The 70828-nt window shown below is 43.6% G+C and overlaps 3 protein-coding genes across 12 annotated transcripts; 2 read left to right on the top strand and 1 right to left on the bottom strand.

The window, feature by feature from the left end:
• Window positions 1-21059: 21059 nt before the first annotated feature.
• On the top strand, window positions 21060-44609 carry Nfe2l3 (nuclear factor, erythroid 2 like 3). The gene is made up of 4 exons (XM_038320985.1): window positions 21060-21566; window positions 37381-37557; window positions 42840-42923; window positions 43384-44609. The coding sequence occupies exons 1-4, from the start codon at window positions 21060-21062 to the stop codon at window positions 44584-44586; spliced, it is 1971 nt and encodes a 656-aa protein (XP_038176913.1). The 3' UTR covers window positions 44587-44609.
• Window positions 44610-46992: 2383 nt separating this feature from the next.
• Window positions 46993-56046, bottom strand: Hnrnpa2b1 (heterogeneous nuclear ribonucleoprotein A2/B1). 7 transcript variants are annotated; one of them, XR_005284434.2, is made up of 13 exons: window positions 55825-56044; window positions 53311-53346; window positions 53103-53213; window positions 52793-52939; window positions 52389-52599; window positions 52182-52283; window positions 52018-52098; window positions 51386-51448; window positions 50509-50628; window positions 50170-50292; window positions 49304-49382; window positions 47813-47948; window positions 46993-47322 (listed from the first exon to the last, which is right to left on the bottom strand). XR_005284434.2 is itself a non-coding variant. In XM_038320988.2 (12 exons), the coding sequence occupies exons 1-11, from the start codon at window positions 55828-55830 to the stop codon at window positions 49321-49323; spliced, it is 1062 nt and encodes a 353-aa protein (XP_038176916.1). In that variant the 5' UTR covers window positions 55831-56044; the 3' UTR covers window positions 46993-47322; window positions 49304-49320. The 7 variants fall into 7 exon arrangements, 5 of the variants coding, with proteins under 5 accessions (XP_038176916.1, XP_038176915.1, XP_038176914.1 ...); XR_005284435.2 differs by having other exon boundaries at window positions 47876-47948; XM_038320988.2 differs by lacking the exon at window positions 47813-47948.
• A 299-nt stretch (window positions 56047-56345) lies between these two features.
• Window positions 56346-69691, top strand: Cbx3 (chromobox 3). 4 transcript variants are annotated; one of them, XM_038320991.1, is made up of 6 exons: window positions 56346-56675; window positions 57958-58014; window positions 61595-61737; window positions 64265-64427; window positions 67966-68060; window positions 69212-69691. In XM_038320991.1, the coding sequence occupies exons 2-6, from the start codon at window positions 57991-57993 to the stop codon at window positions 69336-69338; spliced, it is 552 nt and encodes a 183-aa protein (XP_038176919.1). In that variant the 5' UTR covers window positions 56346-56675; window positions 57958-57990; the 3' UTR covers window positions 69339-69691. The 4 variants fall into 4 exon arrangements, with proteins under 4 accessions (XP_038176919.1, XP_038176923.1, XP_038176921.1 ...); XM_038320993.1 differs by lacking the exon at window positions 56346-56675 and adding an exon at window positions 56762-56887; XM_038320994.1 differs by lacking the exon at window positions 56346-56675 and adding an exon at window positions 56769-56863.
• Window positions 69692-70828: the final 1137 nt, after the last annotated feature.

Here is a 70828-nt window from a genome sequence, read left to right as displayed (position 1 = left end):
ACAGTCAAAGGAAGTGAGCGAATCTCTCAACTTGGCCAGGCATCTGGAAGGCCATTGTCCAGGCAGGGGTCTCTAGCAGGCTTACTGGCCTCATTTCACTGTTTGTTGAGCATCTAGTTTGAAGCTATTGGCTAATGGATGCCCATCTAGCAGAGAAGCTCCAGGGTGTTTGAAGCAGGATGACTTACCAACCTATCCGAGTCTGTTGAGACATAACAGTCCCACAGAAACAACATGAAGTGGAATTTTTACAGCCAGGCAGCAGGAGACAATATGATATCAGAATTTATTGCAAACCAGTCCCTCTAGGGCTTAAGAAATCTGGCAGAGGCACATGAAGTATGTTCACACATGCTCCCTGTGTACTACATCCCGATGGAACATGAACCACTGGGTTAAAACATTTAGGGACTTCCTATTTCTAGAGGACACCAAGCAGAGCCCAGGCCTTGCCAACCAGTCTCCTTTTCTCTAGATGGACCACTCCTGCACAATGATTCTTGAGAACTACGGTAAGAAAAGAACTATGTCAGCACCAAAAGCCTGGAGAACATCCAGAATGCTCTAGAGACCTTGCCAGGGAGGAACAGTTAAGCAATCTGAATATAGGACACAGGAGTCTCTGGAAGAGTCTAGTTCAGAAACATACTTGCTACCATTTGCCTAGCTAGCCCTCTGTTCTCTCCAGGAAGGCCATCATCCCTGATTAGATGCATGACATCAGAAGGGTTCAGATCCACAGAATTAGCTTGGAAAAGAAAACGGGTAAGACAGAGGATGCAAGAGGCCTAACTTCTGATATTGGAAAACATTCTTATAGACATTGGATTCACTTAGGGAAGTCCCGGGGAGCAGGCCCAGGGTTGAGGGGTGTGGGAAGACTTCAGAAACCTGAAGCAGGAGAGCACCTGTGGGCTAGGGGCATTTGAGGACTTGGCATGTTCAACCATCAGGTTTTCAAGAATCTAATCCCAGTACTGGAGGTTGGGGGAAGCCAGAGGAGTTGACAACAGGTGTCCTTGCCCACTCTATGAGCACGATACAAACACAGGCAAGTAGGCACATAGTGCACCTGCCAGCGTCTGCTGTCTCGGAATCCCTCTGTCGACATTTATGTTGGACTGCGTTTTCTAATTGCTCTGTAACTCACTTTGATCTTACCATGAATCAGAGGCGCCCTTTCCACAGAAGTTGCAGCCCCTGCAGTATTAAGACTGCTGCCAAGACTTAGGTTTCACCACTTCTAAAGTCAGCCCTATGCCCCACTCATAAAAAGCCACCGGGAGCAGATTCACACATCTTTGCTTCTTTCCCCTATCCAGACAGTCCTCATTTGCTCGTTAGCCTATCAACACTTCTGCGACCTTCCCAAGACTTTCTCCCACGAGCACTTGAAAGAACTCAGTCTGCAAATGAAAGTCCTGTTGCATTTTACAGGTTTGCAGTAGAAGCCCACAAAGTCCTGGACTTAGAGATCCCTATAAAGGGCCACACACAGCAGATTTCTTTTGACACTATAAAAAAAATTAGCAAGAAAGGACACAAAGACTAGGATGATGGCTCAGTAGGTAGGACCTGAGTTCAATCTCAGAATCCACAGTGGAAGGAGAAAACCAGCTCCAAAAAGGTGTCCTCCAACCTCCACACATTCCCCATCCAACCCCCCACCAGACACCCCACACACAAATAACAAAAATTTTTAAAGGGACATCAAAATGAGTCCACCAATCACAAGCCACTTTAAGCTAACCAAATGGTCCACTTGAACCTCATGACCAATGTGATACTTGATATCCCTGGCTGTTCCCCGGTGCCCAAATCTGGCAACTTCTTTGCTAAGCAGTAATGACATCAATGAAGAGTGCATAAAGTCACATGACTAGATCAAACCTTTTTCTCAGCATTTGTGAAATTCAAAATACAAGGAAGCAGTTTAAACTGGCAAGTTGGGAATGTGTATGCCAAGACTGCTGCCAAGGTGTGTGCCAAGGTGATTTTCAAGCAACCCTGTGGAAGTCAGCTGTCAGCTCAAGTATGGACAAGAGGGAGAAGGCTTCAGAAAGTCCTGGTGATGGGGCCAGTAGGGCTCTCTTTTCCCTTCCCTGGTGTCCTCGGGATGACATCTATGTGATTTGAATATGAAGCAAGCCTGTCCAGCCCCCGTCCCAAGAAGCTCATGTGTTGAAGGCTCCACCCCCAGCTGGCAGCACTATTGAGAGATGAATGGATCATGAGGATGCTGACCACATCGATCCACAGATGAACTCATCACTGAATAGACTGCTAGGAGGTGGGGCCTAGTTGGAAGAAATAGATCTCTGCAGACTGGTCTTGATGTGTCACAAGCCCTCCCTTTCACTCTCTGCCTCCTGTCCTTGTGAGATCGGCCTCTCTACTTAACCTGCCACAACGCTCTGCACGGCTACAGACCCACAACGGTTGAGGAAAGGAACAGGAACCTCTGCAACCATGAGCAGTGAATCAATCTTTCCCGTGTTTCCCTTTTCCTGGGCAGACAAGAACAAATGCCTGATTACCTCAGATAAAGCACCTAGAAGTCACCTCATGGGAACAACACACAACGGTGGTTAATGAAGATCTGTATGAGTCAGACATTCCAAGTGCGGGAAGGCGGTAGCTGCCGAAGCCCACATTAGAAGAGCTCAGCTGTGAGCAGGTTGGCCCAGGAGTGCTTCCGCTCGTCCTTACCCACGATTGTGCTTTGTTTTTCAACTGAGTGGCTACCCACCCTGAGCGCCCTAAGTTGGTTGCTTCCTTTTGATACTGCTAGCCTGTGTGACAGTGTCCTTTTGTTCTGGTGAGGTGACTCCCTTCTCCACGCAGGTGGAGGACATTGTGGCTGTTGTGGGACTTTTCCTGGGGCAGCTTGAACAAAAGTCTACTCATTCCAGATAGGGGACCAACAACAGACCAAAGTCAAAATTCCACCAAAAGCCAGCTTCCTTGTGAAGCAAGGTGTTTACAGGAGTGTGGATGACTAGCAGGCAGCCTGCATCACCAAAAAGTCCACCCCAGTGTGGATGACTGTAATGGGTTTGTCGCGAGTCCCCGTCAGTGGGCAGTGGGAGCAGCCAGTCCTGGGCAGGGACTGCACACGAGACCACACGGCAGATCTCCAGGTCTCCATGTGATGGCAGTGGGCAAGAGAGACGGATAGGCACACCATGCAGAGTGGAGTTGGACATTTATTTAGTGGTTATGGAAGAGCAGGAAAAGGGGGAGAAGAAGGGGAGAAAGAGAGAGACAGAGAAGGGGAGGAAGGGAAGAAGTGGGAAAAGGCCAAAGCTGCTTCTTCTAGAGAGGGGACAGGAAGAAGAGAGAGAGGCTAAGGCTGCAAGCAGGAAGGGAGTAGGTGTGGCTTCTCTCTTAAAGAGACAGAACATTACAATGACAACCCACAAAACTTCATTCTGCGGGGTGAGGTGGCACAAGCCTTTGATCCCAGGACTCAGGAGACAGAGGCAGATGAATCTCTGTGAGTATGAAGACAGCCTGTTCTACTACAGAGCAAGTTCTAGGACATACACAGAGAAATTCTGTCTCAAAAAAACAAAGAGAAGTGCTTGGCAGTAGTGGCACAGGCCTTTAATCCCGGCACTAGGGAGGCAGAAGCAGGCAAACCTCTGTGAGTTCGAGGCCAGCCTGGTCTACAAGAGCTAGTTCTAGGACAGGCTCCAAAGCTACAGAGAAATTCTGTCTCAGTGGAAAATAAATAAATAATAAATAAATGATAATTAAAAAAAAAAACAAAGAGAGAAGTTGCATTCCTGGAGCTTCCTGCATAGGTTATAAGCAGCTTAGCCAGCTCAGAGTCCTCTGTCCCCAGCAACTGTTTGCTGGTATGTTACCTTGGGAAGGTGTCCTGTGAACTTGTAAGTTCCAGCTTTCTGTGGTTCCCTTTGTGTGCTTCCTGAGTCCTAATGAGTCTCTGTTCCCTTCAGGAGGGACTGTTTCAACATAACAAGGTGAATACCTAGACTTGGTCCTGGGACCACCAAAGAAGACTGTCCCTCAAGGCAGCTGCTGTTCCTGTGTGTAACCTTGGTAGCCCCAATAGTGTTTCTCCTCCTGCAGAGGCCCAAGCATGGTGGCTCAGTGCTCATATCTGTGGAGACTAGGTGAGAAAATGGCTTGGGGGCCACCAGGAAAGCCCTTAGAAACAAGCAACAAAAACCTCAGCATCTAGTGCTGTCTCCGTGGGCAGCGCCATGCAGGCCCCCGCTCTAAGTGGCTTATAAGCCATCATGGTTGACGGGGATTGTGAACTGGGGGTTGGCTCTCAGACTCACACAGGGGTGGGGGCACTGATAGAGACCATTAGAAACCACCGAGACTTCGAGGTGCCCGTGAAGCTGGCCTTTAACACACCACTCTGCCCTGTACTTCACAGCAGACATGTCTGAACTGAGGACTGGGAGCTAACAGAAGACACAGGGGTGAGGGGCAGGGAAAAAATAGATTCTCTGGGTCCTGGATGCTTTCAGTTGAGGAAAGACTGAGAGCCAAAACGGGGCAGGTGGGAGTGGGGAGGGGTCTAAGCAGAGCGTTGAGGGGGCACGACTGATGGGAGGATGGTGGCAGCATTGAAGTCTTCAAAACCAAACTTGGAGGCAGTGAGGGTGTATTAGGTGTCATCTCATTTTGTGGCACAAATTGCCACAGAACCAATCTCTTGCCTAGGCTGACCTAGAACTTATGATTCTCCTGAGGGTTGGTTTTATAGACATGCTATGACATCTAGTAACATTCTCCAAAACCTTTTTTTAAAAACTTAGGAAGAATATTTTTAGAATTTAAAGGGAGAAAGAAATGTTAAATTATTCAAAATGAAAACCCAGAGAGGACGGGTTGAAAGGAGAGTATGAAAGCCATTAACGGCTGTCTCTTAGGGATCTTAGGGGCTAGGGAGATAGCACACACAAGCATGAACACCTGAGTTTGATCCCAGCACCTGCATAAAAAGCCAGGTACAAGAGATATATGCTTGTCACCCTAGCGATTGACAGATGGAGACGAGCAGACCCTTGCACCTCACAGACCAAAACCCCCTTCTCCGCAATGCTTATGCAGCTCACATTCAGCTCCTGAGGGTCTGGCTGACGTTCTGACCTTTGCCCTCCAGTGCACCACATGAATCTCACTGGTTTGCCCTGTAAGGCCACAGTTTAATGACGCCATAGATTGTTCGTCATGTTTGCTTGTACCAAATCATCTCTTCCCTTCAGGCAACTATCTCCTTTCCCCAGACCAGACTTTCTCTGCTTGTCTGCCTGCCTGCGTGTGTGCCCATACCTATGCCAGCCCTCTCCTCTCCTTCATCCGCTATCTCCGCTTAAGCTTAATTTTTCTTTCCAGTACGCAGAATTCCCCAAACAAATTATTTGTTTATTTGTCTGTCTCCACCAAATGGATGGCAAGCTCCTCAGACCTGAGGCTTTGCTTTATTCACAGACTAATGCTCAGTACAATGCCTAGTGTGCAGTAGACAAGTATTTACTGAAATAATTAAATTTAGCCCCAACCAAACCTATTACATAAAGCTCTCTGTGTACCTCCAGGGGAGGATTGATATGTTTACACAGTGGCCAAGGTCCTGGATTTACTATATCTGGTTAAACCATGCAAAACACATGCAGAGCCGCTGAATGCCTTGCTGGGAGACCAGCTGTGCTCTCCTGGCTCACTCCAGCCTGATAGGACAGCTGGAGCACCTGGCCTGGGGCTTCGGCTGGGACCGGCACGGCTGCCCTGGTCTAGGGAAGAGAGAGGCTAAAGAAAGGACTGAAGGGCAGCAGTGTGATGTGAACCTGGGAGAGAAAGCATGGCTGAGCAAAGTCTTGGAGTCAGAGCAGACTGGTGAGTCAGGCTCCACAGAGGATCTGAGGTCCCAAGATTTGTCACTTTTCAGAAACGAGTGGATGACACCCAGACAGATTGGAGATTCTAAGTGGCAAACATCCCGCAGAGTGGTGTGCTGATGAAGCCCTGGTCACCGGAAGCTGTGAGTAAGCTTGGTAATTGTCACTGCTGCCCAAGATGACCTCTCCAGCTTCTCCTCATGAAGTCCCACTTCACATCACAACAGCAGGGCATTTCCATCCCTAGCGGTTTGTTAGCTTGGGAGGCAGCATGGTTGAAGTCATGGCAGGAAGAAGGGTGCTCCTGACGTCATCATAAAGAATCTTGGCTGTTGAGATGGCTCAGAGGGTAAAGGTGCTTGTCACCACGGCTGATGGCCTGAGTTCAAGCCTCAGAACCCGCACAGTAGGAGGAAAGAACTGAGTCCCCCATGTGGTCCTCTAACCTCTGCACAGTTGCTACAGCACCCATGCACCCACATACTCACAAACGCTACACACAATAAATAAGCTATAATTAAAACATCTGTTGCTATTGACTGATATTTTCTGACCTGCCTGGTCCTACAGCCGTTAAGTCCCAAAGAATCACACAGAGGTCTACATTAGTTATAAACGGACTGGCCCATTAGCTCAGGCTTCTTATTTACTAATTCTTATAACTTACATTAGCCCATAATTATCCTCTGAGATAACCACATGGTTTGGTACCTTTTTCAGTGAGGCAGTCACATCTTGCCTCCTCTAACTCTGGGTCATGACTGCAGAATGAAACTTCCCTCTTCCCAGAATTCTCGTTTCCCTGCCTCTACTTCCTGCCTGGTCACCCCGCCTCTATTTCCTTCCTGGCTACTGGCCAATCAGCATCTTATTAAAAATAATACAAGTGATAGGATAAAAGATCATTGTCCCACAGCATGCTAAAAAACAAATTACCATGTTTATATAAAAATTATATAATTCAAAAGTGACCATGGTGCATATGCCTATAATTTCAACACTTGCAAAACAGAATTGTTAGGTTGAAGAAATGGCTCCATGGTTAAGAGCACTGGTTGCTTTTTGAGAGGACCCAGATTCCAGTTCCAACAACCATATAGCAGCTCATAGCTCTCTGTAACTATAGTCCAAGAGAATCCAATGTCCTGCTGCCTCCATGGGCATCAGGCACACACATAGTATGCATACATGCACACAAGCAAAACACATAAAATACAAATAAATAAATAAATACATAAGCAAATACATGAAAAAGAAAAGCATAATAGTTAAGTTCAAGATCATCCTAGGCTAACTATTATGAAGGCTAGCTTCAGAAACTAATAAATATATAAACATGTAACTATGGCATAGGAGAAAGCTGCCTGGGGTAGTAGACTTTTAGGTGATGGTAACTTCTTATCTCTTCAACCATTAATCAAGAAATGGCCCTCTGATTTGCTTACAGGCCAATCTAACGGAAGCATTTTCTCAGCTGAGGTTCCCTCTTCCCAAATGACTCTAGCTTTGTCAAGTTGACAAACAAACAAACAAACAACAGGACACTTCATTTGTCTCACCGGTGGCAAAAGCTGCACTGATCAGTGGGGGTCAGAACTACACCAAAGAACCAACAACAAGGAGGGGTGTGCTCAACACAGGATTTTGTTTTTAAAAAAAAGAAAAGAAAAAAGAAAGAAAGTCAAGAAAAAGGAGTGTGATATGTGATATAGAGGGGGAAAACCAAGATTTCACTTGTTGGTCAAACTTTTTGCCACTGGCTCAAATATCTGACAAATATTTCACATCGGGGGATGAGAGATGAGAGACTTAGCTCCCGGGCCCAGGCATTCCAATCCACCGTCCTTGGCTCTACCGATTCAGGGTCTGTGCTGAGACAGAACATCGTGGCAGGAGGAGCTCGTGGCCTAAGTTACTGGTGTCCTGGCTGATAGAAACAAGAGAGCAATCAGGGAAGTAGAGGAAGGCCATCAGGGACCAACCAGGTGTTACTCACAAAGGCACGCCTCCAAGGACCTAAAGCTTGAGGCTAGGCCCCGCCCCTTAAAGTCACAGCACCTCCCAAAATAGTTCCACCATCTGGAGACCACACATGAGCCTGAGAGAGACTTTTCATACTCAAGGTTTTACCGTTCCTGAAACTCTGCCAAGAAGGCTTCAGCAGGTTTTCCACCTTCAAATGCTACACAGTGCCTGGCAAAATGACTCACCAGGCAAATGCACTGGCCGCCAAGCCTGCTGACCTTAGTTTGATGCCCAGAACCCACATGGTAGGAGCGGATCATGGTAGAAGTGTAGAAGCCTTGCCTCCTCTCCTGTTGTCTTAGCCAGGTTTCTAGTGTTGTGGTAAATGCCACAACGAAAATCAATTTGGAGAGGAAAGAATTATTTCACTTTACAGATGTAGGTTAATAAGGCAGCAACAGCTGTAAAAAGATAAAGAGCAAAAGGGCTGCAGAGAGGTTCTGCGGTATCTTGCTGATCTTGCAGAGGACCTGAGTTAGGGTCCCAGCACCCACACAGCAGCTCACAACCACCCATAACTCCAGTTTCAGGACACTCAGCGGCCCTTTCTGACCTCTCCGGGCATCAGGCACATAACTGGTACACATAAATAAGTCTTAGAATAAAAAACAAACATCACAAGCAAAACCCTGGTAGCTAAAACCCCCAGCTGAAGGAAGCACTAGGGGTCTGCAATGACTGTCTTGGAAACAAAACTTCCTTCCTAGTTTCTCTACCTCTGCAGAGATTATGGACTTCTGGAAATTTCTGGTGGCCTAAACCTTCCCCTTCCCCAGGCTGCAGAGACTACAGAGCTAGAGCAGCAGCAGGAGCCAACTGAGAACTGGAGCTGAAGATGGGAGGACCAAGGGCTGAGGATGAGAGGACCAGGGGCTGAAGACAGGAGGACTGAGAATCAGATCTGAAGAGGTTTCTGCTTTCCTCGGGGGAAAAAACCTGAAGAATTTTAAGAGACTTGGCTCATCAGAGAAGGAAGACTGCCTTCAAGACTGGCCAGTGACAGACCAGCCAGACAGTCCCTGTGCCTGAGGCTTCTGCCCTGGGCCTCCAGAACTTGGCCAGCTGCTGAAAACAAAGAGAATTTGTCTCTGCAGATGTTGTCAGCTTCCAGGGCCTGCTACCCCAGATACCCAGGCCTCCAGTCTCCAAGGCCTATTGATGCCGCTGCTGCTGCCTCTGCTGCTCAGCTGTTGCTGCGGCTGCTGCTTCTGTGGGTGAGCTGCAGGCTTGACTGTGAGGCACTGCTCTCAGCAGGCATCTCACAGGTCGCCAAGAGCCTCTGAGCTGTCGCCCTTCTCAGAGCTGTACTGGCTCCCAGCTAACCTAGGACTGCTACTGAGTTCAACCCTCCTCCATTAAAGCCCAGGCTCCACTAAACCCCAATGTTTTCACCTGCTTAAGGTTGTTTCCAAATTGATTAAGGGCCTCCAGTTTGTCCTCTTTGCTGTCTGCCTGCCCCACTCTTGAAGCAGGGCAAGACAAGAGTCTGAGGATAGGAAGCGGGTGCCTGCCAACTGATTCAAGGGGAAACCCCCAATTTCGACCCATCCATTAGAGTTTAGGGAGTATGGATTGGAGATTGACATCTGAAGTGGGGGGCAATCTTGTGTGACTGACTGGCTTTTAACCAGTGAGGTGTGAAAACTGAATTGACTTGTAAGGAGATTAGTTTTGTATGGAAATCCCACATACTTTGTTGTCTGAAACATCGGGTGGGAAAAAAAGTTTTCTTATTTAGATGGTTGCAAGAAATGGCCACAGTTCTCATATATCAGGTTCTCATCTGGCCCTCCAAGACTGAAGTGGACAAACAGTGAAAAGAAAACAAGGGGAACTTCATTTTCCCTGGGATGGGAAGAGGCACTAATAATTCAAATTCAAACGAGGAAGTAAAATCTTGACTGGGAGAATAGAAACTCCCAGAGCCTTGGCAGCAGCGAGAGACCAAGCAAAAGAGGCAGAGTCACCCAGCTGTGCCCCACCCCCACCCCCAGCAGCTTTCTGGTGCCAGCTGAGAGACTTTTAACAAGTGTCGTGGGTTTAAAGGCTTAAAGGGCACTGAGAGGCTGATCTAGTGCGGTTTGTAGCAGAACAAGACCGCGGAGACCGGGTCACCCACAGGAGTAGGCAAGACTGGTCTGTCTCCTGTGGCGGGACTGGGACAGGTCCGGCTGCTTGCAGCAGAAGCAGCAGGTTTATAAGGCTGAGGCAGATATGGTGGGTCTTGAAATAGGAGCAGTGACCCCTAAGACAGGAGCAAGTTCTCTTCAAGGGAAGCAGGTGCAACATCTCTTAGTGCAGAGGCAACAGAACATAAGAAAGCTCCCATCTGTGGCGGGTGGCTCCCTTTGTCCAGTCTCAGGAGCCTTCTTCCGAGAACACCTGGAGATTAGGTCCCTGCCTGAGCCAGGAGTCAGCCGAGAGCTGGATTCTGAAGTCTTCCTCTTTTTCCTCCTCCAGTAAGTATAAGAGTCTGTCCATAGCCTGCATATCCCGACAGGTAAAGACCACTGGACTTTGATTGGCTGGGAGTCTTCACATGCAAATTGAGGTATAAAGAGGGACCAATCAGGAAGGGGAACTAGACTGATCTCCAAAATCTGAAAGTACACCTCAATTAGGGCTGCTGCTGTGTCCTTGCCCCCTACCCAATGTCCTGTGGAAGTGGGGAAATGGAAGGAAGAAGCCCGCCCCCGTTATGCCTGATGACTTGAGCTTGTTTTCGGCTCCCAGAAGCCCCATCTCTGTCTGCAGGGCTATTCTCTAGAGTATATAAACTAAAAAAACAACCGAACAAAAAATAAAACTGAACATCAAGAAAACAAATACGCAATCAAAAATGAGGCACACAACTGTCTCGGCTAGTTTTATGTCAACTTGACACAAGCTGTAGTCATCTGAAGGACATGGGGATTTTTCTTTCTTCTGATGTCACCAATTTATTTTTTCCAATGTCTTAAAGGTTTTTTGTTTTCTTTTGTTTTTGTTTTTCGTTTTTTTTTTTTTTTTTTTTTTTTTTTTTTTTTTTTTTTTTTTTTTTAGGCAAGGCTTTTAGTTGCTTGGTTGGAGTTATTCCAAGATATTTTAGTTTTTGAAGGTATTATGAAAGGCGCTGTTTCCTGACTTCTCAGTGTGTTTGTCATTCATATACAGGAAAGCTACTGACTTTGTGTCTTGAGTTTTGCAGCCTGCTACTTTGCTGTACAAGTTTCCTTGTGGAGACATTAGGGTCTTTGTGTGTGGAATCAAATTGTCTGCAAATATGGATGCTTTAAATTAATTTTTCCTTAATCCCCTTGAGCACTTCTAGCTGTATTGTTGCTCTAGATAAGACTCCAGGTACCCTCAGGAGGCAGAGACAGGTGGATCTCTGTGAGTTCAAGTCCAGCCTGATCTGTAAGAGCTAGTTCCAGTACAGGCTCCAAAGCTACAGAGAAACCCTGTCTCGAAAAACCAAAACCAACCCCCCCCCCCCCGAAAAAGATTCCAGGTACCATGGTATTAGCATAAATATGGACACACTGATCAACGGAACTGAAGACCAGAAATTATCCACATACCTACAAACACCTGATTTTTTGACAAAAATACACACTACAGGATTAGTACAGTGAAGAAGCCAAAAATTCACACTGGAGAAATGGAAACATCCTCAACAAATGGTGTTGATCAAACTAGATAAGCTACATGTAGAAAAATGGAAATAGATCCATATCTATCCACCCTGATAAAACTCAACTGCAGATGGATCAAGGACTTCCACATGAAGCCAGATAGAAGAGAAAGTATGGAATATACCTTAATTCACTAGCACAGGAAAGGACTTTTTGAACAGAACCCCAGTAGCACAGATTTTAAGACCAATAACTCATAAATGAGACCTCACATAGCTAAAGAGCTCTGTAGAGCAAAGGACACCCTCATCCAAACAAAATGGCAGCTACAGAATGGTAATAATGCCAATTATACCTCTGACACAGGGTTAGTCTCTAGAGTATATAAAAAAAACTAAAAGAGCCGGGCGGTGGTGGCGCACGCCTTTAATCCCAGCACTCGGGAGGCAAAGGCAGGCGGATCTCTGAGTTCGAGGCCAGCCTGGTCTACAAGAGCTAGATCCAGGACAGGCTCTAGAAACTACAGGGAAACCCTGTCTCGAAAAAACAAAAAAAAAAAAAAAAAAAACTAAAAGAACAAATAACCCAATCAAAAATGGGGTATACAACTGTCCTGGCTAGTTTTATGTTAGCTTGAAACCTGCTAGAGTCATCTGAAAGGAGAGCACCTCAGTTGAGGAAATGATCCACAAGATCCAGCTGTAAGACATTGTCTTAATTAGTAATTGATAGAGGAGGGTCCAGCCCATGGTGGGTGGTGCCATTCCTGGGGTTGTGGTTCTGCAGGCTGAGCGTAGTCAAGGAAACCAGTCAGTAAGCAGCACCCCTCCAAGGTTTCTCCATCAGCCCCTACCTCCAAGATCCTACTTTGTTTGAGTTCCTGTCCTAATTTCCTTCAGTAATGAACAATGCTGTGGAAGTGTAAGCCAAATAAACCCTTTGGTCATGGTGTTTCCTCACTAACTAAGACAAGAACTAAACAGAGAGTTCTCAAAAGATGAAACACAGATGGCTGAGAAACACCTTTAAAGGTTCAACATCTTTAGTCATCAAAGAAATGCAAATTAATACTACATTGAGACCCCATTTTATCCATAGCCAGAATGGACAAGACTAATAAAACAGATGACAGCAGATGCTGGTAAGGATGGGGGAGGTGGCAGACGAACACTTATTCATTGTTGGTGAGAGTGCAAACTGGTACAGCCATGATGGAAATCAGTGTGGCATGTCCTCAAAAAACTGAAAACGTATCTACCTCAAAATCCAGAGATACCACTCTCGGGAATTGTGCTGTTTTGAACAAGAATGCCCCCCGTGGGTTCATACATTTGAATGGTTGGTGGAGTTGTTTTGTAAAGGACTAGGAAGCTTGGCCTTATTGGAGAAGGTGTGGCACTGGGGGTGGGATTTGAGGTTACAAAAGCCCAGGTCTTGTTCTCTACCTCCAACTTGTAGATCAGGATAACTCCAGCTACTGCTCCCCATCATGCCTGCCTCCCTGCTACCATGTTCCCCACCATGATGGTAATAGACTTGACCTCTGAAAATGTAAGCCAGCCCCCAATTAAATGCTTTCTTTTATAAGTTACCCTAGTCATAGTATCTCTGCACAACAATAGAAAAGTAACTAAGGCCAGCATATACCCAAAGGACTCCACATCTTACTTGCTTATCCATATTCATTGCAACTTTATTGATAACAGTCAGAGGCTGAAAATGGCCTCGATTTCCATCAATTGATGAATTGAAAATAAAAATAAAATACATTTACACAATGGAATATTACTCAGTTGTTAAAAAAATTAAATTTTCAAGTAAATGGATGGAGCTAGAAGCAATTATCCTATGTGAGTTAACCCAGACCACAAAATATAAACACTTCATGTTTTCTGTTATATGTGGATGATAGAGTTTAAGCTTTAGATATGTGTGTTTCGTTTAAAATAGCTACAGGTTAGGTAGCTCATAAAGGACTGTGGGGAAGAGGGGATCTTCCAAGGATGGGGAAATAGCATACAGAGTTAAAAGGGGATAAAGGAGAAACTAGAATAGAAGGATTAAGTGGGGAGGTGGATGGGAGGATAGAGTAAAGAAGGGAATATGAGAATGTATAACTAACAATAAAGGTCATTTGAAAAAAATATGAAAACCTACTACTCTAGAAGCTTACTAAAATATATAAAAGGAATTTAAATGGAGTTACCATATAATGGGGGAGGCAGTGCCCCAACTAGGCTGCCAAGTAAAACCAAATTCCAAGAATAGGTTACATCTCATTGAGTTGCTAGTCAAAGGTGATCCATAACCACTCCACAAACATTATAACATTATAGACTAGTGCTGATGCTATTGGTTACTCTACACCACATGATGGTAAGGCCATATTGCTGAAGACACCACTTACTTATGTCATTGAACATGGAGAAATTGAGCCGATTAGAAGTTTCAGCCCTACCAATTACTATTCACAGTAGTGAAAGGTACTGTACAGGCTACTGGATGTCTTACCCACTGTTTTCTTGCTATGAATAGACATCATGATCAAGACAACTCTTATAAGGGAAAGAATTTAATTAGAGGCTTACAAGTTCAGAGATTTAGTCCATTATTATCATGTCAGGGAGCATGGCAGCAGGCAGCCAGGCAGCAGAGCAGTAGTTGATAAAAGTGGAGACTGCTCATTTGTTTCCTGGCCACCCAGACCCAAATAATCACACACAGAAACTATATTAATTACAACACTGCTCAGTCAATGGCTTATGCATATTCCTAGTTAGCTCTTACATCTTAAATTCACCCATTTCTTTTAATCTATGTATTGTCATGAGGCTGTGGCTTACGGGTAAGTTTCCAGCCTGGCATCTTTCTCCTTCAGCAGCTACATGGCAACTCCTTGACTCCGCCTACTCTCTCTCTCTCTCTCTCTCTCTCTCTCTCTCTCTCTCTCTCTCTATATATATATATATATATATATATATATATATATATATATATATCTTCCAGCCTGGCTATATTCTGCCCTGCCATAGGTCAAAGCAGCTTTATTCATTAACCAATAAGAGCAACACATACAGAAGTACATCCCACATCAAGCTACATCCTGATCCATAGACACACACACACACACAGAGAGAGAGAGAGAGAGAGAGAGAGAGAGAGAGACTAGGTTTCGCATCAGCTTTTGAAACCCCAAAGATCTCAGTGACACATTTCCTCCAACAAGTCCACACCTCCTATCCTTCTAATCCTTTCAAATAGTGCCACTCCTGGTGACTAAGCATTCAAATACATAATAGATTATGGGCCATTCTTATTTAAACCACCACACCAGAGGAGAAGAGTAATCAGCAATCTCACCCAGTCATGAACTCTAAGACCTGCAACAGAGACTTACCTGCGAGAAATACTGGTGCACAAATATTATGGGAGTTCAATCACTTTTGGATTGAACTTAAGAACTATTCCATGAGATGACACATATACCTGACAATTTTTAATGAGGTCAAGAACCTGAGACTACATAGGTCATGGGCCCTAGGGAAAAATCTACTACTATTATTCTGCTAAATGAACATTGCAATAAAATGACTCCTAATGACATATATTGCTATGCCCAAAGTTCAGTATATAGCTTAACCCTCATCAGAGAAGCTTCTTCTTGCAGTAGATGGTAATTAACCCAGAGACCCACAACAGGGCAATGTGCAGACAGTAAGAGATCTTGGAGCACTCAGGCTCAAATGGGATGCATTTATCAAACCCCACCTCTCAAGGCTCAGGGATCTATGCGGAAGAGGAGATAAAAAGATCATAAGAACCAAAGGTGGTGGATGACTCCAAGGAAACAGCATTTTCCAGATACTGATACATAGATAAACTCACGGAGGTTGTGACAGTGTACACAAGACTTGCACAGATTTAAGACAGACAGAATTCCAGCATAGAGAAGGGGAAGGACGCTCAGATCCCCACCCCAACCAAGAAGCCATTTGCAATTGATATCTTTTAGAAGAGGGGGAAATCAGTTTTTTATTAATGGAGTAACAATGAGTATATCAGCTATACTCCAGCTTAAGAGTAGTTGACCTACAAACTTGTGTGTGTGTGTGTTGTTGGTTGCTGTTGTTGTTGTTGTTGTTATGATTTGATATTTTTACCTATTTGAGGTTTTGGGGGGGATTGGTTTTTGTTTTGATACAAGAGAGAGAACATAAATTTGGGAGGATAGGGAAGGATTTGAGAGGACTAGGGAGAGGGGAAAATATGATCAAAATATACTATTAAAAAAAATCAGTGTAGCAAAAAAAAATACCCTAAAGGTTTAACTACAAAACTCTTTTAAAACTGACACTTTTAGCTAAGTGGAGGGATGTAAAATTAACTCACAAAAATGAGAAACCTTGCTGGGTGGTAAACGCCTTTAAACCCAGCACTTGGGAGGCAGAAACAGGAGGCCAGCCTGGACTACAAGAGCTAGTTTCAGGACAGCTAGGACTGTCACACAGAGAAACCCTGTCTCAAAAAAAAAAAAAGAAAAGAAAAAGAGAAGCCTTTCTATATGCTAATGACAAGCATACTGAGGAAGAAATTGGAGCCGGGCGGTGGTGGCGCACGCCTTTAATCCCAGCACTCGGGAGGCAGAGGCAGGCGGATCTCTGTGAGTTCGAGACCAGCCTGGTCTACAAGAGCTAGTTCCAGGACAGGCTCCAAAGCCACAGAGAAACCCTGTCTCGAAAAACCAAAAAAAAAAAAAAGAAAAAGAAATTGGGGAAACAACCCCATTCAAATTTCCACAAAAAAATAAGATATCTCAGAATAGAACTATCTAAGGTAGTGAATAACCTCTATAATGGAAACTTTAAAACAATCAAGAGAGAAATTAAGAAGACACTAGAATGTCGCGATATCGCCCATGCTCTTGGATTGGAGAATCAATATTGTGAAAATGACCATCTTACCAAAATCAATACACAGATTCAATGCAATCTGCTTTAGAACATCAGCACACCATTGTTGTTCACAGATATATGGAAAGTAGCCAAAGCAACCTGAACAAAAAGAGCAAATGCTGGCCGTATCCCAAACCATGAAGTCACAGAAACTGCAAACAGCATGGCACTGGCACACACGTGAACATGCAGATCAACGGGACAGAGGAGAAAACTCATACACAAACCCACACTGCTACAGCAACCTGAGTTTTGACTTTTTTGCTGTTGTTTTTGTTTGTTTGTTTGTTTGTTTGTTTTTGGGGGGGTTGTTTGTTTGTTTGCTTGCTTGCTTTGGAGGGTTGTTTTGTTTTTTGTTTATTTGAGACAGGGTTTTTCTGTAACATTTAGAGCCTGTCCTGGAACTAGCTCTTGTAGACCAGGCTGGCCTCGAACTCACAGAGATCCACCTGCCTCTGCCTCCTGGTGTGTTTTTGTTTTTTTAACGAAGATTACAAAAATACTCATTGGAGAAAGGAAAACTAGCACACGTAGAAAGAAAAAATTCTATCTTTATTGTTCACTTTACACAAAATTCCACTCCAAATGTAGCAAAGACCTTAATGAAATACCCAAAACTTAGAAAATGTTAGAGGAATCAGTCAGAGAAAACACCTTACAAGACAGACCGAGCAAGGAATCTTGGAATGGGACTGCAGTTTCTCAGGAAATGAGGCCAAATATGGACAAATGTGACCTTAAAAGGTGTTTGTACAGTTAGCTGAGTACAGAGGAAGCATCTAGAATAGAATAGGAGAAAATTTTTGCCAGCTTTATACCTGAAAAAAAAGTGTTATAAAGAACTAAAAAAGAGAAAATTAAAAGCCATGGAGACAGTGGGATGGCTCAGCGGGTAGAGGCACTTGCCACCAAGTCTAAGGACCCAAGTCCAATCCCTGGGCATCACATGGGCAAAGGAAAGACCCAGCTCCCACAAGCTGTCATCTAACCTCCTCACAAGCACAGTGGAGCAAGAGAGAAAGCGCGCGTGCACATGTGCACACACACCAAGTTAATAAATGAACAAACTGAAGAGCTGAACGAAGCTCTCGGAAGAGAAAGCTCTCTCAAGTCCAGTCACCAGCCTTCCTGATATTGAGGTCGCTTCAATCAACCAAGGCGCAAACGTATTTGAGAAAAATGACAGCACTGAACTCTTTTCTCATCCTTAGTCTATGAACAATAAAGCTGGACAGCTGTTTACATGAATTTGCATTGCATTAGGAATTATAATGCACAGATGTCTTTGGTATCCCAAAGGAGGTCTTGGAATTGATTCCGTACAGTAACCAAGGGAGACACTTTATTCCCCTGGATCAGAATATTTTCAGACTGGTACAAGTTTCAGACTCTTAGAGTAACACTGACTTAAGGATTTTATAAATTATAGGGGACTTTTTCTGTTGTTTGTCTGTTTGTTTGTCTGTTTGTTTGTTTTGAGACAGGGTTTCTCTATAGCTGTGAAGCCTGTCCTGGAACTAGCTCTTGTAGACGAGGCTGACCTCGAACTCATAGAGCCTCTGCCTCCCGTGTGCTAGGATTAAAGGCACGCACCACCACCACCTGGTTTATAGGTGACTTTTTAAAATGCCCTTCCTGCCAGATGTAGTGGCACACACTTTAATCCCAGGTCTCAACAGGCAGAGGCAGATAGATCTGGATCTCTCTGAGTTCTCTCTGAGCCTGGTCTACACAGTGAGTTCAACTATTTTGCTTCCCCCCTCAGACCCTCCCCCACAAAAGAAAGAACATTTCCTGTCCCTACCCTCTTCAGATCCCCTTAGCATCTATTCTAAGTGTAATCTCTTCAGTTCAAATGAAGAAAAGACATTTACTTTTTTAATGTGTTTTTCTCTTTGTTTAGACAAGTGTAGCCCAGTTTAGTTTTGAACTCCCTATGGACCTGAGGACAATCTTAAATGTCTGATCCTCCTGTTTATTTACCCTGGGTGCTGGGATTGTAGGAGAGCATCACCACACACACCTGGTTTATGTGTTGCTGGGAACAAAATCCAGGACTTGGGCTGTGGGCATGACCCACCAGGGAAAGACACTTGCCACCAAATCTAATTACCTGAGTTCAATCTCTGGGACCTACATAGTGGAAGGAGAAAATCAGTGCTAACAAACTCTCTTCTGAATTCCACATTCATGCATGTGTGTGAATATTTCCCCCTACACACACACATACATATATACACTCATACCTACAATAAATTTTTAAAAAGTAACAAACCAGGGTTTATGCGTGCTCTGCAGGCACTCTCCCAACTGGGCTACGTCCCAACCCAAGGGGGAAAAGAACCATTTTGGGGGCACCAATTGTGTGTAAGATTCTGGAAGGTGCTGTCATGACTAAGGGATCATCTGTGCTCCCATTTGGTTCACAGCATGTCCTCAAGAAGCCCTTAAGTTTCTTACATCAAAATATTTTAGAATTCAAGTGCCATCTTTGTTTCTAAGAATTTCACAAATTTATATACACTCTCGCTAACAAGCTCCAAGCTACTGAACTAAAGTATCCCATTTCATTGCCTTCATGCGCTCCAGCAGCACACGGGGAAGGAATCGCTCTATAAAAAGCTGAATGTGGCAGACATTTACGGAGCCAAGAGCATCCCGAATCCTCTGTTCGAGGATGGGGAGCTATGATGAGGCTCTGTCCCAAGTCTTGCTAAGTGACAAACATTCTCTCCTTTCTCATCATGCCTCCTCACCCTCGATCACTCAAGGCTTAAAGCAGAGACACCTTCTGTCAGGCATGGCAATGCCCATCATGTAATCCCAGTACTAGGGAGGCAGAGGCATGAGGTTGGAGCATTTGAGGCCAGCCAGGAATATATACGGAGACCTTGTCTCAGAAAACCAAGGACTGGATATGTAGCTCAAAACATTCTATCCCTAACAACCCCTAAAATAACAACTCTGGCTTCTGCTCCTCTGACTTTTCCTGAATAAGATCTGTCACACTAAATTGCTCCCAAGAAGGGAGGGGTGGAAAGAGCCCTGCAAAATTTCTTAAGTAACTGATAAACCCTCTGTGGGGCCTCTTTCTACCAGAGCCTCCGAAGGGAAGGAGTAAGGGTTGGAAAAACCTCCATTTGCAAAGCCCATGTTGGACACTGTACAGGTACAAAGGTGAACCAAACAGGTTCCAGGCCCTCAAGAATTTACAACAGTCAAACCTGACTAACCCTCAGCCTTGGTAAAACACGAAGTAGAATGGGCCAAGTGTTGCAATGTTGGCAGCTGGAGAAGGCACTGTGGGAGAACAGATGGAGGAGAGATTAATCCCTCATGCTGAATATTCAGAGGCTATAGCTCTGGGGGCCACCCATTAGAAGATGGGGAGACAGATAACACAGTACTCCTTGCCTATACAGTGCTGTTTGATGGTTTGCCTAGGAAACAGTGTTGCGGCGGGTGGATTTGAACCCACACAGATCCTGTAGAGCTGGTGTTCTCAGCTCTCAGGTAAAGAGCAAAGGTTGCCATGAGGGAAAACTAGCAATTTGCAGAGTACGTCTAGGGAATAGTGTAGACTCTAAAGGTGGAGATTTGTAATGCATGTGTCTGCACAATGTTCTTTTATCACAAAGGCTTGAAGTCTGTATCAGTTCCTGGGTTTTGTATACTTCACCTGACCTCCCTGAATCTCTATTTGAGGTGCTATTATCCTCATTTTACCGACAAGGGAACACAAATACAGATTATTAAGAAATCCATGCAAAGTTGTAAAACTGGCTGGTGATGAGGTTGCAATCTGAATTTAAGGGCTACTTCTTTTTTTGTGTTTTTCGAGACAGTGTTTCTCTGGGTAGCAACCTAGCTGTCCTGGAACTCACTTTGTAGACCAAGCTGACCTCGAACTCACAGAGATCCACCTGCCTCTGCCTACTGGGATTAAAGGCGTGTGCCACCACACCCAGCTAGGTCTTCTCTTATCCTCTGTGCTGGTCAGTGGTCCCCACATGTGCTTGGTGCCTTGAAGCTTCCAGCTACTTTCCCCCTAGTTGACACATCCTGTCTCCTCCCACTCAACTCCCTGAACTTTCCTCCACTTTTACGCCTAGTTTTTCAGCTAGAGTAGTCCAGCTCACTACCACGGAGCTGCCAGGAACCTCTGGGATCCCCAAATCGCTTCCATTCCAAAATGCATTGAGGCCCCTCCTCAATAAAGAGGCTTGGAGCCCTGGACAGACGTGGGCATGTCCTATGGGGGCCAATGCCTAAAGTTTTGGGCGGAGCGAAGCTCCACTGGGGGCGGGATTTAATTTAGGGGCGTGGCCAGGCAATGGGGAGGGTCCAGAGGCCTGGGTGTTGCAGGTGCCTCCTCCTCCGCCTCTCGGGATCCCTGGCCGCGCCAGGCACTGTGCGGACAGCCCAGGGAGAGCCATTGTGCCTGGCTGGGATCAGACTGAGACGGCCCCTTGTACGCTCTGGTCCATTGTCTTCCTGGCTGGTACTGGCGACAGAGTCCCACACGTGCCACCGCGGCGGCTGCAGTGCCGGGCCGGGTGGGCGCCCGCATCCCAGGCGCGCCGTGGGAGATGAAGCTCCCGAAGCCGTGGTGGGCGGGCGGCGGCCTCCTGAACCTCACGGTGCTGCTGAGCTTAGCTAGGCTCCGTGTGGACCAGGATCTCTGCCTGCCGCCGCCGGCCGCCGCACTTTGCGAGGAGCTGCTCCCACTCTGTCCCACCAGCCCCGCCTCGGCTTCTAGCCCCTTCTCGGCCTCGGAAGGCTGGGGACACTCTCCCCAGCTGCTTGCCAAGGGCCGGCTGCTGCGCGAAGTGCGCGCGCTCGGCGTCCCCTTCGTTCCCCGCACCCGCGTAGACGCGTGGCTAGTGCACAGCGTGGCGACCGGGGACGCAGACGGGGCCCACGGGCTGCTCGGCACTGCCGCCTCGTCTGCCGTGGGAAACGGCGGCCAGGCGGCACCCGCGGGCGGCGGGGACCCCCGAGAGACTCACAGCAGCCCTTTGGCTGCCGAGGAGGAGGAGGAAAAGGAGGCGGAACCGACGGCGCAGGTGCGGGACACAGGCGGACGCGAGAGCCAGGTAACCTGAAGGGACGCGAGCGAATGGAACGTCTACCCAGGGCTGGAAGGACTGGCCCGAAGCTCTAAGGTCGCTAGGCAGGGCCACATCGGCGCTCTCCTTACCATAGGTAGTTAGTTGCAGGTTGCGGGACTAATCTGCCCTGCCTCTTTTTGAATGAAGATGGTGAGTGCTGGGATTTGATTTTGGGGAAAGTGGATGAAATCGATTTGCGTGCGGAAAACACCCTTCTTGTGTTTGATGGCTGTGGAGGGTAGTTTGGCAATGAGGAAGCGAGAGGGGACGGTGCTGTCTGGTTCACGGTCTTTAATCGGTACCCCGAGTGCATTAAAGACGCTGATGGGGAACGTATGCCGGCACTAGAGACTCTGGGGGAGGCCTCATCCTCTGAGAAGATGCGCTTCTCTCTGAAGAACCATGCACCCAAGCCAAGGCAGGGCCCTCGCCCTGAATTTAACCTTACTGTAGCCTGTTTGTGGTTGTGCACCTGGGATAAGGAGCCACGATGTTCAGTGCAGTTGATCCCTCTGATCTAATCATCCACCCCCTCGCTTAAGAAATCCCTTATTAACATACACAAAACACGTAGTCTTCCCTGGGACACGCAAGTTCCCTTCTTTGCCGGTGTTCCCCTTTAGCTGAACAAAACAGTTCCCCAAGATCTATAGAATGAAACTGGAAAAACCTCTACATGTAGAGAGCTCCGGCCTCCCCGGAGCTGCCGAGAGCTTGACGTTATCGGTGTGGATCCACAAGTGTTCCTAGGACGTTGTTTCTGTGAAGAGCAGCCTTGTGCAAAAATGGGAATTGGACTAAGCTGATTTGTTTGTGGCTCTTCAGAATCACCCAGTTTGTGTAGGCAGTTGCCTGACGGGCTCCTCCACCCTTTCTTGGAGGGGTCATTGCGTGAGGTGCCGGTGATTCACTGTTAGGTTGATCTGATCCCTTCCTTCCTCCTCCTCCCAGGGCTGGGAACTAATGGGGTGGGGGTTGGTGCTAGTCTTGGTAGGCTTCTGTTGGTTTAGAACAAACAGGAAGCCGCTCCCGATTCCACTAGGCAGATCTGAACTCCAAGAGGGAACGGGAGGGGTGTCATCCCTGAGGCGAGACACCCGCTGCCCCAATACCTTTTCTGGTCCTGCAATGTGTGGGTTTGAAATCCTAGGTAGATTCTGTACAAAGTGGTACCACACCTTTCTTGCCACCGAATGTCCTCCAGCTTGCTAAGTGTAGAAGACTTTGAAGGGAAGGTTTTTCTCTCCGAAGACTTCCTTCCTACCATTACCTGGCTGATACCTATACAGACAGTGGGCTGATTTTGGAGGCAGTTCTGATGGCCTGGGAACCGAAGCACAGGTTAAGAAGCTCGTGCAAGGTAACAAAACTGGCTAGTGATGGAGGTGGCATCTGAATCGAGGCATCAGGCTCCTCTAATCTTTCCCTTACTCACTGTGGCAGCCAATGGTCCTCCTTGTGAGGACCCGGTGTCCCTCTTTCTTAGATGTAATAAAGCCATGGTAGTTTCACCTCCACCAGCCTCCCACCCCAACACTTCTCTTGGCAGTGCTGGCCTGTGCACCTGCTAGACAATGGTAGCCGTGGGGGGTTGGTTCTGTTCGATTAGGCAGTGATGTAGGAGCCAGTGAACTGGTGTGGTAATGCCATTTACATGTCTAATTTGTGCTTAAGGGGAAAAAATCCATATATTAGTAAATGCCAGAAGCGGACTGAGAACACAAGTCTTCTGTCTCCCAGAATGACATATAAATTAAGTTCTGTGAGCTATACTCAGGTTCCCTCTATAAGAGTGCATCTGGAATGGGACGAGTCAGGCCCTGACTCAGTCTGTCTCCGGGCTCCGAGTCAACTACTTTCTGGTGCTAGATTGGTTTGTTTGTTGTCTGTTTGTTTGGGTTTTGATGGTGGTGGTGGTGGTGGCCCACAACTAGCTTTATTGAATATTGTTGACCAGGCTGGCCTTGAACTCTTAGTCCTCCTGTCCCAGCCTCTCAAGTGCTGGGATTACAGGTGTGCACCACCATGCCTGGCTTAGATTGTTTTCGTAAAAGCAGGTTCTAGGCTGGGAGAGAGCTCAGTGGTTAAGAGCACTGGCTGAGCTTACAGAGGACCCGGGTTTGGGTCCTAGCACACACGGTGGCTATCGACCATCTGTAACTCCACTTCCAGAGGATCTGACGCCCTCTTCTGACCTCTGCAGACCCTGCGTGTTCAGAGTACACAGAGACACATCCAGGCAACACACTCAAACACACTAGGTAAAAATAAATAATTCTCTTAAGAAGTCATAGCCAGGCGGTAGTGGCACACGCCTTTAATCCCAGCACTCGGGAGGCAGAGGCAGGAGGATCTCTGTGAGTTTGAGGCCAGCCTGGTCTACAGAGCTAGTTCCAGGACAGGCTCCAAAGCTACAGAGAAACCCTGTCTTGGAGAAAAAAAAAAAGCAGGTTGTACAGTCATAATGAAGACCATGACTCTGGGGAATATGGGCTAGAGAAATAATGCCAGGCTTTGCGATTCCCTAGGCCTTCGTGCTTCCTCCCATGGGCGATGTGAATCACTCCAAGCCCCCGTGGGAGACTGAGGTTTTCCTGAGGGGTGTCGAGCCAACTAATGGGGAAGGTTGTGTGAAGTGCCGGCACTACGCCTGCACTGCTTTCCCCCTTCATTCGAAATCTGCCCTGTCCCCGTCCAGCTTTTCCTTTGGCTTTGTCTGTCTCTGGATCCAGCTTGCTTATTAGGGAGTGAATGTGGAGGCTCGGTAGGAATGTAGGTGGAGAATTAGATAATTGATAGATAATTCCAGGGACTTACATTTGAGCTGTAGAAGATTCTGGTTTTAGAGTATAATTTTTCACAACTTCTAGGCATGTGCAAAAAAAAAAAACCATTTTAGAATAGGGGGTTTTTCAAAGTATCAAAAGGCAAATACTGCTTTGATTTCACTTCTTGGGCTAATAATTATGAAAACAGACCCTGGAATTCCCCGGAACCAACAGCTTCCTTTTATAACCATGGTCATTCACTTACAACTGATGAAGATCTTGCTTGGCTAACGGAAGTGTGGGATTCTCAAGAAATAAAGCTATGGGGGCTGGAGGGATGGCTCAGGGCTTAAGAGCAATCTTACCAACACCCGACTTACATCAGGATGGTTCCCTTAGGTCATAGAATCACGTATATAGCCCAAGGATGAAAGGGAGAGAAAAACCATTTCTGATTGTTGAAGTCAATTTTATATCCGTTTCAAAAATCAATAGCATCTCCTAACGCTTAGGCCAATTGGTGGGAAACAAACTTCCCGAAGCCCTGGTGCAGGCAAACTCTTCATTAATGGCAGTGTGGCTTCACAGGAGGGTTTTTCGCTTTGCTATCAGTGGCTGCTATAAAGCTCTACTTTGTCTCCTTGAGTGGGGAAGAACCGCACAGGCTATTGTGTTAAGACTTCTAGGACACAGTACTCAGGCTGCGTGCTCAAAGGGAAATTTCCTGGAGGCCAGAGGACTGATGGGAGGAGCTGCATTTTGGTGGTCTGCTGGAGTAGTTGGCGTTCTGTGGCTTCTGCTGCCAGTCTTTGCCTTCCCCTTCACATGCCTCCATCTTGTCCGCTCCCCTTTATAGCAGCAGGCCGCTTGTTGGTTCCCAGCCACTTAGCCCCGAAATAATCACACAGAAACTGTTTTAATTAAATCACTGCTTGGCCCATTAGCTCTAACTTCTTATTGGCTAACTCTTACATCTTAATTTAACCCATTTCTATTAATCTGTGTATTGCCATGTGGCTGTGGCCTACCAGCAAAGTTGTTTCGGCATGTTTGACTCTGGAGGCGGCTCCATTGCAGAGTCAAGGCTCTCTGACTCTGCCTTCCTCCTCCCATGCTATAGGCCAAGCCAGTTCTTTATTCATTAACCAATAAAAGCAACACATAAACAGAAGGACATCCCACACCACCTCTTTATATAGGAAGGCCCGTCTGGCTCTCTTTTTACCTAATCATATTTACAATTTCTGGATTTCCTAATATGGCCACATTCTTAGGCATTAGGACTTAATAGAGATTTTAGAGGGCACAGTTTAACTGGAACAAGTCCCATCTCCTTTCTGTCCACTATACAGCTTGCTTATATTCCAGCTGTTAAAAACTGAGTCAGTTCCGGGAGGTGGTGGCACATGCCTTTAATCCCAGCACTCAGGAGGCAGAGGCAGGTGATGAGTTCGAAGCCAACATGGTCTACAGAGTGAGTTCTGTAACAACCAGGGCTACACAGAGAAACCTTGTCTCAAAAAACGAAAGGGAAAAAAAAGAAGTAAAAGAAACTGAGTCAGTTTGTGTATGGGGCTATTTGTGCTGGGACTTGGAATGCCCTGCTGAGGAAGCGGGTTTGCTGGCTTGATGTGCAATCCTGATTTTTTGTTTGTTTTGTTTTTGTTGGACTCTAGCGTCCAAACACCGAGGAGGAGTCGCCCCCAGAGACCACCTCTCACACCACAGCCGATGCAAAAGCATGAAGATTTTATTAATTCTGTCATAACAGGGTCCCTCAGCATTTGGGAAGCCAAGAGACCCCGACTAGCTGGTACAGGCTACTTTTAAAGGAGAAGGCCATAGAAGCAAGGAGGGTTGTGATTGGCTTATTTGAAAGGGCTATTACCAATAATTGGCCAGATCAGATGAGGTAAGAGGTCATTTTGACCCCGTTTCCCAGGGGACTGAATCAAAACATACGTATATGGGTAATTGTTCAGGAACTGAGTACGTGCATGTGTAGCTGTTAGGTCCTTGGTTCCCAGGGGAGGATGGGAAGCACCAAGGCACGGAGGCTGAGAGGGTTCAGAATTGTCAGAAATGGCTTCAGAATTGTCTTAAAGTCTTACAGTTTTGTTTTGTTTTTCAAGACAGGGTTTCTCTGTAGCTCTGGAGCCTGTGCTGGAACTAGCTCTTGTAAACCAGGCTGGCCTCAAACTCTCAGAGATCCGCCTGCCTCTGCCTCCTGAGTGCTGGGATTAAAGGTGTGCACCACCACCACCTGGCAGCAATCCTGAGACCCTTAATTCAAACCACCGTCATGATTACACTTTGTTTTTGTTTATTTGTTTTTTTGTGGGTTACAAAAAAATCTTATCTGTTCAGTTATTCCCTGCTTTCCATCTTCCTGCTTCTTAGCTCACAGAGTAGGAATCCAGAATCCAGGGCCCAGGATTTGGGGCAGGCCAGTCTAGAGGTCAAGGTGTCCCCCTCCCCCGTGCCCGCCAGACCGACTAGGTTGTCTCCACTGCCAGTGTGATCTGCTGCACACGCTTCACCCTCTCTGAAGCCTGAGCTGCCTTCTGTGTAGTAGAATGGATGCTAGCAGGGATGTTGGAGAGTCAACAAGATGGTGCTGGTCAAGGGGCATGAAGCTGGCACACTGCAGTCCTTCCTATTTGAAGGATTAGCTGCTGTTAATCACCCTGGCAGGGTTCCAGAGTCCCCGCACTTCATTCTGCTGCCGGTATTGCTCCCACTGTAGAGCCTCCGCCAGCTCCTCATTACCTTCCAGCTCCACATTTTGTCCTTCAGAGCTCCCGAGGTGTGGCCACTGTGACACCAGTCTGGCTGAACTACTAGCCTGCTGATATATTGCCCATGACCTACTTTCCAGTCCAAACCTCCTTCCCTTCCTTTCCCCAGACAACCTCAGGATCACTTTTGCCCCGCTTAGCTTTGCCGAGAAAATACCAGCCTCTTTCATTCCCCTTCACTGTTAAATTCTCAGCCTGGCTCAACTGTCCCCATCCACAAGCCATCTCTTCCCTGGAGCCTTCTTCTGTCACCCAGCGCACCCTCTGCGTGTCTGCAGTGTGGCGACTGAGGTTCAACTTCAGTCTGCCCGGGGCCAGGAGCAGAAGTTGGCACAGCCGCTGCAGCGTCACTCTGCAGGGGCCTGCACTTCGTGGACGTCATGACCGTAATGTGTTGTGGGTCCTTCAAGGCCAGCTCACCAAACTGATCGTAGGTCAGCTCTGAAATCTGGACCACTTCTTGCCAGCCACTCAAGTGGATGGGGGCACTGAAGAGTAGACGTTCAAGTTGGCCCTGTAATTGGCTCAGGTGGCAAGATGTGGCCCGCCTAAACTGATGGAGCAAGTTGGTGGTGACCTTGCCTGGAATAGAACTGGTTACTCTTCCTAAGCGCCCACTAAGCCACACCCCCCACCCACTTGGAAACTTCAAAGGGAAAAACAATCTTCCCCCACTCAGGGCAGCCTTGTGAGGGACCGGCTCCTCAGACACAGCTGCAGAAGGATAAACTGAAATGAGAACTCTGAGCAGCTGGAGGCGGCAGAGCTGTGTGCCCCAGTTGTTTTGATTGAGTAGCAGGTGGTGGCTGGCCGAATGCAGCCCCTGCCTTACGAGGCCTCCAGGAGCTAGAACCAAGTTCCCATCTTATCGACCAGGCTTCACCAGGAAAATGGAATGGACAGAATATGAATGAATACACACACACTCGAACAGATCGAGTTGGCCAGCACAGCTGTAGGAACTGGCAAATCCAGCCAGCAGGACAGCAGGACACCCTGGCAGCCCACCGCAGGCTGGGACGCTGCACACTCCTGCTGGATTTCTCTTCCCAGAGGCCTCAGTGTTGCTCCTGAAGTCCTTCAACTGACTGGCTATGGCTGCCCAGTTACTGAAGATGGTATAACTAAAGTCAGCTTCAGAGCTAACAGCCTATTATTCAGTTGAGTCCATGGACACTGGAGGCCTTGACACTCCAGCTCCACCTCTTCCTGGGAGCTCTACAAACCTGGCTTTCCAATTGGTCAGAAAAGAATATTAATGTCCTTATTTGGAGCATTCTTGTGAGCAGTAAGTGGCTGTCGAAGGCTCAGCTTGGTTCCTCTGTATTGACAGATACCACGAGCTCCATGTCAAAGCCCGAGCAAACCTTTTCCTCTCTGAGAGATTGCTGAAGGCTGCCTGACCATGCAGAGTCTACTTTAGCATGAAAGGACTCCTTCCTTACCTACTGGGGACTCTCCATGTAAACCAGGCTGTCGGTGCAGAGACCAGACTGGTGGAAGGTGATTGCTGAAGTAAGATGGCTTTGCAGGGAAAGGCTCCTGCCACCAAACGAGAAGACCTGAGTTCAATTGCTGGGACCCACATGGTGTAAGGAGAGCCCTGACTCCTCCAAGCTGTCCCCTGGCCTCCACATGCACTCACCCCCACCCAACTAAATGTGTATGAAGCAGGAGAGAACTTTCTGAAGCACCTTATGTCATGGTTGGGGTACAGATTACATATGTGCTTCCTTTTGATAGAGTGAATAGCTGGATGTTTACATCTACTCCTATGTAAATTCTAGTCCCAAAAACTGTGATGAAAGAATAGTTGATGGTTGGGGGCGTGGCTCCAGTTAGTAGAGAGCATGCCCAGTAGGCAGGAAGCCGCTCATTCATCAGCAGCACCCATGTGTAGTGCTGTTTGCCTATCATCCCAGCACCCAGGAAGTAGAGAGAGACAGGAGGATTGGGAGTTTAAAGCCAGTCTGGACTACATGAGATCTGACATTTTGAGGGCCAGGTGGGATATTTGGTCTCCTGGGATGAACTTAAATGAAATAAATAGATGATAAAGGAACAACCCCCCCCACACACACACACAACTTTCCCTTCCCAAACACCCCCAATACACTCAAGCCTGCAGAAGGAGCTACATACAAGAGCAATGGGTCCATTTAAAATGATCCTGGGGGTTGAGGCTCATATCCTTGTGTCTTGAGTGTTAAGGCTTCTATTTGAAAGTTGGCCTGTGAGCCAGGTGGTGGTGGCACACGCCTTTAATCCCAGCACTCGGGAGGCAGAGGCAGGTGGATCTCTGTGAGTTCGAGACCAGCCTGGTCTACAAGAGCTAGCTCCAGGACAGGCTCTAAAGCTGCAGAGAAACCCCTGTCTCGAAAAAAAAAAAAAAAAAAGAAAGAAAGAAAGTTGGCCTGTTGTTTTGTTTTGTTTTGTACTTCTGGTAGTTAGCCACATTGAATATGGGGCCCCTGTGTCTTAGCTTCATCTACCTAAAGGATGTCTGCTGTTATCTGGCTGGCACATAGCTTCCTCCAAAGGCCTTCAGAAGTGGATTTACATGCCTCAAGTTTTACTACTGAAATATTCTAACATGTTACAAGTGGAAAAAAATGGATCCTGGGAAAACAAACCTCTTTCCTACCATCCACTCTCAGCATGTTTGGTTCACCGAGGGTCCTGACTCATCTATAACTCCTGCCTACACCAAGTTAGCAAGGGTGAGCTTCGGCGATGCATATATGATCTAGAGGGTCATTAAGAATCAGTAGTGCCAGGCAGTGGTGGCACACACCTTTAATCCTGGCACTCAGGAAGCAGAGGCAGGTGGATCTCTGAGTTGAGGCCAACCTGGTCTACAGAGCAAGTTCCAGGACAGCTAAGGCTACACTGAGAAACCCTGTCGAGAGAGAGAGAGAGAGAGAGAGAGAGAGAGAGAGAATCAGTAGTACTAAGCTTCTAGCTGGTTATGAAAGTGCCCACAGCCAAATGTAAATCCTATCACTTGCTACTATGACAGAAGGTCACCTGTCTAACTTCTGTGCCTCAGTTTCCTGCCTGTGAAAGGAATGTTAACAGTACATACCTTGCCAGGATGCTGAGCAGCTTAAATGAGGTAATAGCCGTGCAGCCTACAGTGAGAGCTCAGTGGACATGAGCTGCAATTACTGTAGACTGCTATTAAAAACCACCCAGGCCAAGCAGGACACAGGCTGTCTTTCTCTGGCTCCTTGGTTCTCTCAGGGCCGGGTGACTCCAGGTTGCCTGTAGCCTAGAGACAGGCCTCGGGACTCTCAGCTCCCTCTGATGTCATTCCCCTCATAGGCAGTGTTCTGTTCTTTGTCTTGGAAGGTTCACCCAACCCTAAAAGTCAAAGCAGGTCTCCCCACTCCTCCCCCAGGTGAGGACAAGAAAGGGCCAGTCAGGCCAGCCACAACCGCTCACAAAGGGCATGGCAGGAACAAGAGCTCCCCCCTCTCCTCAGGATCCAGTACAGTGGAATTAGTTCAAGCTGCCAGTAGACAGGGTCTTCAGGGAGTTTGTAAGAAAAAAGGAAACAAAGAATTAGTAAGAAAGAAATGAAGGGAGGATGGAAATAAGGAAGGAAACCCAAAGACAAGCCCAGCTTTGCTTCTTCCCCTCACAGAAAACCTTTTCTCCCAGGCTGCTCCTTTCCTGGGTGACCGAGAAAGCAGGCCACATGAGGGTATTGCCTACTAGGGAAGAAAAGGCCCTAAGAAGATGGGCTAGGTGCCCTAAGAGAAAATCATGACATTTGGGGGACAGTCTGGTCTGAAGGTCCAAGCTGAGGTTCTGGTGGTTCCTTGCCCAGAAGGAGAGTGGGATGTGGTGGGGCAGCCCTCAAGCAGCCAGCTCTGAAAATCACAGAAGTGCTCCCCCTGGCACACTTTTAGGCGACTTCCTGGGACACACACAGGAACTTTCTTTTTTTATTGTTTTAGTGCGTTTCAGCCCACTAGGGCACATCTCACCTACACACACAAATAAAAGTGACTTAGTGACAGATTTAACTTGCCTGTGTCTTAAAGCATGGGCCACAGACTCCAACATATAGAAGACATTTCTGTGCCCCAGCTGCAAGCCAGCAAGTTGAAGAAGTCAGGGAGGACAAAGGTCATCTGAGGGAATGGCATCACTTTCTCTTGGAATGCCAGTTGGAGTGTTGGCAGCCATTGGCAAGATAAGCAAGGCCCCCAGGTCAAAAGCTGTAGGGGGGGTGATACGAGTGTCTTGAAATGTATGAAGGGGTACTTCCTCAAATATTTAAAATTCTAGTTCCATTTACCCCATCATTTTAGAGTTAGGAAAACTGAGGGTCAGAGTGTTTAGCACGTGATCCAAGTTTACATAACTGCTGGATCCTTGCAGTTAGCTTGTAGCTAAGCTGCCCAGTACTAGGCCACTTAGGCTTTGCAAGATGTACAAATTATATATCACCGGGGCTGTGGGCTCTCTTCACCCTGTAATATAAACAGTGTCATGGTGAATCGTCTCCCCATGTCTGCCTCCTCCCTGCAGGCCCAGAGGCAGCATTGCTAGCTACCCCGAGTTGGGTTGTCTGGCAAGCAGACCCTGAGACCAAGTTTAATGTGCAGGAGAGAGAGGGACACACAGGAGCAGGGTCCATCAAACCGCTCCACACTGGGCCATCATGGTTCCCATTTTGAACCTCTTCAGTCATAGGATGAGGGTGCCTGGGAAGGCATGACCTGACCATAAATAGAGACAGCCAGCTCTCCACGGGGTGCCTCAGGTCTCCAGCGGCCATCACTGATCCTTCTTTGTGTCCCACTGACCTAGGGCGTTCCCTCCTCTCTTTATCACGTCTTAGGATCCCTGTTCCTGGTAGCTTTAGAACAGGCTGCCACTAACGAGCTGAGCGAATACACAAGGATCCTGGGAGAGGATAGCTATTCAACTCCTACTGCAGTGTGAGAGGAAGCGTCCACTCCTAGCCCTGGTGGACAGCAGTCAAGACGTTTCTGTCTGCCTTCCAGATCTTACATAGTTCCTGAGTGTTGTGGCACACACTTATATCCCAGCACTTGGAACCTAAAGGCAAAGGATAATGGGTTCAAGTCTCACTTATACTACATAGTAAGATCAGTGAGTTTTATTTATGCAGGTGGTTTAGGGGTTTGTTTGGTTTTTTTTTCTTGAGCTCTTTAAAAAGATGTCTTATTTTTTAATTTACATATGTTTTTGCCTGTATGTACACATGTATGCATGTGCGTGCACCATGTGTGTGCCTGGTGCCCTTGAAGGCTGGCAAAAGGGTATCAGATTCCCTAGAACTGGAGTTACAGATGGTTGTGAGCTGCCGTGTGGGTGCTGGAAATCAGACCTGGGTTACCTATAAGCTCCTAACAACTGAGGACCCTCTCTGGCCCCCTTTGTTTTGTTACAGGGTTTGTTTTGTTTCTGCATTTTGCTGGTGACGGTTTTGACAGTGGGTCTTGGTGTGTACTCCAGGCTGGCCAAGAATTTGCAGCTATCCTCCTGCCTCTGTCCTAACATCTCTTGTCTTCAGAACAAAAGGTACTGTCTTGATCCATGTTTCCATTCTTTCCATAACCGAATCCCGGAAGGATAGCCTGTCCACGGGTGTAAGTGTGAGTTGTCACCTCCGATAACCAAATCCCGGAAGGATAGCCTGTCCACGGGTGTAAGTGTGAGTTGTCACCTCCCATTTCCTCTTCGCAAATGCCATTTGGCTTCTACCCTAAAAGAATACTGAAGGCCACCAACCCATTAGTACTTGCTGTGGGCACATTCGGCTCAAACCACCTTGAAGCATCACTGTAGCAGACCTGTCTCCTCCTGAAACGCTCTCTGATTCCAGGACACTGTTATGAAAGAGGAGTTCTGCTGGGCCAGTCCTTTGTCAAAGTCATTCTGCTATATAGAGATTTTTAGGGTAATCCTTTTTTTTTTTTTCATTTTTTTTTTTTCGAGACAGGGTTTTTTGGTGTAGCCCTGGCTGTCCTGGAACTTATTTTATAAACCAGGCTGGCTTTGAACTCAGAGATTCACCTGCCTCTGCCTCCCAAGAGCTGGGATTAAAGATGTGCACCACTACCACCCAGCTAAACTTAGGGTAATTCTTTACCCCAAAATATAATATAAACGCAAGTAATGAAAGAAATATAATTTCAAACCAAAAAAAAAAAAAAAAGAGCTGGGTGTGATGTGTTTTCCTTTAAATCCCAGCACTCAGGAGGCAAAGTCAGGTGGATCTCTGTAAGTTTCAGGACAACCTGGTCGACACAGCAAGCTCTGGGCCAGGCGGACATAAGCATAGTGAGACCGTCTCCGGAGCGGTGCTGAGATGGTGGTAGGTGGCTAAAAGCACAGGCTGCTCTCCCAGAGGACATGGGCTCAGTTTCTGCTTTTTGTACCCACACAGTGGCTCAGAACCCACATGGTGGCTCACAATCAGTCCAATGGTATCCATTGCCCTCTTCTGGGCATTGAACACACCACATGCACAGACATGTGTACAGATAAACACAAATACACATGAAATAAAAATCTCAAAAAAATTTAAGCAATAATATTGAATAATGTCCTTTATCCAGATTTTAGATTTTCCCATTTGACTTTATATTTTACACTCTAGTGAATTTGTCCTTTTGTTTGGCTCCTTATTCAGTGAGTTGGGATCCACCCTCACATGATAGGGTCCCCACCTCCCACTTTTGGTGGGGGGTAGGGCTAGAGGTTAAGACAGGATATCACTAGGCAGCTTTGGTTAGCCTGGAGTTTGGTATGTAGACCACATTTGGTCTCGAACTCGTGGGAGGCCGGCCCAAGTCTTCCAAGTGCTGGGATTAAAGGTTGTGTGTGAGTAGTGTTATGCAGGTTCGTGTGGAGCCCTAGAGGGCTTCCACACCTACAAGAGGGTGCTGGATTCTCTGAGAGTTACAGATGATTGTGAGTCCCCTCCCCTCATGGATGTTAAGAATGGAACCCCAGTCCCCTGGGAGTATACAATCAGTGCTTTTAACTGTGGAGCCATCTCTCTAGCCCCGACTTTTAACCAACCATGGCCTCTTACAGTAATATTCTGATCATACAGAATTTCTGTAACTTAAGTTTTTCCCTGAGTTTTCCAGAACGTCTTACATACATTTGTCACCAGTCCTGATGTCACACTCTGACACCCCCCCCCCCACACACACACAGTCTTCCCAGACTTCTGTTCATCTGATCAGTTTGTTTATGGGCTTGATGTAGCCTGTATGTGCTGTGCATGATATCACAGGCATAACCTTCTATTTGCATATGTGTGGGTGTTCTTGTGTACTGAATTACCTCATACACTGCAGCTTCTGGAAGTTCTGTTCAACCACAGCAGTTTTATAAACAAAATCCATTTTGCTGAGAATCCAGTGTTTAGAGATAGCGAAAGAAGCCTTGGCTGGACAAAAGATGGGCAGTGGAATGACCCTTTCCTCTCCTCCTCCTTCCCAGTTTAGAGAAGTCAGCACTGTGATTGCAGGAAGGAATAATCTAGAAGGCTATGTAGAGAAGAGACCCTTGTCTCCAATGAATGGATGGATGGATGTCAGGATGGATGGATGGATGGGTGGGTGGATGGATGGATGTCTGGATGGATGGATGTCTGGATGGATGGATGGATGGATGGATGGATGATGGATGGGTGGGTGGGTGGGTGGGTGGGTGGATGGATGGATGGATGGATGGATGGATGGATGGATGGATGGATGGATGGATGGATGGATGGATGGATGGATGGATGGGTGGGTGGATGGATGGATGGATGGATGGATGGATGGGTGGGTGGGTAGGTGGATGGATGGATGGATGGATGGATGGATGGATGGATGGATGGGTAGGTGGATGGATGGATGGGTGGGTGGGTGGGTGGATGGATGGATGGATGGATGGATGGATGTCTGGATGTCTGGATGGATGGATGGATGGAAATAAAATAAGTAAAAACTAAGGGGAGCTGGGGAGACAACTCAGTGAGTGAGAGTACTTGTCCTGCAAAAATGAATACCTGACTTCTAATTCCCATGTAAGAATTTGAGCACAGCCCTTGGGCACCTATAACCTCAGTGCTGTGGGGAACAGAGGCAGAGGGAATTCTGGGAATTAATGGCTGCTAGCCTGGTTCCAGGTTCAGTGAGGGAATAGAGTGATACGGAACAAGACACCCAACACCTTCCTCTGGCTTCTGTGCACATATGCATGGGTGCAGGCACAGAGGAGAGAGAGAGAGAGAGAGAGAGAGAGAGAGAGAGAGAGAGAGATAGAGAGAGAGAGAGACATTTGAGACATTTTAGTGGAACAGACAGCAAACAAACAAATACAGCTGATGCTAAATGGTATAGAAAAAATAGTTAAGGATTATTGGCAGTAGATGTGCTTTAAAAAATACAGAGAGTGGCTGGAGAAATGACCTCAGTGGTTAAGAGCATTAAGAGTGGTTGAGTTTCCAGACAACTCCAGTGATTCTCACCTCCCATATTTGGCTTTACCACTGTCTATAACTCCATCCCTAGGACATCCAACACCCTCTACAGACTTTCCACAAATACCAGGCACACATGAGGTCAAGCAGACATACATGCAGGCAAAACACCCATACATATAAAAAAATAAATCTTTACTATATTAGAGTGGGAGAAGCAGGAATAAATGAACAATATTTGGAGAGAATGAATCTGAGGACACAGCTCAGGATATTGCTCAGTTTAGAGATCTGAGGATCACAAAGGAGCAACTTAGAAATCTCTGGTGACTTAGAAGAAAGGCAGGTGTTTGTTGGGGTGCCAGGTAAGGCAGCTGTTTCCAGGAGCCGCCGGTGGTAACTACGTCATAATTTGCTAATGGGTCAGATATAAGGATGGAGAGCCTTTAGATTTGGGATATTCTGGCTGTTTCAGTGGTGTGCTGGGAACAGAATTCATCGGGATGGATTTGAGAAAGAACACACTGAGTACTCTTGGAGAATTTTTCCATAAAGGTGGGCAGAATAATGGGATGGAATCTCAAGGAGCGATGTGGGACCAAGGGGAATGGTTCTGTAGCTAGGAGGAACCAGCCCACAGTAGGTGGCTAATGAGGATTGTCCACAGGCAGGAAACAAGGAACAACCAGGTGACAGAAGGGAAGAAAGTAGTGGGAGCCACTCATGAACATCAGTGTCCTAAGAAGCATGCTCGTGGGGGGACTGACTGCCCTGGGAACAAGACACCACAGTGTCGGGGGAGGGGATATTATCAGAGTGTGATACAGCTGACAGGTCAAACCAAGAAAATCACGTGGGCGTTAGGACACTGGTTTTCTGTCCTGCCCCACACCCTGCTCCCTGCATTTATGTTCATTTTGTTGACATTTACATTTTTCAGGACCCTTGAGTTACTCCTGTTAACATCACATTAAATCAGAAAACCATCCTGGAGTGAGTCAAGTAGCTCTCACCCCAGTACTCTATAGGTTGAGTTTCAAAGTGAGACCTTTGTTTCAAAAAGAAAAAGAAATTGAAAACAGATGTTTGAATGTCACAGTTGAGCAAACTATGCCCAGTCTTTTGATATCATAATTGAAAGTGTCCATAGATAGTGCCTGTTCCACTGTAACATTTGACTAGTTTTGAAGAGTCCTCTCACCATTTAAAAACTTTCTGAGATGAAATAAATTCAAAGTGGGAAGGAGTCTTCTGGGTAAACAAGTGAAGTTGAAATATCCAAGCCAAAAATAAAAGTTTTTCTGATTGTAAAAGTACACATTTGGCCTATAAAGTGACCTTTCCTAACCTGTCCTCACCCCATCTGCCTTTCAAACAGAAGACAGTACTTAATTTTAAAAACACTGCTTCCCGGATTTTTCTACATATATATACTACATTTAATAAGTATCTGCTTCCAACTTATGCTTTTGATCTGTTTTCAGCTGAGAACTAAATAAAAACTCCCTGCTGAGAACATTGATTTCCAAACTTAGTATATTGTTAATGGTTTCAACTGAGGAGCTCTATAAATCTATACAATTTAGGCTGTGTAGATTGGACTGTCTGAAGGGTACATAAGAAGACCATTGTCTCAGGATTAAATGCTTCTCTGATAGTGACATGACGAAGTACCAGCCTCAGCTGTTGACAATGTGGCTTTTGAAGTTTTTCTATTTGTTGGTAATGGTTTTCTGCTTAGAATTGGGGTGGTTTTTTTTTTTTTTTTTCAGGAAAATGATATACTAAAAGAAAAGAGTGAAGCTGTGGATCACAGTTCCCAGCATGAGGAAGATAAGAAAGGAGTGTCAGCCCATGTAAAATCACTACAGCTGGGTAGGAAAGATGAAAGCAAAACAACAGATGCACCTGTCTGGAGTGGAGGGACAGTCACAGAGTCCAGAAATGAGGTAAGTGTGGCAGAAGCTTCCAGGCTTGTCGTTTGCCTTTCATGAAGACTTTGTTGGTAATGAATTCTGTGTATACACTATCTTTAGCAAATCTGGCATTTAAAATTAAAATTAAATGTGTGTGTTAGTTGTACTTACAAAGCAGCCCATAAACTCATTTTCTCTGGTTAAAGATAGAACTTACTAGCAATTTTGTTATTTTGTGTTGCCAAGACAAGGAATGAAAGACAGCTGGCAGTCGGGCAGTGGTGGGTGCACACCTTTAATCCCAGCCCTTCAGAGGCAGAGGCAGGCAGATCTCTTATAGTTCAAGGCCAGTCTTGTCTATAGAGTGAGTTCCAGGACAGCAAAGGCTACACAGAGAAACCTTTTCTCGAAAAGCAAAACAATAGCTCACGTCAGGCTATATTGTCCAGGTTTGGGAGATCAAAGGACCAACCTTACAAATAATTTAAATTTCCACTAAAGCTTAGACCCAAGCTTTCAGTTGGCCAGATCACTGGTACCCAATAGCCCTTTTCGTATTCTGGCTCCTGGGGGGCATCTTTCTGTAGTTCTCTTGGCTAAACAGGGTGAGCTCCAAGAACCAGGCTGAAGAATGGGTTCTTTCTATAGGCAGAGCTTCCCCTAGTTTCACATGTACCATATTCTGGTTTTGGCTTAGCTCTGGATGGTTTTAGCCACCAGTTTGGCACGTAGGTGCTGCAGAGATGACCTAGAGGTCCACAGACATTTCCACCTGCAGAGCATCCTTGCCCTAGTGGTTGTCTTCACTATGAGCAACTTCAGCATCTGCCTCTTCTGAGGTGGAATCTGTGGCTCAGTCTTGAAAATCCTTAGATGGAGAGTGCCAGGAACACAGACTTAAGTTACCCTAAATTCCATATGTGGAAGCAGTTTCATGGAAGTTTTTAAATATAGAGACTGGTCTAAGCTACACTGGCTGGTACATAAGCAGGCAGGTGCAGTGAGATGGGAGCAGCTTTTCTATAGGTCCACCAAGATGTTTCTGATGCTTCTGAACTTTTGGGTTGGTGGAAACAAGTAGGCTGCTAGTTAAATCACAGGTTTTATCTGTTAGCCACAAAATATTAGTTCTGACACATGGCAAGAATGGCTGCCTCTTGGGAGGCAAAGGCAGGAGAATCTCTGTGAGTCTGAGGCCAGCCTGGTCTACTAGAGCTAGTTCCAGGACAGGCTCCAAAGCCACTGAGAAACCCTGTCACGAAAAACAAAAACCAACCAACCAACCAAACAAACGCTGTTCTGGAGGGCTGGAACTAGCCCAGGATACGGGTAACTAGCTCATGACCCTGCTACATTGCAATATCTCCATGGTGCAGCCTCTTTGCAGTTCTTGTTATTACAGGTTTGTTCTTTCCCCTCCCACTACTTTTGCCTCTTTCAGCCTGTTCTAGTTATAGGAACTCATTGTTCTTATATAATGGCTCAAACCTAGGCCAAGGCCATGGCTTCTAGAGATTCAGATTAAGAAATCCCTCTGGTTGGGCAGAGAATACAGGCCAGTGGTAGAATTGCCCTAGCAGCACAAGGCCCTCATTCACTCCTCAGCACTGCCAGGAATAGAAACCAAACCCTCTGAGGTCATGGTAGTGTAGAAGTTGTTAATAAAATTAAATATCCCTGCTTCCTTCTCATCCACTGCATTCTCAGGTTGACAAATCACCCTCAAGAGGACCAGATTGTCCTCCCCGTTGGGTAGACTGTTTTCCCTGGGCAAAGGGTAATAATAGCTTAGGAAAGGCGTTATTTGCCTGCTTCTATCAAGTAGTGTTTTCAGTTACTGGTGGGATATAGAGAAAACTGTTAGATATTTTAGGCAATGGTTCGATATTTTTAGGCATTTCCTTTGCTCACTAACCTCTCCAGGTTCAACCACATCCGTTTGAAGTTTCACTCTAAAACTTGAGAAGCCATGGTACAGGCCTATAATTCCAGTTACTTGGGATGCTGAGGCATGGCTAAAAGCTCAAGGCCAGCCAGGGCAACTTGGCAAGACTCCATCTCAAAATACAGAGATACTTCAGTCCACTTTCCCTAGTGTCCCAGTTACCTGAAGAAAAGGCTGTTTTCACTAAACATGCAATTCTCCATTGCCTCATGCTATTAGTTACTATTTCCCCTCACATGTTGGCATTTTTTTAAAAACTTTTATTGGTATTCCCAGGAAAGACATTGTTTGAATTGCTGATATTAACTAAATCACTGTTAGACATGGAAGACTTATTAGATACTGAGATAGTTATATATGTAAGACAAACAGCAGTTTGGACCAAATTTTGCAAAGACATGTTAAACACCAAAAGCAGGGTACTTTCTTGGTCTGACGTAGCCCAAACTGGCCTTAAACCCCTGACCATACCCCACACTTCCCAGATGCTGGGATTGAAGGCATGTGCTATCATGTCCTGCCATGCCTTACCAGGCTCATGTCCCTGATCTGCATCACTCTGTACTAGAATTGTACCTTTGTTCTCCTTGAGGTACTGTGTTGCCTAAGCTAGTCTCAAACTTGTGGGGTTGTGGTCCTCCTCAGCCTCCACAGTACCATTATTTCTCAGAATAGCTTATACTTTACCAAAAAAAAAAAAATGTTTTGATATTTTGCCTGCCTGTATGTTTCTGTACCATGTACATGTCTGGTGCCTGTGGAGTCCATAAAAGGACATCAAGATGCCCTGAAACTGGAGTTTACAGGCCACCATATGCAGGCTGGGAATTGAACCTGAGTCCTTTGCAAGAGCATCCAGTACTGCTTACTGCTATTTCTCCAGTACTGTCTGCAGTTTTGATGTATTTCATAGCAGGAAACAAAAGAATTATCAGTCATATTCTTGAGTAGAAAGCCTGGAAAAACATCAAGTAGCACTAGGAAAATGTGTCCTGAGCTCAGAGTGTAGGAAGGTAGTGTGTGTTATTAAATGATCTAAAGGGCCATCAATTCTCATTAAAGCTTGACATACTTCATGTGTTAAGATAGCTCTATTAAACCGAGTGGTGGTGGCGCACACCTTTAATCCCGGCACTCAGGAAGAGGCAGGCAGATCCCTGTGAGTTCAAGGCCAGAACTACAAGAGCTAGTTCCAGGACAGGCTCCAAAGCTACAGAGAAACCATGTCTTGGGAAAAAAAAAAAAAGTTCTATTAAATGTCTCCTCTCCACCGGTTTTTGAATTGTCAATCTAAAATGAAATGAGATCTTAATAGGGAATTTTAAAAGGCTAGCTTCACAGCCAGGACATGGTGGTAGCACACACCTTCGATCATCCCACCACTTAGGAGGCAGATGCAATCGGATCTCTAAGTTTGAGGCCAGCCTGCACTATAGAATGAGTACCAGAACAGCCTGGATTACACAAAGAAACCCTCTCTAAAACCAAAGGGGGAGGGAAAAAGGTCCAGCTTCACATTTACTAGCAACATAAAATGATCTCCAAGTATACTTTCAATATTTCTAGAAATAGCTCAATTATTTAAAAAAAATATTGGGGGGGGGGGCGGGAAAATGTAAAAACTACATATATTATTTATATAATAAAAATAATATATACATTATATCCTAGACACTAAACCACCACAGAACTAAGAAGTTTGCAACTTTTTCTCCCCTCTAGACAGGGTCTCCGGTAGCTCAGGCTCACCTCAAACTTGCTATGTATCCAAAGATAACCTTCAACTTTCTTTAAAAGACAGTGTTTCTCTGTTTAGCCCTGGATATCCTGGAACTCAGAGATCCTACCTCTGCCTCCTCAGTGACAGGATTAAAGGCATGAGCCACCACTGCCCATGTACCTTGAATTTCCTGATTATACTCTCCACATACTGGGATTACAGGCCTGTACTACCCATGTCATTTACGTGGTGCAGGGATCTAATCCAGGGCTTTCTGTATACTATGCTAAGCAAACACTTAACTGATTGAGGTACATCGCCACTCAACAATTCCTATTTCTGTAGTTTAACTGAGACAGGACCTTGCTATTTGTAACCTGTGAATGGCCTTAAAATTACAATCCTTCTGCCTCTACCTTGCAAGCAGTAAGATTACAGGAAAGCACTACTATGCCTGGCTTTATGTAACAGGAATAGCCAAGTTCTATGAAACCAAATGTCTAAAAACTATATAATGGGTGTCATAGACTATCTTTCAACAGTGCCAGGTGTGGTGGCATGTACCTTTAATCTCAGCACTCAGGAGGTAAAAACAGGTGGATCTGAGTTTGAGGCCTGCCTGGCTACATAGCAAGTTCTAGGCCAGTCAGGGCTATGGAGAAACTAATTCCAGCACCTGGGAGGCAGAGTCAGGCAGATCTTGTGAGGCCAGCCTGGTCTACAAGATTTCCAGGACACATAGGGCCACACAAAGAAACCCTGTCTCAAAAACACAAAAAAAGAAAACTAGTTTGTTCTATAGTTAGAATCCTCATGTTAGGATGATGAGTTTTGGAAAAGAGAAAGACCAAGGAACTAACATGAGCTGTTACCATTAAACTGAGCAAAGAACTTAGTGGGAACTAAATTAATTCCTTAGCAAAGCTGTTGTCCCTATCTATATTCCCCATGAATCTACCACCCATCCTGGGCTACAGACAAGGAATAGTCATTAGCTCCTCGGCCTCCCGAGCTTCACGTTTTTAACAGAATGCTCCTGAAAAAGATGTGAGGCAACATTTTAAGTAACAAATTAACCATAAGTCCACATGCAAAAAATTTTTTCCAATTAAAACACAATTTTAGTATTTGCTTAGCACTGTAAATCTGTAGTATTACAATCCTTCACCAAATAAACATGCTTCACAGAATCCAAAGTATTTGTGTATTAGTCAGTCCAATTGTGTCTCTACAGTCTTAAACTAATGGAATGCAGGGAGTTAGATGTCATATATAACACATATTGAACTGATTGCAATTAAAGGGCCTTACCATCTGAACCATGATCTCCATCATTGCTGGACACAAAAGAATCAAAGTCAGAATTTAATTGGTAAATGGGTTAGACCCAGGTTTCAAAGCAAATAAACTTATGTCCCTTTGGACATGGACTAGAAAGCTTCCCATCTAAAATGGCAACAACTATTCATGTTGGAAATCAGAACCGATATATGAAGTGAGACACTAATTTGAGCACCCAGGAGGGTTGCCATGAGTTCCAGACCAGCCTTGGTTACATAAGCTCCTCTCAAAAAAGGGGGAAGGGAAAATAAAAGGCGGCCTATAACAAATGGTTTTTTTTCTGATGGTATACATTTTGTTTATATACAGAATCACCTACACTGGTCCGATACATCTTTCTTTCTGGAAGATTTATTTCAACTGCTTTCATCACAGCCTGAACATTCCCTGGAGGTAAAAGGAATCTTGACAGACCTCTGTGTGAATTAAGGGACACTCCTACTTGGATGGTACAGCAATTTACCAAGTACATTAAGTTTAAAGGCTTTTCATAGAAACAACCAGTGTGGGGAATTTAAACATATGTCATTTTGCCAGATTTAGACCTTTCATACTAGTCAACTTCATTTTCCTGGTAGCATTTGAGTCTCTCCTTGCCAGACTGCTCATGAATGAACTTATCTCCTTGACCCTTCCAATATAGATTTTTGGCTACAAAAACATTGATAGCTACAAATTATGATAATCTAGACTTTTTGCCCCACAGGTAAGGCATCATATTCTGACTTGAGACCACGTTACATTGTATCTCATATTAAGTTGTTCATAGTCAATAATTTATCCATATTAGGACAGAGAAAATTATAAGAAATGTGATAATGGAACTCCTTTTAATAGTGTTATCTTTCTTCAGGGCATCTCACTGGAAGACATTCCACCCATTCTAAATAGTATCAATGCAAGTGTAAATTCCTCAGCACATCACATAAATCTGAGCCACGCCATAAGCCATGATGTTAATCTTCATGAAGCCATGCTACTGTGCCCCAACACAATAAAAGATCCAGCAGCAAGGATTTCACAGGCACAAGAACCATTTCTTCAGCTAAATTCTCACACCAATTCTGAGCAAGCTATTCCTGCAATGTCTCTCCCAACTGTTGACAATCAAATGAGGAATCTAACAAGTCAAGATCTCATATATGACACTGATTCAAATATCTTTGACGGAATAAACCTAATGTCACTGGCTACAGGTTTCAATCCACTGGAAGTTTCTCAACTTTTTGAAGATCCAGACTCTGATTCTGGGATCTCATTAAATTCAAGTTACAACCCCTCTATCACCAAGTCTAATTCCTCTCACTGTATGTATGATGGTGCTGTAGGTTACAGTAGTGACCTTGAATCTCTCAATCATGATTTAGGTGCTGTAGGAGGCTGCTGCCCAGAACACTGTCATATGGATATTAGGACTATGTCTGGCTTTTACCAGGATCTTGAATGTCAGCAAGTATTTCATGACCACACTTACCACTTACAACCAGGTGTACCAGAGCCCACATCTGAATCTTTGACACGGTCCAAGAAGTCTCAGAAAATCAGTGGGTGCCTTGACTCAGACAGAAATTTGAGTCGTGACGAACAGCGTGCTAAAGCTCTGCATATTCCCTTTTCTGTAGATGAAATTGTCCACATGCCTGTTGACTCTTTCAACAGTATGCTAAGCAGGCACTACCTATCAGACTTACAAGTTTCTCTCATTCGTGACATCAGACGAAGAGGAAAAAACAAAGTTGCTGCTCAAAACTGTCGTAAACGTAAACTAGACATCATTTTGAATCTAGAAGATGACATATGTAACTTGCAAACACAGAAGGAAGCCCTGAAGAATGAGCAAAATCAATGTAACAAAGCTATTGACATAATGAAACAGAAACTGTATGAGCTCTACCATGATGTTTTTAGTAGGTTAATAGATGACCAAGGTAGGCCAGTCAATCCAAACCACTATGCACTTCAGTACAACAATGATGGAACTGTTTTGATTGTACCTAAAGAACTAGTCACATCAGGACACAAAAAGGAAGCCCCAAAGGGAAAGAGGAAAAACTGAACAAACTATTACTGTTACTTGAATCAGTTAAGGGTACTACATGTTGAAGTTTGTATTGATAAATGCTTAAAATTCAAGGTTATGCTTCTTCTGTGAAGTTGGGAGAATCCACATTTTTATGGACCACTTCTGCACTAATACCTATGTTCACATAATCTTTTACAGCCTATTAAGGTGGTTACTTGAAAAAGCTTTAAGATGCTTACACAACGTGAGTATCCTTTAGTTTTTCTGAAGGTATTTAGTATTTAACATGTAAACAAGTATGTGAAAACATTTTATATTTGAATTTATAAAAACTTTATTTTAACAAAATGTCTTGTCCTTCAAAGAAAATCCAGCCAATATGACAAACGAGCTTCAGAGCAGAGTATCCCAGCTTTTGACAATGTATGTAGTCACAGCCCCATATCTAAACGTAAAAAGCCCTCAAGAAACACAGGGTAGCAGTACTAGTTTGGGTTGACCTCACAACCTAAAATATTCTAAACTTTCAGATATTAAGCTTTACCATCTTCAGATGTCCATGAACAATAATGACCTTCAAAACTGACTTTATCATGGATTACAACATAAAAATATGACCTGTCACCAAATTTAGTTAAGACTTTTAACATTGTACTGGCATATCCCAGTTCCAAGTAATAGATTTGTTCAGTGGTCATCCATTGCAATGAGTCAACAAACTCCTTTCCCAAATGTTAAGAGGCTTTGATGTGTAAGTCCATCACTGAATGAGATGTGTGAACCAATGCTTCCTACTTACATAAGGCGCACAGTTTATAAAGGACACCAAATTGCTAGAATAAACATCCTCTCCCAGCATAAGAAAGTAAAAACAAAACAGCACAAGTCAAAAGTAGGAACGGAGGTTTCACAAGATGTTCACTAGCTGCTCTTCTGAAGCCCCAGCTGGATCCCCACATGTAGTTCCAAGATCATTGCTCAAGGGTAGACACATGGTAGACACTCAAACTCAATACTCACTTCCTATTTAAAGGAAAGCCTTCTTGATCACATCTTAATAAATTTTCCACTATGTGTTCCCGGAGACAACCTACTATGACCCGATAAAAACCGCCTGTTATCCACATGCTTACAAGGCCACTTGGGGATCTTCCCTCTAAAAAATAGGCACATCCTTGTCCTTCAGATTTAGCAAACTGTCCCCAGCACAAAGAAAGTGAAGATGGCATAAGACTTTCACCACTCGAATTACATACTTTTCTGAAGCCTATGGATTCAAATTAGCACTGCTGCCTTAGAGAGCAACTGAAGCGTTTGAACCTTTGTACTTTGTGGTAACTTGTAGTACTACTCCAGGTCAATGTATGCCAGCCGTGCGTGCATAGACCAAACACCAGGATAACACACCCAAGATTGTTTACTATTTGTGTAAAGCTTTATGAAACTTTTATTAAAAGCGTTTAGCAGATGAAGGTTGTTTGCTGGAGCCTGGGGATCTTTGGTGGTCAGAGTGCAGATTGTTGAATAGACTTGTTTACTTTATACTAGTTTTTAAGACTTCATCATAATTCTGTTTTAAGAGCTGTTCCATAGGAACAGTTCAGTTCCCAGTGGCACAGCTAAGACAGGGTACTCAACTGAGCTCCAGATTATCCAAAAGCACACTCAGATTGTAAAAACACACTTACAATCATCTTTTCCCTACTAGTTTTTTAAAAGCTGCAGATATGCTCCACTAACTAAACTTGCTCTCATACCGTCCATGAGTCACCAATTTCCCTTTTGTGATGCTGTCTTTACTGTTTTAATAACTTTCTTAAACTGCCTACTACAAATTTTCTCAAGTCCAACTTTAACCTCTCTGGAGATTAAGAGCATAAACCACCAAGATATCCTACTAGTTGGAAACCAAGTATTTGGTTAGAATGTTCATAAATATGCTGGTTCACAAGGTCTAAGAACGAACTCACACTTATTAGCCACTGACTTACCTGTATATGGCCTCATTATCAAAAAACCATGTAGTGCTTACTATGGTCAATAACTCACTAAGTCCCCATTAAGTTTTAACCACAAGACTTGAGTTTCACCATTCATGGAGAAGTGTTAATGAGATCTCAAACTTGGCAGAACTCTTGTTGCTTTGCACATACTAATTAACATTAAACACTATCTGGTTAAAACCCATGGTTTCAAATGCCACCATTAATGTTAAATATAGGAAAACTGTAGCAATGCACAATTCATAATAAAAGCTATTAGGGACAGCAAATTATGCCCATTATTGCTTTTCTCATTTTTTCTATTAGTATTGAATGGGAACTGTAAATGTATAGTTTTGTGCAAACTAATTTAAAATTTAAGGTGATGGCAATCTTGTAGACAACTGGTGTCGATAGAACAAGATTCACACTTGTGTGTAAGCACTACACCGCATTATTTGGATACAAAAGTATTTATTTTATAAAACTTGTACTCAAAATAGACCTTTCAATCTGTCTACTCACAAATCCTATTTTAAAACATAATACATTATCCTTAGCTAATTTGATGTTACTCTATACAAACAGCACTCATTTCATTTTGAATCTTATCAAGAACCTGTACTAAATGAAGTTTTTAATCAGAGAACATTCCCTTTTATCTTAAAAGTGCTTCTTAAATGAAGGCACCAACAAGAACTACTTTCAGATGGTACAGAATTTCTTATTTCTTGAAGACTCTGTGGTTGACCACTTCTTCATTAGTTACCTGCAGCAAGACACCTTCCTGCCAAAGGAAAAAAAAAGTATCTGAAGAAGTTTATCATGTTTGTCCAAAGAACCTAGAATAACTTCAGTGGTGGTTTTAGGATTAAAGCAGACTCACTGATGTGTATAAGCCCTAAATATCACATTTCTGGAAAGGCAATAAAGCCTAGAAATCAGGGTAGATTTAAGAAACTAATTACAAATAGCCAACCTACAGCAGTTTAGGGTAGGACAATGGGCAAAATTTAAATCTTAACCCAATTTAGTAGAGAGTACACAAAAGGGTCTTGTTGTTGCAGAGAAATTTCTAATGAAGACACTATCCTCAACCTCCTGTCAGCCTCATCCTGATTAAGCATGTAAAATTAGAACCATAAAGTAATAAACACAATGCCTTTAAATGCCTAGTTGACTCAAAACTGCTTGATCCAGGACAGGTGAATAAATACACGAGGGTGGAATGATAGGTAAATCTCATTTATTGAACTTTCAGCCTAACTTTTACCTACCATTTTACTACCAACACCACTGAAGGAAGCAAGAAAAGCTTTATTAATGATCACTTGGCTTGCCTCAGCTGTTGAAATGAAGCACTTTACAGTCTTTGTGGCAGCAGAATATGCTTGTCCATGGTTCATATCAATGCTAAAATTCCAGCAGGGAAAAAAATGATATGTTAAGCACCTGAATCTTCATGGAAAGGGAGGGGGTGAGAAAGAAGGAAAAAAGGAAACAACAACCAAAATAATTTAAGTATAAATGACAGATTGGAAAACAGGGTTTATAAAATTATCTTGAGTTTATTATTTGTTAAACTCAATTTATAGCTATGTTAAACTACGTAAGAATCACTATACTGAAAGACCATTGAAGAGTTTATTAGTTTATCTTTTAGGGAGGAAAATTAAGAAAGAAAAAGTAAATAAGATCTTACCTAAAGAAGTTTAACTGATGCTTAGAACTACTTTGCTCTACACCCTCAGCTTTCGTTGGCATCCTTATCAACTACTGTAGGTTAAGCTTTGTAGATACAGCACAGTTTTTTAAGACTGGCTGAGCTTAGTCGTCAAGAGTTCTCTTGTACTAGACCTGTGTCCCTGAAGAGTACCTCGCTGGGGTTATTTCCTTTCCTTGCATTGAAGAAGCAGCATCTAAAAGATCTAAAAAGGTGTTTCTCCTTGCAGAGATATCCCTTAAGTTAACTAGGTAATTTAATCCTGATGAATTGCAGACAACACACTTAAATCTGACCAGCATTTATCTTACACAAATACAACAACAGCTTTGCAATGGACCTTAATTATACTACCCACTCCTTAACTTATTTAAAATAAAAAGTCTATAATTACACAATTTCCTTTAGAATTATTTTATTAAATCATAAATGTACAACAGCTTCTTAACTCTACACACGCACTTAAATTTTTAAAAGGAAAAACGTTATGTCTTATTACACCATGATCCTGGCTAATAGCTTTTCAAAACTTTTGAGAAAAATCTTAAAAAAGGTTTCACATGTCACCTGAAACTTACAAATTTAACATTATCAAAGAAGGAATGCTTCTACACTCTTACAAAGACCACTAGAAAGAAACAACAATTAAAAAGCTAAGAAACTGTCTCAAAGGCATTTTTTACAATCCTTCCTCCACAGTAAGGTAATGTTATTAAATAATCCAATCCATTCACAAAATGGCTCTCTGCATCTGCTCTGGTGTCTTCTGCCATATCACTGCATATTTATGCATGACTGAGATAAGAGTTTCCTTAACATTGTTATTTCGATAACCTGAAGCTGTTCTGTTACCTCTGGGCTCTCATCCTCTCCTATTTATACAGTGAAGCCTGTTTCAACAGAAGTAAAGAGTAAAAAAAAATAGGTTATGAAATTATCCATCTAACCAGATTTTAAGGAAAGATAACATGATCCTAAAATGCTTTAACTCCTGCCGCTAATTCTCCCAAGATAATAATAATTGTAAAACTCAAAAACTACTTACCCATGGTAAGAAGAAGCTCAGTATCGGCTCCTCCCACCATAGCCCCCACTTCCTCCACTTCCTCCAGGACCATAGTTTCCTACAAAATAAGAAAGCAAGTTTAGCACATATGTAAACCTGTAGCTTGTGGGCATATCTTTAAAGTTTTGAAATTTCAAATCTTTTGGCTTTATGACAGACGGTCTCTAAATAGATCTGGCTGTCCTGAACTCACTATGAAGACCAGGCTGGCTGTGAACTCAAGAAATCCTATTCCTTGAGTGCTGGAATTAAAGGTACATGAAAGGTGTGATATAATTAATATCCCCCACCTTTTAAATCCATTACTTTTAAGCACAAACTTAAAAAATTGGACCTTGTCTCAAAAAACAAAAAGAATTTTTTAATGTTAAAAAAAGCTTCTTGCACAAGCTAAACGGCAGTGTACTCTATTTGGTTTCATGTTTAGAAGGACAATGAAGACCCTGAAAAACTGATCTTCCATTTTCCCCTTGCCAGTATTATTAGCGATACCTTGCTTGAGTAACTATTACTTAAAAATTCAGCAGTTACTCCTAGTTTTAAGCTGGGAATGGTAACAACACTGGCCTTTAACCTCAGCACAATGTATAGGTAGATAGATCTATGGAGTTTCAAGACAGCCTAAACTACATAGAACCTTTCTCAAACAATACCATCTCTGCGAACACCCCCAAATCACTTAACTATACTTGGATGCACTTTTAACAATTTTATGAGGTCAAGTTAAAAAGGAAAATTCTCTTTACATTTAACTATTAGATTCTTTCCCTTCTGAAATGCAAACTGTTTTACTTCTATACCTCTCAAATCATCTAGCTAAATTGCCAAGTCTTTTAGTAAATTACCTCCACCATATGGTCCTCCCATGTTCCTGCTACCACCAAAGTTTCCACTCTTCATTGGGCCATAGTTAGAAGGTTGCTGGTTATAATTTCCAAAATCATTGTAATTTCCACTTCCATAATTTCCTATGAAAGAATTAGAGTATCAGCCAACAGACACCTGAACTATTATAGAAGCATTAATTCAAAGCTGGTTTAATTTTCAGAGCAAATGTTCTACAAAAATCAAAGTATATAGTACCTCTCTATAATCCTACAATTTAAAGCATCTAAGTGACAATGAATAAGTATCATTAGTTCTAATCCAAATTCCAACATAAAGGTTGTAGATGAATTTATTACCTCCTCCATAGTTGTCATAACCACCTCCGTAGCCCCCACCCTGGTTGCCATATCCAGGTCCTCCACCACCATATCCTCCTCTTCCTCCTCCATAACCAGGGCTACCTCCAAAATTGCCACCTATTATAAAATAAGCCTTTAAGTAATTGCTTAAAATTTTTCAATTCCATTTGAATTGTCTTTATTATACTCATTTCTGGGTTTAAGACATTTTTAAGATGAATTGTTTCGTAGTCCAACAGACTCAAAGATAAAAATACCTATTCTTGGGGAAGCATTTCAGGATTATAAACCACCATATATAAAGCAACTTGAAATAACATGTAATACCATGACTCTACTTTGAACCAGAAATATTTAAAATTCTTATGCTTTTTAGTTTGAGGAAGAAATATGGGAGTAGCATACCTGCAAAAGACTTATAAACTCTTCATACTCTGGACCGCTGAGTTTGAGGCCAACCTGATCTATAGAAACTCAGCACTACATAGATACCATCTCAAAAACCAAAATTTATAAACTCTAGATGAGTTCCTTAGGTAAAATGTTATTATCCTAAGGGATCCCAGCAGCAAAACCAACCATATTAACCACTCTTAATTTACCTCCCCTTAACACTCAGACCTGAAATTCTAGCATTCTAGCTGTTCTACATACAATGTCCATATCCCCATCTAGATCAATGGAACCTTAACTGATTTTTACTGCATAGTAATAGTTATAGGCATACACTGCTTACTTAGTAAAAAACTCAAAAGCCCATTCTTAAAAGCCAAATAACCATTATCACTTAAATACTCTGACAGGCAAAACCAAGGCCCAAATAAAATGATAATATATTACATATTAAGATACATAAATCATAAACAAAACTAACCTCCAGGTCCTCCTCCATACCCATTATAGCCATCTCCAAATCCTCGTCCACTTCCATATCCATCTGTTTAGAAAAAGTAACATTTTACTTTTCTCTACATTATTAGTATGGCAGAATGATAGCTGTTATTCTTACCAGCTCATTTAAAAAGCATATTAATTCCATTTTACTAACATTACAACACATTTTTTAAATTACTGAATTTGGATCCAAAAAGTTCCACCAACTTCTAAAGTGATGAAAGTATATAGCATCAAAATGTTAAAAATCACAAGTTACTGCATTTGTTTATATAATCTGAAACCTAAAGTGCCCTGAAACATTCTATACCAATTCAGACATTTTTTGATGAGACAGGGACTTATGTAAGTCCAGGCAGGTCTTGAATCGTGTTTGTGAACGCACACACAGCTAAGGAAGTCCTCTAATTTCTAATCCCCCCTGCTTCTTCTTGTTCATAAATACTGAAATTCCAGATATCAGTATCATTTTGTGAAATGCAAAAAATTAAACACACTAGCACCATACATGCTCAGCACATGTTACCCTAAACCCAGCTCAAGATCCCCTAAATCCTATTAAAACCACTCTATTCAAAAAACAAGCTTATCACACCCTTTAAAAATACTTACCAGATCCCCCCCTAAAGTTGCTTCCTGGTCCTGGTCCAAAATTGCCACCGCCACCACGAGAATCTCCAAATCCGAAGTTTCCTAGGTAGGATATTTGTTTCAATTAATGGCAAGCATTCTGACAAACAACCCGCCAAATATATATAATATATAAAATTTGTTACCTCCTCTTCCACTCCTGGAACTTTGGACTTCTTGCATTTCTTGTCTAGACAATGCCTTTCTAACTTCTGCATTATGGCCATTGATGGTGTGATATTTTTGCACTGAAACAAAAAAAATTGTCAATACATTCTAATAGTAAACAATTCTGCAAGTTTTAACAAGCTGTTTATATATACAAACCACACCTCTTGTGCATAGACACTTACATACAATTTTATCCACAGGATCATGGTCGTCAAAAGTAACAAATCCAAAGCCTCTTTTCTTTCCAGACTGCCTATCAGTAATAATTTCAATAGTATCAATTTTCCCATATTCTTCAAAGTAATCTCTAAGGTGGTGTTCCTCAGTATCTTCTTTAATTCCACCAACAAACAGCTTCTTTACAGTCACATGGGCTCCTGGTTTTCCAGACTCCTACAACAGATAATTATGGAAGTTATGCCGAGAGAAAAGTCACAAATTATTCACCTTGATACTACCACCTTATACTTCTATCAACATCAAATTTCTTCATATTAACCAACAAAGTTTAGCCTTTGAAAGACTGATACAAAAAGTTAATACACCAAAACCCCATGAAAAAAATTCTACAACATAGTTTACTTACCTCTCTTGCTACAGCACGTTTTGGTTCAACTACCCTGCCATCAATGGAATGAGGCCTTGCAGCCATGGCAGCATCAACCTCAGCCATGGACGAGAAAGTTACAAAACCAAATCCTCTTGATCTTTTGCTTGCAGGATCTCTCATAACCTTTAAACCAAAAACATGTTAGCATTTAATTTAATGGTATTATAACTAGTAATACCAATTAGAAAGTACTTTTAATACTCATTTTCTATACAACTCAACCCAAAATGTATGCATAAGTTCAACAAGACTAGAACCTGCAGCCAGACTTTCAGAAGTAACCTACCACACAGTCTGTGAGCTTCCCCCATTGCTCGTAGTAGTTTCTCAAACTTTCTTCTGTGGTTTCAAAGCTTAAGCCACCAATAAAGAGTTTACGGAACTGTTCCTTTTCTCTCTGCAAAGGAAAATACCATTTCAATTTTTATTTACATTTTCTCTTTGTATGCTGGAAATTAAATTCTTAAATATGAGGTGACCTGCTGGCAGAGTACCTTTTTCCTCTCCAAAGGAACAGTTTCTAAAGTTTTCTGGGGGGGAAAAAAAAAACTTACATCAAATTTAAACCATATGTTAAACTGCATATTAGTTGTGTTACACCAAAAAAATGCCTCAGCTGAACTATACAAGTTTTAATGTCACTAATATTTGATCTAACTTTAATTCACATAAACTACCTTAAACTTAGCACAGACTTTCTTCAAAATCTTTGAGAAAAACCATACTCAACTTCTGTGGCCATTTAAGGGGCATCAAAAAGTCTTATGAAATTCTTCATTAAATTCCACAACTCAAGCACAAAATTTACTCAAATTACTTTTTAATTGGAAAAAAGGTAAAACAAAAACTACTAATGTTTCCACAATCCACCACTTACTTCAGGAGCCAGTCTCTGAAATAGTGGCAGATTTGCTTTTCCTTGAACTGCCCCCTCGGGTGTTAAATTAAATATGGGAGTCTGGGGGAGAAGGCTCCAACACTGAAACAAGCTCCACAAAGTTTTTTTATTTAAAAAAAAAACTTAAAATAGTTTTTTTTTTTAACTTAGAAAAGTTTATTCCTGTAGCCATCACCATCTGAAGTCTGAAAGTTTGGGGAGGTACTGCTCTGGTTATTTAGGCTATAGAAAAAAAAACCTAAAAAAATCATTTATCTAGTTACCAAATTGACTTAAAAAACTTTGTTACTGTTTTTAATTAAAGCAGCTTACACAAGTCCAATTTACTAGCCTTCTAACAATTCATGGAATAAACTGGTTTTCTCAAAAATTTCCAAAAAAAGTCTGAAATAATTATTAATTGAAGTGCTGTTTATAATGTATTGGCTTATAAAGAAATAAGCTTTAAAAAGTCAAGATGCTCATAAACTAGGTCATAGTATTCAGGACCTATCTTGATTGCATAACTGAAGACAAAATTGAAATTACAAAAAAAAATTCCACAACTCATTACTCAAAATACTCTCAAAAAGAAAGTGTTTACTGCTCTTCTCAGGTTCTGTTATTTGAAGAAAAATAGAAATGTCAAAATAAGTTAAAGATTCAAATACGACGTTTTAAACATTCGTTTTAATTACTTAATGACTGAAAATGGAGTCTTAGGTAGTTATATTTATATACCAATAAATATGCTTCTTTAAATTGTAAAAAGCAAAAGCTCATTACTTACCTCACAGGTTTTTCCAAACTTACCCGACGTCCACTATCGATTATAAACAAAGTTATTTTATAAACATGCTAAGGGTCAAAAGAAAATAGCGAAGCAGACCCCCTTCAACTTGAAACCTTATTAATGTAATGATCAACCATGATCGCAAACACAAATCAGAGAAGCAAATGACAAAGTTCAAATACACTGTAGCCCAGAACTGAAAGATTTTATATAGCTAGTTTATGGATTAATGTTGACTGAGCAGGGCTTTAAGCTAAAGGTATCTAGGTAAAAAATAAGTTATTTCATTTCTCTAACGTGGCCATCACGTGTAAGGATCCTGTTGCAGTTTAAGCAACAAACCCTAAGCTCAGAATCCTTGTTATTTCAAACCAAAAGATCCTTTGGGATAGTAAACCTACGCTTCAATTTAAGGAAAATAATACCCTCCGCCCGAGCTAACAAACTACCAGAACCGAGCAGTCTCAACTTCCTGTCGTTCACGTGCTTTACCACTGCAGGCTCATAAAGCCTTTCATTAATCGAATTCAGTGGCTAGAAAAGATAAAATGGTTGCTTTGCAGCAATTCAGCAACAGGCTCGGGCCGCGGTCGCACTGTTGTCCAGGCCTGCGCCAGCAAGCCTAGTGGAGCGCCTCCACCCCCACCCGCTCCTCCGTGTGCCTGCTCAACGCAATGGCGCCATTTCGTCGAGGGGAAGGCAGGGAGCCCTTAACGAGGTGCGCAGGGCTCTAGAATCCAAGCTCAAAACCCCCGAAATTCACCTCCAAACGAGATGAAACCGCGCCGAAATCAAAGAAAAACAGCGAACCCGTCCTAGGCGGCGGTAAAAGGGAACAAACTGGGAGGCCTGGAAAGTGTAGAACGCAAAAATCGCAGCGAGAAAGGAGACGGGAAAATGGCGGACGCCAAATCCGGTTCCCGGGAGGGGGGGGGGAGGGGAGGCTCCGCAGACCCGCTCCGGGGACCCGGGGGCCGCCGAAAACGCTCCGCTGCCCACACGCCTCGCTCCCTGGGCCCGCGTCCTTTGGGAAGAACCGACGGCGGCCAGTCCCCGCGCTGTTTCCGCGGCCCGGCCGCCTCGCCGCGGCGGGCTCCCATCCCCCACCCCGTCTCAGGGAAATGGCGCCGGGCGCCTAAGGGCGGGGAAGGCGTTCGGACAATCGGGCCTCCGCCAACGACCCATTCCCCGAGTCCCCAAGGCCAACCGCCACTCGAGCGGCCGCTTTCCCTCCGCTTGCCCGCCCGTCCGCCCGCGGAGGCGGTGGCCGGCTTCCGCTGCGGCGCCTTCGGCCTCGCCATGCCCTTTCCAAGAACTCATTGATTTCAAACCCGTTACCTCCATCGCGGACTCAGTCGCTTCAGCCCGATTCCCCGCAGCCGAGCGAGACGAGAAAGACCTTCGCGGACGCGCACGCACCGGACTCGTCCTAATGCTGGGGGTTGGGGAGGGAGAGAGAGCAGCCGCCGTTCGAGAAACCGCACCGCTGGGAAGACCTGCACACCGGAGCCGGCGCCGCTGCTACTGCCGCTGGAGCCGGGACCGCCGCTTTTCTAGAACCTTCCCCCAACTAACGCGTCTTCGCTGACGTCAGGCCGTTACGTAAACGTCCTAACCGCCGCCAATGGCGGGAAGGGCCTCCACGCCCCTTACGCCGAATCCGTGCTCCTCCCCCTTTTGGATTAGGGAGGCCGCGTTACGTCACTTGCGCAGCGGGCTTCGGTGAATTGCGGACGGCTCGCGCCCGGCGTGTAACTACGTTCAGAATTAGGTCCGGCCCCCCACCTCCGCGCAGGGAGCCGAGAAAACGGTCGCGCAGTTTAAAATTAACGCTGCCGGGCGGGGCTTAAGTCGCGGCTCCTGCGTGCGGCCCTCTCCACCCTAGCGCAGTCCCTGCAGCTCCGCCTGCGCCAATCCTAGCCCGGGGTGTTCCGGGCCACGCTAATCTTTGTCCTTGTCCCGGGGGTACCGCTCCCTCCCAGTCCGAGTCCAGCACCCCAGGCCCAAGGCCTTGGGAGCCCGCGCCCTGTGAGAAGGTGGTGCTTAAAGAACCCCGCAGCTCAGCGCCCCAACCCTGGGGCGCGGAGGTGGGCGGAGCCCAGCTTTGGCGCGCTGCGCGACGCTGAGAGGCCCCCGCGGCCCTGCCCGCCTCCCCCTAAGGAGACCCCCGAGGCGCCACGCCGCGGACGGTGAGTGGCGCGCACGCCGCCCCCCGCAGGCCGCGTTCCCGGCGGGCCCCGCGCGGCCCGGGCGTGGGCGGTGCCTCCCCTCCCCCCCAGGCCGAGCTGCCCGCGCCCCCTCCCCTCGGATGTGGCTGAGCTAAGGCGCGCCGCCGGGAGACTGCAGGATCCGCGGCCTGGAGCATCCGAGCGGTGAAGTCGGTGGCTTGCTTTCTTATCTTGTGCGTGCGTGGCGGGGCTAGGATGCTCTGTGCGCCCGGGCTTGCGGGGAGAGGCTGCGGGCCCTGCGCTCCGCCGTGGGTCCCGAGCTGCGGGGGAGGCCGGCGGGGCCTGGCTGAGACGCCGCGCCACCTCACGGGGGAGATTAGACAGTGGTGCGGAGGGTGGGAGCGCGATGACAGCCGCGGAGACTCCAGACAAAGCGCGGGGCTCCCCTCCCCCCAGCCGCGTCGCGGGCCCGCGGGGAGAGCGGGGTTGGCTTTGCCGCCGCGAGGCTCGAGGCCCCGAGCTCCCCGTTACGTGGCCGCCGCCGGAGGGGGAGGCGCGGGCTGGTGGCGCAGTGCCCTTGAGCCCCCGCCGCCGCCTTTGTTTCTCCCCGCGGAGGCGCTGACCACGAGGCCCGCGCTCCCGAGTGGGGGGCGGGCTCCCGGCCGTGGCCTGGTAGACGAGAGAATCGAACAGGGAAGGGGTCCTCTTCGAAGAGGAGCGGGCCTTCCAGCTTTAGCAGGACAGGGCTTGGGAAGCTTGAGGCAGGAGTATTGCCTGGAGTGGAAGCCCAGACTGGACTATAGAGAGTGGTTAAACCCCCCCCCCCCCCGCGCCCGCAAAAGGCAAGGAAATAGGACTGAGACATCTCAGTGTTTCTATTTTACTCCGTGATTGAAGAGGGAGGGCTTCTGAAAAAAAATAGAATTATACACGAGTTTTTTGGACTATTCAAAAATTTAGAGGGAAAAAATGGTAATTTAACAATAAAGATGAATTATTCAAACAGAAGACTGTCTTTCTTAGAAAATAAACATTGTATTTGTTACAAATAAGATTTACATTGGAAAAGTAATTCTTTATTATAACCAAGTCTGAAGTACCAGTGTCCTTGGTAAGGTTTTAATTTTACTAACTTGGTTAAAGCACTAACATACTTAAGTATGTATCTCTAATAACATAGAATCTCAGAACTGTTTTCCCTGCATCTTTATCTGGAATGTGCAGGTTGAAATCCACACAAAACTTGCAGTTCCTTTTGTGTGTCATGAAAATTTAACTGTCATGCATTTTTTTCTCGCAATAGCTCTTCAAGTCTTCGATTTTTTTAAAAAAAAAAATGGCCTCCAATAAAACTACATTGGTAAGTTTGTGAAACCCTAAAACATTAAGAATCGTAACTGAAGGATTTTTTTGTTGTTGTTCCTTAAAAATTACAACTCAGAAGCCTTTAAGGTGTGGCACACGCCATTAATCTCAGCACACTGAAGGCAGAGACAGGCAAATCTCTGGGTTGGAGGCCAGCCTGGTCTGCAGAATGAGTTAGTTCCAGGACAGCCAGGGCTACACAGAGAAACCTGGGTTCAGGGAGAAAAAACAATGAATCAGGCAGGACATGGCCGTGTCTGCCTTTAAGCCCAGCAGAAGCAGATGAATGACTGTGAGTTTGAAGCCAGGCTATTTACATCCCTGTACTTCCCAGCCAGCACTTGGAAGAAAACCTTGAGTTGTTAATTTTGAAACATTCTTAATTGGCGTCTTTTAAAAACCTAATCTTAGAAGACCACATAGTACAACTTTAGCTGGATGTTATTTTGAGATAAAGATTCATATTTAGGGCTGGCAAGATGGCTCAATCTTCACCCAAGGAAAGGTGAAAGGGGAGAGGACAGAACCCACAAGATTGTTCCCTGATCTCCATCAAAGTGTTTCCTGCTACCACATGATAATGTTTTTAATGAGCTTAATTGTGAGAAAAATGTTACACAGGGAAATCTATAAAGTTTTAGTTGATAAGATTATACTTGAATCTGCTGAATTGTAGGTACACTGAGCATTGATTAATGCAAAAGTTTAAAACGATACTTTGTGCACAAAGTGAATCAAATATAACAAAGTATTGTGTTGCCATGAGCAAGAATTACAAACTATGTCTAGGAATGAAAGGACAATAGATCAATTCTGTATCTGATCAATTCTGTATCTGTATTTGAGCAATTTCCTGAGGATTGCTAAACCCAATGTTTGTATTCTTGGGTTTCTAATAAGTTAGACAAATTTATAAAAACATACTTTTTTTGTTGTTAAGTTATAGTAAAAATAAAAGAGATTAAAATTTGGACAGTGGCGGCACACGCCTTTAATCCCAAAGCTCCAGAGGTTTAATTCCAAAAATTCTGGATCTCTGAATTCAAAGCCAGCCTGGTCTATAGAGCAAGTTCCAGGACAGTGAGGACTGTTACACAAGACACCCTGTGGAATTGGGGGGAACACTAGGTCTAATAGTGTATGTTTGTAATCCCAGCATATTGAGAAGCGGAGACAAGAAGATTGCTGTGAGTTTAAGGCTAGCCTGGACTATAAAGTACTAGATTAGTCAGGGCTGTATGGCAAAACTCTGGATTAACAGATTTATACTAAAAGATGAATTTTGCTGTTAGGGTTTCTATTTTAATACTAATACATTGATTACCAGCATATAAAGGCAGGCATTGACACCTAAGTAAAACAAAACTTGGTTTTGATCTGTGTAGTGTCTTCCTGAGTTTCTCACTGGAAAGGACAAGATGGTGATTTTTAATTTGTGCCATCATTATATTGTGCATGACTTGTAATACTCTGCAGAGCTGTCTAGGATCTGTGATCTGAACCTGTCTGATCACTCTTGATAAATGACCAAATATAGGTTAAATCCTGAGTGATAATAAGCACGAGTCATTAGGCCGGGTGTGGTGATACACGCCTTTAATCGGGAGGCAGAAGCAGGTGGGTCTTGCGTGATTTCGAGGCTAGTCTGGTCTACAAAGTGAGTTCCAGGACAGCCAGGGCTGTTTTACAGAGCTACCCTCTTGAAAAATAACAAGAAAAACATGACTCATCTGGTACATTCCATAGGATGTTTGTCTAGGTATACTCCTAGATGCTAGTAGGTTTAACTGCCTTGGGTGCTGCTGTTGATTTTTCCTGTTTGGATCCTTCGTTTGGGAGATGGTTTTAGTGACTAGGCTTTTGAGGGTTTTTGGTTTGTTGGTTTGGTTTGGTTTTGATCACTTAATGCTATACCTATAATGCTAACACTGGGGGAGACTGAGTCAGGGGGATCACAGCCACTTAAAGGTTAGAATTGGCTGCTGTTGTGGAGATGAAATGTTTGAGCACACTGTATTGGGTTGTTGTGGTGTCCCAAAGGGCTTATAATTAACCATCTCAAGATTTTAAGCACCAAGTTTCTACTCCTTTAACAATCTTGCTTATGTGCTGAGGAAACACTTAATGGGTGTTGTTATACCCACCGACCCTCACCAGAAAGAAAGAACTTTTGATTTTAGGGACACAGTTTTCCTCCATATCTCAGGTTGACCCTGAACCCATGGTAATCAACCTATTTTGATTTCCTAGATGCTGCTAATAAGCTCATCATTTCTACCTCATGCCTCTCTTCAAAGTAAATATAGTCTGCTACCAGTTAAGATTCTAGGTTGAAAAACGCAGTAGGGAAGGAATTTTTCTACCACTTTAGAAAAGTCCACCATTTTGAACACTTAAAGTGATAGTATAAGGTTTGTTAGGAAAATTATCTACATGTAATAATTATGGAAAAACAATATTGTCCATTTGGTTTATTCATGGTCTCCATGGTTGAAGATAAAACTATTTTTGTTTTGCAGCTAATTTTTATCCTTGAAACAACTTTAAATTGTTACTGTCATTGGGAAAAACATATCTTAGAGCTGCAGTTTTAATAGGTCTACTCTGCTACACTTAGTTCTATCATTTAGTGAGGTGTGATGGTGCACACCTATAAACCTAATACTTTGGGATTTAGAAGCTAAAGGATTGGGAATTTAGGGTCTTCCTTGGCTACATAGTGAATTGGAGACTACCTGGGCTATATGTGTCCCTGGCTTGAGTGTTTTGTTGGTTTGTTTTTTTACTATCACACTTCATTCTTAGTCCTTTTTTTACTGTGATAAGACATCAAGGCCACTTAAAGAAAAGTTTGTTGAGGTTTATAATTTAAAAGGATGAGTCCATGACCATCCTGGTAGAATGGTAACAGGCATGGCACTGAAGTAGTAACTGAGAGGTTGCATTTGATCTTCAAGCACAAGGCAGAGAGCATGCTAAATGGGAATGGCATTGGCTTTTGAAACCTCCAAGTGTGCGCTGCCGAGCTGCCACCCCCACACCCCACCCCCAGCAAGGCCACACAATTCACAAACAGTTGCATCACCTGGGAACCAACCATTCCAGTATAAGCCTATAGAGCCATTCTCATTCAAACCACCAACTACTAATATTTACTCCATTCTGTCATTGTCTCGTGTTTTCTAGTTATTTGTCACTATGCTGTGATTAAAATGAGTGGTGATTCTGGTAAGCATGGTCTTGTAGAATCCTGGAAATAAAACTAGGAAAGGATAAGGTTATTTCTCAGATTTTCTGTTGTTGTTTTTAATTCTGTCATACTGGTGAAGGGTATTGGGTTTTAAGTGTAAATCAGTGGAGCAGAGATTTGATTTTATTATCTATTGACTTTCTGGGATGTGCCTACCCTGGGTCACAGAAGTTTAAAAGGGGTGGTGTTTTGGGGTTTTTTGTTTGTGGTTTTTTTTGTTTGTTTGTTTTTTGGTTTTTTTTGTCGAAAAGTAAATTGTGTCAATTTGGCCTTAAAATGTACTCAAGATTTTTTTTAAATTTTCTTAATTTCTCTTTTGTTTTAGCAAAAAATGGGAAAGAAACAGAATGGAAAGAGTAAAAAAGTTGAAGAGGCAGAGCCTGAAGAATTTGTGGTAGAAAAAGTACTGGACCGGCGTGTAGTGAATGGGAAGGTGGAGTATTTCCTCAAGTGGAAGGGGTTCACAGAGTAAGAAACTTCTTATGATTTTGTTTTAAGCAAGGGTATCTCATGTAGTGCAGACTAGCCTGGACTCCTGTTCCTTCTCCCAAGTGCTGGGATTATAGGTGTTCCCCGTGCCTCATTTTTGTATTTGCTTATTTTTGTTGTTGTTGTTGTTCTGTTAAGACAGGGTCTCCCGAATACCAAACTGCTCTTGAACTTGCTATATGGCCAAGAATAACCTTAAACTCTTATTCCGGTTCCACCTCCCTGGTGCACAGGATGCACCACCACACCTGGTTAATGTGAGCCTAAAGATTGAATCCAGGATTATGCATGCTCAGCCAGCACTCCATCAACTACATCCCTGGCCCTTAACTTTAGTAATTGTAATTGTTCTTGAATAGGCTTAAATTTTACTTTTAGCTTAAATATTTTACCAATTTGCCAAAAGAGATGTTAGAAGTCAATTTTAATTCCAGAACTATCTTGTTTCAGGTTTATTTAAGGCTTCTGGGGTCTGAAGAGATGGCTCTGGTTAAGAGCACTTGTTCTTAGAGAGGACCAGGGTTCAATTCCTAACATCCACATGGTAGCTCATAATCATCCATAACTCAAGTTCCAGTGTATCCAGTGCCACCTTCTGATATTTTCAAGTACCAGGCACACACATAATCCACATACATACATATGTGCAGGAAAAAAAAAAGAGTCATACATGCAAAAAAGTTAATTTAAAAAAAAAAGCTTTAGCAACATTTGAAACCTAGCATATTAGAGCTTCATTTATTGCCATAGAGTCAAACTTAGAAAATTAAAGCTCCCTACAGCATAATTTTTAAACTAGCCTGCAAAGGAGTAAATGTCACAGCATTTTTAAACAAAGCATTTGTAATGGATTCTCATTCTCTCCACCTCCTACTCCATTCTCTGCCTCTTTCATGTCCTAATATGTTCTTTCATTAAAGCATTTAATGTCATATTAAACGTGCAAATTTGAATATCTTTGATTAAGAGCCTAACATTTACAGTGTAGTATGTTTATAATATAGAAGACAAAACTGAAAATAACACATGAATCCTCCTCCCAAAATTAAACTTTGCCAATGTTACAGTCTGAAGATACCAGCAGACCAAGTATTAAGCACTAGATGTCACTGAAATCACTAATTCCATCTCATTCTCTAAAGATATTTGTGGCCCGAGCACAGAGTCTGTCCCTTGGTACAAGGTGGCCATACTTATATATTTGTGAGGTGATTCTCATTTTCCTCACAGCTCTTTTGAAAGACACATGGAATGATTACTTTGGCCTTGTGCTGAGGCAGGAGTTGGCAGTCTCTTCCCCCAAAGCATCTATATGTGACTGTTTTAGGCTTTGTGGGCCATTGATTTGTCTGCATGAACAGCATAAAAGCGGCAGTAGGTAATACCTTAAATGAGCATACCTGTTCCAATGACAGCTTATGAACCCTGCCTGAAATTGATTCCTTTCATTTCCTCCCAAACTTAAAAAAAAATTTAAGGGAAAAAATTGGCACTGTGCATGGTGGCACAATACTGTAATCCCAGCACTGTGACAGCTGAAGCAAGATTAGGAGTTTGAGACCAACCTAGGCTACATAGTGATACAGTGTCTTGGGGGGGGGGGGGTACATACAACAGGCTAGATTTGTTGTTTTTCTTCCTCAGCCCGTGCTTTATATCATTTCGCAAATTGAAAACATTTCATGTATGAGAATATGTCAGAATCTTTATTTCCAAACATTGGAGATCCAAAACCTGGGCATAATATATAAGGAATTAGGAATCACTGTTTTTCAGATTTTTTTAATTAATTTATTATGTATACAATATTCTGTCTGCGTGTATGCCTGCAGGCCAGAAGAGGGCATCAGATCTCATTACAGATGGTTGTGAGCCACCATGTGGTTTCTGGGAATTGAACTCAGGACCTTTAGAAGAACAGGCAATGCTCTTAACCACTGAGCCATCTCTCCAGCCCCTCAGATTTCTTTAATCCCAGCATTGAGAGTTTTTCACAGCCAGCTTGTGGTACATTTAAAAAACTCAAGGGATTGGGATGTAGCTCAGTTGGTAGCATGCTTTGACTGGCATGCACAAAGACATGGGTTTCATCCCAGCACCAGACAAATGGAGTGTGATAGAAAATGCCTTTTATTCCAGTACTTCGGAGGTGGGGAAAGGAGAATGAAGACTGGATTACATAAAATTTGAGGCCGGCTAGGGTTACATGAAGTGAGTTGCATATGGAGCAGAAAAATACTAGTATTGGTTACCTTTAGAGTCAGGTTCAACTGCCTTTGGGGTTAAAATACCTGATTGCTCAGTTGGAGATGTGAAGAGGTGTGAAAGGAGATTAGACATTTTTAAATAATATAGGGAATAAAAAGGCATTTCTTTCTTTGTTATTATTCTACCAGTATTAGTGTTATTTTATGGGAACTTTTTTTTTTTCAGACAGTTGTAAACAGGTTCAGGTAATGGCAATGTTTAATTGAATCAACTTTTTGTTTTCTTTAACTGAACACAGTGCTGATAATACTTGGGAACCAGAAGAAAATTTAGATTGTCCAGAATTAATTGAAGCATTTCTTAATTCTCAAAAAGCTGGTAAAGAAAAAGATGGTACAAAAAGGAAATCTTTATCTGACAGTGAATCTGATGATAGCAAATCGAAGAAGAAAAGAGATGCTGTAAGTATAAAGTACTGCCTATTAGACTGGGTCTTATCAACAATTAATGGCTTGAATTTTAATTACTTTGAACCTTTTTGCCCCCTTCTAGAATACTTTTTATTTAGTTCATATTTTGTTCTTCAAAGTGATGGGTTTTGTTGTGGTATTTTCATGCATAATTATCATTATACTTTGTTCTAATTCACCTCCCTCTCCCTTCCCCTTTATAGTTAATTTCCTGTTGAGGGTTGTGTTTGAGGCATGGTCTCATGTTTTGGAGAATGGCCTTGAACCACTCATCCTGTTACCTCTGGCGTGCTGACACTGGAATTACAGGTGTTCACCACAGTGCCTCTTTAAAACTAGACTAGGTTAGGTGTTTTAGAGAGAGGGTTTCACCATGTAGCCCTGCCTGGCTTCAGAGTCATAGAAATCTGCCTGCCTTTGCCTCCTGCGTGCTATAATTAAAGGCATGCACCACCATGCCCTGCTAAAACTAGAATACTTTTTTTTTCACATGTATGGTATTTTGCCTGCATATATATGTGTTTGTGTGTCTCTGTACCATGTGCATCTTGGTGTTCCCAGAAGCCTGAAGAGGGTATCAAACCCCTTGAGACTGAAATTACAGGCAGTTGTAAGCTACCATGTAGGTGCTAGCAATTGAGCTCAAAATCTTTGATGGGGTAGCAGATGTTTCTAATTGTTCCAACCCTGGAATACTCTTTTAAACTCCGATTGAGAAAAAAAGAAAGAAAAACCTTATAGAGCCATTCATGGCGGCACAAATAAGATAATCTCTACACTTGCCTTTAAATTAGTAAAGGACTGTGAGCTTCAAATATCATCATTTGAACTAGGTATCAAGAATTTTGCATATAGATCATTAATCTTAATACCAACACTTAATATTTAATAGATGAGAAAACATGACTATTACAGATGGAGATCTGGAAGTAAAGCATATACATAAGGGAACAGAACTTTGGTAGTAACGCCTCAGCTATATTGAGCCAGCTGTGTTCTAAACAGCTTAATTCATACTCCAAAAGACCTATGACATAGGAACTTACCCAAACCACAGACCTTTAAAGAGGTAGAGTTGTCATTCTAACCCATTCTGACTCCAGAGCTTGGTTACATTAATGTGAAACTTCAAGTAATTTTAACGGGCGGTTATCTTTAATTCTCAGATATACTCCAAAATTATATAGGCTATAATTACCAACTGTTTGTTTTAGAAATTGAAAAACAGCCAGGTGGCGATATGACTTGAGTTTTCCAGTACTGGTGAAGCAGGCTGATTTCTCTTGAGTTCCTAGAGCCTAACCTGGTCTGCATAGTGAGACTCGATGAGGGGTCAGGGACAGACAATTTTAGGTCGGAGAACTAGCTCAGTAGTTAAGAGCACTTGCTGTTCTTCCAAAGGACTCATTGGGTTTCCAGTACCCAGTTGGTGGCTTACAACAATCTGTAACACCAATTCCAGTGGCTCTAACCATCCACTTCTGACGTCCATGGCACCAGGCACACACATGATACGTGCAGATAATACACTCAGTGCATAAATCTGTTTTTCTTTTTTGTTTTCGTTTCTTTGGGATAACAGTTTTAAAGTACTAGTAATTAGCACAAACTATTCTAGTAGAAACCCCCAATTCAGTTCCTAACACGTGGGTACTCTAAATTGCCTGTGACTACAGCTTCATGGGCTCCAACACCCTTTCTGGCCTCTAAGAGCACCCATACTTATGGGTACATAGGAAAATACACATAAATTTTAAAAATAACAAGACCAAAAAAAAAAAAAAACTAAACAAAAATAAATGGTTTAAGGCCAGAACTGATTGGAAACTGAGCAGGGCGGCATTCACCTATAATTCCAACACTTGAGGGGTAATTCAAGGTCATCAGGTATATAACAGACCTTGCCTGCCTTAAGACTCTAGCTTTAATTTTAAAACAAAATTTACATACAAGCATGCATATAAATAAAACCCAATTGGGTGTTAAACATGCTGTGGAAAATAGACGCCTTCAGTGTCTAAGGAAGACACGGCTAGGCCCAATGGTTCATCCCTAAAATCCTACCACCTGAGGGAATAAGGAGAATTGTTTCAAGACTTTGAAGCTAATTCAGGCTTCAGAGAAAGGTGATTGTGTTTTTAAGATAGTTTCATAGCCCAGGCTGGCTTTTAAACCCTGGTCGTCCCGCTTCCATCGAAGTGCTGAATCAATCCCAGGGCTTCTTGCCACTAATCTTTGTTTGCCATGAAATGTTTTTTTAAAAAAAAAAACTGTAAAGACAATCCCAAATCTGTTAAAGTAGAAGATTTTACAAATTTTTTTGTCTGTGTGTTTTAAAATAAGCAAGTAATTTAGACTTAATTCCTAGAAGTAAGTTCATTGAATTTTATTGTTGTTTGGGATTGGCTTGGTAACTATAATTTGGGGGGGGGGGTGGAATTTTTTGAGGCAGGGTCTCTACATATCCCTGGCTGTCCTAGAACTTACTCTGTAGACCAGGCTGGCATCAACCTCAGAGATCACCTACTTCTGTTTGCCTCCTAAGTGCTGGGATTAAAGACTTGCATCACGATGCCCAGGAGTAATAACTAATGTTACATTAGAAATGTTACTGTTGGTAGGAGACCCAAGTATATGTATGTGCACTACATGTGTGCAGCCACCACAGAAGTTAGGAGTTGTATTCCCTGGAACTGAAGTTAGAGGTAGCTGTGAGCCATCAAGTGGGTGTTGGGGACTGAGCCCAGGTTCTCTACAAGATCAAGTGCTCCTAACCACTGAGTCATCTCTCCAGCAGCCTCGGGTTTTCTTAGATATATATTTTAGGCGACAGTCTTATTATGTACACTTAAAACTTCCTGAATACTGAGATTATAGGCTTGTGCTACTGTAAGTGGCTGCATATTTATTTACTTGTTTTGTTTTTCATTGGGGGTGATGGTTCTTGGTAAAGTTTCACTTTACCCATGCCCAGCCTTGAACTTATACCTCTGCCTCTAAAGTGCTAGGTGTATAGACACTTGAAATTTACTGTCAAGAGTGTATAACTTCTTGGTATGTTGTTGCATACTTGTAGTTCTAATGGTCAAGAAATTGAAGCTGGGGTTTGAACGTTTAGGGCTAATCTCTGCTACATAATAAGACTTTAAAATTCATCTAGTTTTCTAAGAAAAGGTCTTTTCTAGCCGAGGCTTACCTTAACTCCTCATTCTCCTGCCTCCAGCTACCAAGTGTTAGACTAAACCCAGAATTTCTTGCATACTAGGCAAATACTCTGCCAATAGAACTACAGCTACATTCCTAACCCCCATGCATGTTTCTATATCTAACTTGGGTTATGTTTGTTTTGTTTTTTTTTTTTTTTTTCAGACAGGGTTTCTCTTCATAGCCCTGTAACTTGGGGTTTTTTTCTAGTTGTTGCTGTCTCACTGCTTGGAGTTCTGATGAAAGTTGTATTTCATAAAGAGTTCTTAATTTTATTTGTTGTGTAGAAATATTTATGCAGGCTATTACCTCACCCTCTAAACAGGCCGACAAACCAAGGGGTTTTGCCAGAGGTCTTGATCCTGAACGAATAATCGGTGCCACAGACAGCAGTGGAGAATTAATGTTTCTTATGAAATGGTAAGTGTGTGGGGCAATCGTTTTAAGGTGGTTTTTTGGGGGGAGGGGTTGTTTCTTCCCTCTGTGTGTGCATGCATAATGGTGAGAGCAGTATGTGTATCACAATACATGTTAGAGGACAGTTTTGCATTCATTCTCTGCCCCTGGATGTAGATTCATGAGTTCAAACTTAGGTTGCCAGACTGTGCCAAGCATCTTTACTTGCTAAGTCATCTTGCTGGCCCTCATTACAGTTTAAAGATAAAAGGATGGAAAGTACATCGGTTGGGTTTTTTTGAGGGAGGTAGTTGAGCAGGGTCTCTCTATGTAGCCCTGGCTGATATAGAATTCTCTTTGTAGACTAAGCTGACCTCAACTCAGAGTTCTGTGAATTAGGCCTGAAAGGGAGAGGGTGGTTTGGGGTTGGGGGGGGGGGGGGAGGGGGAGTTGGAGTTGGTTTTTCAAGACAGGATTTCTCTGTGTGTCTCTGGTTGTCCTAGAACTCATTGTGTAGACCAGGCTTGCCTTGAACTCAGAGATCCACCTACCACTGCTTCTCCGAGTGCTGGGATTAAAGGCATGCACCACCACCACCTGGTTTGAGTGTTAATTATATGGAAGTTGTACACAAGGTTTCTTTCTTTTTTGGTTTTTCGAGACAGGGTCAGCCTTGGCTGTCCTGAAATTTACTCTGTAGTCCAGACCGACGTCAAACTCACAGGAATCCCCCTGCCACTACCTCCCAAATACTGGGATTAAAGGCATACACCACCACTTCCCAGCTATACACACACACCAGGTTTCTTAAACATGGTGGCTCTAGCCTATAATCCCAGCAAGAACTCAAGAGACTGAGGTAGGATTGCTACAAATAAGTGAAGGTTAAGAAGCAAAATGTGCTGCAGCCAGGTGGTGGCACACGCCTTTAATCCCAGCACTTGAGTTCAAGGTCAGCCAGGACCATTAACACTGAGAAACCTTGTCTGGGGGGAAAAATAAAGAAAAATGTATAGCCTTTTTTGAGAAATGAAGTTTATTGATATGTAATCACACTACCATGCATCCATCTAGTAGCATTTTTACATTCATTTTTATTCAATTAATATTTATTGACTAGAGCTCAGATGACATGCACAGTTTAAACGTTTAACCTTTTCTCCCCCTCACAACAGGAAGGACTCAGATGAGGCGGACTTGGTGCTGGCAAAGGAGGCGAATATGAAGTGTCCTCAGATTGTCATCGCCTTTTATGAGGAAAGGCTGACTTGGCATTCTTGTCCAGAAGACGAGGCTCAATAATTGTTTGCATTTTTATATATATTTATATATATATAAAATCTGGATCTTGAGTTTTGAATTACTAGTGTGGAAAAAATAGCGTTCTAATGAAAATCGAGTTTGATATGCTGGTTTTGAAAGTATTGACAGTAGTTGGGATATTTTTGGTTTTTGTTCTGCATCAAAAGGCACTGATTCCTTTGAGCAAATAAAAGCTTTCTGTAGTTGCTTCTTTTAACAGTAGAATGTTTGATACCGTGTTGTATTTCCTCGGCTTTGAAGAACAGCTTTTCTTAAATGCTGGGGAGATTTTACAGTCATTACTCAATCAGAACTTATTTTTAACTGGGACACAGAAGGACCATTCTGGGTTTTTGTTTGTAAGCTTGTGTGTGCATAAGACCCTTATGTAACTGTTTTTCATTTTCTCTTGTTTTCAATACTCAGAAACTGTAGATGAAAACATGTGTTGAGATTCCTCCCTTGTGAACATTTTCCTGAAACCATAACCTTTCAGATCAAGTAGACAGTTCTGTAATTTACTGGATAGTTTTAAAGCAACCACATCAGAATTTATCTATACAGTAGTTTGTTTACAAAATTTTGTCCTTACCAACTACCCTTCAGAAAATGGAATTAGACAACGTAGCACTATGACTTAATAATAACAAGACTTATGCTGGGTGTAGTGGCATGTGTCTTTTTTATTCCCAGTACTTTGGAGGCAGATGGGTCTCTGATTTAGACTAGATCAGCCGGGTCTGTTGAGTTTCAGGTCAGCCAGGGCTATACAGAGAATCCCTGTCTCTTAAAAACTAAGCAAAAAGACAACTGGGCATGTAAGGTTCCTCTAGTGAACCATTCCTTTGTAGAAAGTTGAAATCTACTAAAAGGTTATGATGTGTGGAATATCTGTTTGCTGTGGAAATAGAATCATGGTTAGAGATGATGTTGGCAATTTCAGACCTGCTGACATAAATGAACAAAATTTGGTAATAAACTAATGACTTGCATGCTTTTTCTTTACCCTGTCTCATTCCTTACTGGTAGGATCAATCTTTTCAGTATTTGGGTTCTGGTTTAATGAGCCAGAAAAGTAACTTTGTAGTATCAGAATGTCATCCAACTGTATATTTACTTTATTGTAAATAATGGTGAACAGTGGTCAATAAATAGTTTTATATTCCTTTATGTGATGGCTTGTCATTGTCTGATTTGCTCTGTAATGTATGGGAACATGTATGGAAACATGTAATCATAGAGTTCATCCTTTATTAGTTTTGAGACAGGGCCTCTTTGTAATTCAGGCTCTCCTCAGTCATTCTCTGTCAGCCTCTCAGGTACTTTCTGGTTTGTTATTTTGAAATAGCCTCACATATCCCAGGTTAGCCTTAAACTTGAGTACCGGGATCACGAACACATATATCACCACATGTCTTATTTATATACATTGATTTACAGTCAAAATGAGCTGGGTTGTCCCAACATTAACTGTCTGCATAATGGAGAGG

The sequence above is a fragment of the Arvicola amphibius genome, chromosome 2 (assembly GCF_903992535.2).
Source record: "Arvicola amphibius chromosome 2, mArvAmp1.2, whole genome shotgun sequence".
NCBI classification, from domain to species: Eukaryota; Metazoa; Chordata; class Mammalia; order Rodentia; family Cricetidae; genus Arvicola; species Arvicola amphibius.
The sequence above is the reverse complement of the archived record's forward strand: the minus strand, read 5'-3'. Positions and strand labels throughout refer to the sequence as shown.

Bases quoted from the DNA above. Each gene is read 5' to 3' on its own strand.
- Nfe2l3 (XM_038320985.1), top strand. From the start codon at position 21,060: ATGAAGCTCCCGAAGCCGTGGTGGGCGGGCGGCGGCCTCCTGAACCTC. The intron at 21,567-37,380 runs GTAACCTGAAGG...TTTTTTTTTCAG, and splicing joins CAGGCGGACGCGAGAGCCAG to GAAAATGATATACTAAAAGA. The intron at 42,924-43,383 runs GTAAAAGGAATC...ATCTTTCTTCAG, and splicing joins AGCCTGAACATTCCCTGGAG to GGCATCTCACTGGAAGACAT.
- Hnrnpa2b1 (XM_038320988.2), bottom strand. The intron at 51,449-52,017 runs GTAAGTATTTTT...TTTTCTAAACAG, and splicing joins CAACTTTAGGGGGGGATCTG to ATGGATATGGAAGTGGACGA. The intron at 50,293-50,508 runs GTAATAAATTCA...ATTCTTTCATAG, and splicing joins TTATGACAACTATGGAGGAG to GAAATTATGGAAGTGGAAAT.
- Cbx3 (XM_038320991.1), top strand. From the start codon at position 57,991: ATGGCCTCCAATAAAACTACATTG. The intron at 61,738-64,264 runs GTAAGAAACTTC...AACTGAACACAG, and splicing joins AAGTGGAAGGGGTTCACAGA to TGCTGATAATACTTGGGAAC. The intron at 68,061-69,211 runs GTAAGTGTGTGG...CCCTCACAACAG, and splicing joins TTAATGTTTCTTATGAAATG to GAAGGACTCAGATGAGGCGG.